At 40.0% G+C, this 69849-nt stretch overlaps 4 protein-coding genes across 11 annotated transcripts; 1 reads left to right on the top strand and 3 right to left on the bottom strand.

Annotated features, from left to right (window-relative positions):
* Positions 1 to 12356: 12356 nt before the first annotated feature.
* Positions 12357 to 23027, bottom strand: MAT2B (methionine adenosyltransferase 2 non-catalytic beta subunit). Of its 4 annotated transcripts, none has more exons than XM_010718896.2 (7): positions 22983 to 23027; positions 19586 to 19780; positions 18628 to 18742; positions 18189 to 18341; positions 15932 to 16125; positions 14877 to 14990; positions 12357 to 13937 (listed from the first exon to the last, which is right to left on the bottom strand). In XM_010718896.2, the coding sequence occupies exons 1-7, from the start codon at positions 23010 to 23012 to the stop codon at positions 13767 to 13769; spliced, it is 972 nt and encodes a 323-aa protein (XP_010717198.1). In that variant the 5' UTR covers positions 23013 to 23027; the 3' UTR covers positions 12357 to 13766. The 4 variants fall into 4 exon arrangements, with proteins under 4 accessions (XP_010717198.1, XP_085092424.1, XP_010717201.1 ...); XM_085236298.1 differs by lacking the exon at positions 22983 to 23027 and adding an exon at positions 22321 to 22511; XM_010718899.4 differs by lacking the exon at positions 22983 to 23027 and adding an exon at positions 21564 to 21584.
* A 1892-nt stretch (positions 23028 to 24919) lies between these two features.
* Positions 24920 to 38095, bottom strand: HMMR (hyaluronan mediated motility receptor). Of its 3 annotated transcripts, none has more exons than XM_085236296.1 (18): positions 37947 to 38095; positions 37507 to 37605; positions 36838 to 36914; positions 35992 to 36072; positions 35061 to 35249; positions 34683 to 34769; positions 33740 to 33840; positions 33115 to 33189; positions 31979 to 32157; positions 31163 to 31311; positions 30662 to 30876; positions 29948 to 30064; positions 29246 to 29404; positions 27525 to 27677; positions 27322 to 27421; positions 26887 to 27063; positions 26467 to 26629; positions 24920 to 25837 (listed from the first exon to the last, which is right to left on the bottom strand). In XM_085236296.1, exons 1-18 carry the CDS (start codon positions 37990 to 37992, stop codon positions 25818 to 25820), a joined length of 2187 nt encoding a protein of 728 aa, XP_085092422.1. In that variant the 5' UTR covers positions 37993 to 38095; the 3' UTR covers positions 24920 to 25817. The 3 variants fall into 3 exon arrangements, with proteins under 3 accessions (XP_085092422.1, XP_085092423.1, XP_085092421.1); XM_085236297.1 differs by having other exon boundaries at positions 31979 to 32154; positions 35992 to 36075; XM_085236295.1 differs by having other exon boundaries at positions 35992 to 36075.
* Positions 38096 to 38154: 59 nt separating this feature from the next.
* NUDCD2 (NudC domain containing 2) lies at positions 38155 to 42791 on the top strand. 2 transcript variants are annotated; one of them, XM_085236301.1, is made up of 4 exons: positions 38155 to 38415; positions 38918 to 38966; positions 39996 to 40147; positions 41004 to 42791. In XM_085236301.1, exons 1-4 carry the CDS (start codon positions 38236 to 38238, stop codon positions 41085 to 41087), a joined length of 465 nt encoding a protein of 154 aa, XP_085092427.1. In that variant the 5' UTR covers positions 38155 to 38235; the 3' UTR covers positions 41088 to 42791. The 2 variants fall into 2 exon arrangements, with proteins under 2 accessions (XP_085092427.1, XP_003210323.1); XM_003210275.5 differs by having other exon boundaries at positions 38157 to 38424.
* Positions 42792 to 43560: 769 nt separating this feature from the next.
* CCNG1 (cyclin G1) lies at positions 43561 to 48930 on the bottom strand. 2 transcript variants are annotated; one of them, XR_014886490.1, is made up of 8 exons: positions 48732 to 48930; positions 48239 to 48502; positions 47143 to 47396; positions 46223 to 46301; positions 46039 to 46137; positions 45625 to 45819; positions 45330 to 45544; positions 43561 to 44961 (listed from the first exon to the last, which is right to left on the bottom strand). XR_014886490.1 is itself a non-coding variant. In XM_085236299.1 (7 exons), the coding sequence occupies exons 2-6, from the start codon at positions 48500 to 48502 to the stop codon at positions 45628 to 45630; spliced, it is 888 nt and encodes a 295-aa protein (XP_085092425.1). In that variant the 5' UTR covers positions 48732 to 48929; the 3' UTR covers positions 43561 to 44961; positions 45625 to 45627. The 2 variants fall into 2 exon arrangements, 1 of the variants encoding a protein (XP_085092425.1); XM_085236299.1 differs by lacking the exon at positions 45330 to 45544 and having other exon boundaries at positions 48732 to 48929.
* Positions 48931 to 69849: the final 20919 nt, after the last annotated feature.

Genomic DNA, 69849 nt, shown 5'->3' on the forward strand with positions numbered 1-69849 from the left:
TCATCACAGCTATGATTTCAGATTTACTGAAAATTCACTGTGCATTGCTAAAGCACAGCCCGACTGCCCTGAAATAGAAGATTATCTCTTCTGTTCTCACATTTAAAGACACTTTGCAAACTGGACAGTTCTCTAAAGCTATAAAGTACATCGGATTCACGAGGGCTAGCAGCAGCTTGGCTTAATCGTAAACTGTCAGGAGAGCTGCAACAGACCTCTTTCTTCAGATTACATGAAAATCCAAGAACTGCGTTCAGAAGATTTAAGTTAGAGCAGCACAGACCCTTAACGCTCTCACATTTCGGACTTCCAAATTCTTAAATTTGCCCTTTGCTTAAAAAAAGTCAATGATTTCACCAAGAAAGTTTGATTAGTTTCTTTTACTTTCTGTAATGAAGTGCCATCCTTTTTACACTTGAAAGGATCTTTGTAATAATGCAACATTGATCTTTTGAATACAGATGAGCTAACCTAGATAATAGGATTTGGTGCCTGAAAGAGAGACCTTCTGAACATACATCTCTAAGGCTCCAGCGCCATCAAGAGGATTCGGGAGATACAACACCTATTCACCAGGAAATTTTCGTATTTTGTGTAGTAATAATACGTCCTTACATTTTCATTATATTTCTAGGAGATCTCTCAAGCCCCCCCAGAAACTCTGTCATGCATCTGAGAACGTAAGCAAGCAGTGGTGCGGAACTAAACACAAAGAGGAAAGGGGAACAAAACAGGTTCCACTGATAAGAATTTGGAAGATTTTCTTTTTGGTTATCCATACCACACTATGGTGTCTAATTTATTATCTGTCATAACATCATCTGGAAAAAGATGTTCATAAGCAATTTCTTAAGCGGAGAGGGAAATAACCTAGAAAAAAAAAATAATTGAGGCTTTACATCAAAAAAACTATGCCAACAAGAGCACTCAGCAAAAAAACTGAAGAGTTACCAGTTTTCCTCAAAAAGGAACTACCAGTAAACATTTCCTGAGAGTGCTTGAACTGAAATCCATCACATCCAGCAAACAGAGCCGATCATCAGGTATCAAATTACTTCGATTTTCTTCCTAACCTTACCACAAACTTGTTGTACTGACCTCCTAACCAGGATAACAAATACACATCTCCACCCCTCCATTACCTTATTTCCTCTATTTATTTATCTACCTACGTAGCCACTACATGACAGCAGCAATTTCTTGTGACGTGCTTATAGCCAGCTAGTATTGCTAGGAATGTTTCATAATCTGTAATCATTTCATTTCACTCTGCCCTTTTCAAATATATATTGCGCCTATTTTGAAAAGGGAGCCAAGCTGCAAACAGTATTAAAAGCAATTCAAGATGGATTCCCTGTCATCCACGACCTGTAACACAGAAAAATGTTTAGCACAAAACCAGCCATATTAAGAAAAAATTCAAAGCACCTGTACCAGCCAGAAGCATTGTTGTGCGTGTGTGGTGTTTTTGTTGTTGTTGTTTGTTTGTTAAATGGAACAGAAGTAAGACTCTTCTACTCCTCCATCAAGAAAATAGCATCTAACATCTTAACCAAGCTCTTACTGGGCTGCCAAATCATTGTCAGAATGGAGCAGCAAGAGCTGAATTCAAACTGTGCCTCAACACTATTTCCAAACACAACTCTATTCCAAGTGCAGGCAAAGCCTTTGAAGACTGGCCTTTTTGAAATCTTCCTATGATACAGCCCATTAATAGGCTTATTGGGGAAGCAATTTTATTGGAAAGATCTGTATTGGTCTGGATAACTTCAGCTGGATTTTCCTACACACAGCTATAAAATTTTGCTGGTGACAGCACAGGTGCCATTATTTCAGCTTAAGCTCACCAGGTTTTCAGACTATTGAAACACAATCATTCTATATTCAGAACATCAAGCATTTCTGCTAGACCATGATAGCAGCAGGGTATCTTCCGATTTTTTTCCCTCTGTATGTGCCTTCAGGCAGCACCTACAGATTGGGAGCTTAAGAAGAAAGTTGGTCTGAGCCTTGGTTTTAACTTGTAAACAGGGTCTTTGAAAGAGCAAAGGTGTGAGTTTGTCTCCAATAAAGCAAACTTACTTTGCTGTTTGCTTTAGGCATTTTTGTGATAAATCTACAGAGTAGGAATGGATTTCCTGTCTCTGTCTGCAAACTTGCCTTTTACTGAACCAAACAGAACTGCCAGGGTTTTATTTCGAATGCAAGATTACGAGTCAGGGTCAAAGACAAGGGGTCAAAAGTGCAGTTCAGGCCGAGGTGCATTTTTCTCAATGCTTATGCAATCTTCTGTAGTAAGAAAGAATGAAAGACTTCAGTTTCCAGGGTGTCAAGAAGCAGAATTAGAACGTTCCTATGTTTTAGTCCTCACTACTCTGTTGATGTATTTGTGTCATTGTAATGAAGAAGAAGATTTCACATAAAACTCAGACGTTTTGTACTATTAAAATGGTACTAAGCATTTTTAAAATCAATTATATAAAAAAAAACCTAACCCCATGTAGTGTTCTTCCTTCACCCCAAGATCTCTTCTTGTTTTACACTAAATAGCCTGAACCAATTGCCATCTCAAATTTCTTTTTGTCAGTTGAGAAAAAAACAAGGTAACATGCTTGAAGTCACCTAAATATTCAGATTTTAGGCCACTTCTCAGCTATTGTGCATAAAAGGAACCGCAAGACATGTTTCTACACATGCACATACCCCAAGATAATCATATTGCCTCCAGCCATTCTAACGTCCCTGGAGAAAAATGCACCTGTAATCTTAAGTGACAGGCAGCATCAAGGAATTGATGAGTGCACATTACTTCAGTGACATTTCCAACTAAATATCATCTATTCTTCAAGTGTTACATCAGAGACAAAATGAATGTCCTACTCATGACATTAGTATGTGTCCATCAAACGGATGAAGATAAATCAACTACTTTGTAGCCTCCATCAATATAAATGTACAAAGAAATAATAAACATTATGAATTTTTAACTACCTAGCTACTTCTACCTGCAAACATAAAATTCCCTCACGCTTCAATAAAGGAAAAATACACTCAATGAAGTCTAACAAATGTGCCATCTGTTCTGGTACAGCCGATAAAGCAGAGCAACAGCTAAATGGAACAATACAGACCTCTAGTGGCAGCACTGCAGAGAAACACCTCCATAAGCAAAAGATTCCCTTTTGAAAACGCAGGACCATTCCTAGATATTTTCTTGATCGTTTTGCTACTGCAACACGAAAAAGACTTCTCCGTAGGATCCCTCCGTGTTAGAACAAACTTCTTCCTACACCATCAGCTGTAGCTTGTTTGCCCTGAAGAGGTTTGCTTCACACAAACCCCACCTGCAGCTCACAGGCTGCTCACATCATTCTCACCTGTTCACTGCATTACTTAGCACGTCACTAGAAGCCTATTCTGCACTAATTGTTTCCTTTGTCAGGAAAAAAGGCGTGTTTAAGCGAATGTCATTATTTTGTAGGTTTTGTAGGTTTTGAGATGGTTCCTGCTTTACTTCACAGACCGAGGCCAAGAAGAATGTTAGTTTCCCCATACTCTACCACTTGCAGTAGGATTTCACACCTCTCCATCCTGTAACCCTTTCCCAGCGCAAAAAAAAAAAAAAAAAAAAAAAAAAAAAAAAAAAAAAAAAAAAGTCTTAAATCGAGGATGTGCCCTTAAGGAGTGTATAACTGCCACCTCAGAAGTTAGGTTTCCTTGCACATCATCTGTAGCACTGAGCACCTTTGTACACACACTTCATGCACAGGGAGCGCCCCGTGAACATACAGAGAAGGACCGCAAACCTAATTTAAATGTTTTGAGGAATATTATTCTTTTTTACATATTAGATCAAAATAAAAGGAACTACCGGGGGCAAGCAGGGCATGATGATGCTCTAGAGCACAATACCTGTGAGCAGGATTACAGCCACCACCCACAGAAATGGTTGGCCTGTGTAAAAATCAGGAAGAAAACACATCTGCAGCCCTGAGCCACCAAGTTTCAGAAGATCACGTGCTTTCCCTAGGATGGCTGCACAAGCTATGCTTTGTGGAGCAGCTCAGAATCACAGAATCACAGAATCACAGAATTGTAGGGGTTGGAAGGGACCTCTAGAGATCATCGAGACCAACCCCCCTGCCAAAGCAGGTTCCCTACACCAGGTCGCACAGGTAGGCGTCCAGGCGAGACTTGAATATCTCCAGAGAAGGAGACTCCACAACCTCCCTGGGCAGCCTGTTCCAGTGCTCCGTCACCTCACCGTGAAGAAGTTCTTACGCACATTCGTGCGAAACTTCCTATGCTGCAGCTTATGTCCGTTTCCCCTCGTCCTGTCTCCACGTACCACTGAAAAGAGACTGGCCTCACTACTATGGCCGCCACACCTCAGATATTTATAAACCTGGATCAGGTCCCCTCTCAGTCGTCTTTTCTCAAGGCTAAACAGACCCAGCTCACTTAGCCTTTCTTCATAGGGAAGATGCTCCAGGCCCTTCACCATCTTTGTGGCCCTCCGCTGGACTCTTTCCAAGAGATCCCTGTCTTTTTTGTACTGTGGAGCCCAGAACTGGACACAGTACTCCAGATGAGGCCTTACCAGGGCAGAGTAGAGGGGGAGGATCACCTCCCTCGACCTGCTGGACACGCTCTTCTTAATGCACCCCAGAATGCCATTGGCCTTTTTGGCCAATGCTCGATCCGCACAGAATCGCCAAGCTCCTCAGGAGCCATGGGCCTTACCTCAGCGCAGCAACAGCACGAAGTTTCACATCTTGGTTCATCTTCACACTTAGGAGAGAATTCAGAAGGAGCCGTTCATGCAGAATCTACACGATGTTCTGAAGTTATTTCAGTTGTGAGCTCCCACTGTGTGGCCATTAGGACTCTCTGTGAGGAGGACTGCACTGCTGCTGAGACACCTCAGGCTTTGGCTGGACGCTGAATAAAGTGCGGCTGAAAATGTAAGGGTCCCACACGGGCCCAGTGTGGGAAGAGTTTTCCCACCCTGGCAAAGCAGTCAAAGTTATGAAATGTCCCTTCTCAGTTCTGAGCTGCAATCTGAATTTTTTTTTCACACAGAACAAAAGCAAGATCATAAATATGGCTGCCAGAGATGGCAATGAAACTGAAGATGGAAGTTCAGAGAGGTCCTAGCTCCAATGGCTTCCATTGGAGTTAACACAACACAGTTCTTGTTCCGCCACATCCAAAAATGGTTGATGTAACCACCACCAGGGGCCTTGATGCCAACTTAGAGCCCTTCCTCCACACCTTAATTCTGTGAAAGTAGGTACTCTCAAAGAGAGCACAGGACCAGGCCTCTGCTATAGGAACTGCTGCAGTGACTCAGGTTACATTAGTACAGTACTGGAGTCAGTAGGGGTTACTTATAAGCAATTGAGAGGAATACAAAGCGTCAGAGGCCCATTAAGCAATCTCTGAAAATCAGGTCGAAAATTTTTGTAGTAAAAACATTACAAGATATTTATTCATGTTGTTTCTACCTGCTGCAAACAAGACCAAGGGCTGTCTTTTCCCAAGCTATGTTTATTGACTTTGAAAAAAAAATGAGTCATCTTTTGGGCTGTGTAGGATTAAGAAATTTTCCCCTCCCTCCCCATAATCCAGATAAATGATACCACTCTCTCTATCCCGCCTACTCAAATCCACCAGGCACATTTATCTTCCCTAATCTTCTTTTCCAGGATCCATGCTGACTACCCCTTAAGCAATTACATATATCTAAATGTTCTGTTTGCATAATTGCTCTCCATGTATTTGCTGCCACCGAGATCAGATTTACAAGCCTGCAGTGTTCTCAATCTTCTTCCAGTCATCCTGCTTATATTAGATGCCTAATGCTCTGCTTTGTCCTTTAATAAATTATCAGCAAAATACATACTTTTAAAAGATTAAGTCAAAATGGCCAGCACTCGGCCTCAAGAAAGAAAACCTTCCAAACTATGTGTTTCTTCCCAGCCCAGAGGTTTTACCTCATACAGGCTTGACAATTTGGAAAAGCCATGTTTAAGGTGCCTTCCCTAACTGCTCCCTGTTTGAGGAGGAGCAGCTGGCTGGGATAGGCCATTAGCTGTCCAGTGAAGGTTCGGAGGGCTTGAGTTATATGCTGAGCCCTGGCCCAGGTCAGGGACTTGGAGGGACTTCAGCAGCTCTTCCATTCAGAACGTTCCCAGATGTCCTGGAGTGTGTCTCTGTGTCAGGGCAAACCCTGCACCACAGCCAATCCCTGCCAGGGCCAGGAGTGCCCTCAGGGCACTGACTTCAGTGCGCAGTGCTAAATATGAATCTTTAAGCCTACACCACTGTTAAATACATTCACTTGCATTTTTCTTACTTCTCTTTTCTATATTGTCCCTACTAGTTATTGCCCTAATCAGTCTCTTCCATTATCTCTCTCCCCACTCAAAGTCTTCTTCAAAAATCGAACAGACGTAAGACCAATCAGAATCTATGATCTGAAACAAAAATAAAATTAAAAAAATACAAAATACAGACAGTAATATTTTGCTGCACTTTCACCCAACTTCACATGCATTGCCCCAGATAGAGAAGTAAGTAAGTCCTTCACTCTGTGCAGATAATGAGGGCCCAGCATCAGTGTTGCCAGGGATTTGGTTGGAACTCTGTGTTTCAGACTTGTTCCCTTCCTCTGCCTTAGTTTATCACTGACCTTCAGAAGTGACGCCTCCAGGTTGGTGGGATGTACAGACACTTAGCAAGATTGCCCCTGTGGTCTCAGTTAGATGAAACATATTTCTAGAAGCTGAAGAAGCTGTATTTTCTCATGATAGAATGAACTGGAACACTTCTCAGCAGGAGGGAGGAGGACATTGTGCAAAGCTTCCCACTTAATTGGAGCGAACAAACAAAGAAGAGAGGGCCTATCGAAAGTACAAATAAATGTTCACGTAAGTATTATGCATTCAGTTCACATTGAGTGGATACATAATATTCCTTTTGAGCCTTTGAAAGTCAAGTTGAAATTAACAGTACACTTAGGAAGTACCTTGGACTTGAATAAATGAGACATGCACTGCCTGTTGCAGGATGGTTAGAGACTCAGAGTGTATGACAGGATTTACCTTCTCTGCTCAGCTCCCAAACTGTCCTGAAAAGCCTTTGCAAAAGTGATTTGCATAACATGTTGAACATTGCTTACATCTCAGTCTGATGAGGTATCTCTTTAAGGCAGAGGTATTCTGTGATTCTGTGATTCTATTCTCTTACAGTATTGTTATTTACATCTGGTTTATTGCTGAATATTACAAACGCTGATATTTGGGATATGGAATTAAGCATATCTTCACTTATGCTAATGTTATTTAATTTGTTGTCAGATAGAAGACTTTGTTTATAGACACTGATTATCTTGTACTTTCACTGTGTCTCCTATGCTTTTTTTTTCTTCTCAGCATAAGTCAGATTTGTGTATCACTGTTATCAGTGTACACACTTGCATTTATATTGGAGCTAACTATCTAATAAAGACCTGAAATAGTCATGCACAGACTTATTTCTTCTTTATTTTTCTTTAGACAAACAATGAAAGTGTAGTCCCTCATAGTCTGGAAAGCACAGTGCTTTAAGTCCCCAGGGAGAAAATCTGAAGCTTCTGCTTCACCTGTGTGAATCAAGCAGCTCTTCATAAAGCCTCTTCAATGCTCAGGCACTTGGGAAAGGATAAAAAAAGAAACCTGCTACTTTCACACGCTCAGCTATGTGTGTCCATGTTGTCTGTTGTCGCAAGGGATGGTAGAACTATATTGCAAGATCGTTGATTTACAATCTAGAGTGGCTATTTTGAGGAAATATATAGAATATCACACAGAAAAAAACAAAAACAAAAACAAAAACATTTTGTTACTGTTTTTGTTTTCATTTGGACATTTCTTTCTCCTTTTAACAAACTCTTTCACTGCTGTCTTCCTGCGGAAATTGAATTTGGGCAAAATAAATCCCTCTTGTATACAAGGGCATGTTTCTTCATCTTCAGTACTTCAGACCTACACCTAGCTTTTGAAGCACCACTGTTCCAAGGGATAAGCTACTCAAAATATTCCTCTTCTCACTCCTGCTAGAATACTGAAATGTATAATTCATCTTGACCTTGTGCCTTGTCAGCTTTTAATACTTCTAATTGCCTGTCTGCTCCAGCATAATCATAAAACCTTTTAACATCTCTCTTAGTCCGCTTTCCAGAATATGACCTTCAGTCTGTCTCATGAATAATGGGCCAAAGAAATTCATTTAGACTACTTGCAGCATCAGCATCATACATCTTCATCCTTTCTTACAGTGCTCCCAGCAGCTATTTGCTGATTATAAATATGTTTCACTTCCTTCTGCATTTTCATGGTTCCTTTAACCCTTTTCTGTGTATCAGGTCAGAAGGGACCACAGAGGCCTCTAATCTAATCTCCTGCTCAAAGCAGGGTCAGCCCTGAGGTAAGGCCGGGTGGCTTTATTCAGTCTAGTCTTGAAAACCTTCAAGAACTGCAAAGCCTCTCTGGGCAACCTCTTCCAGTGGTTCACTGTCCTCATATTGTGAAATTTTCTTTTTCTTACGTCCAGGCTGAACTGCACGTTTTAGTTTATGTCCATTGTCTCCTACTCAGCAGCTATCTTGCTGTCCACCAGGAATCCAGGGTCCTTCCTGCAGATGTGCTACTCATCCTGGATCAACTGAAAAGGGCTTTTCCTTCCCAGGTGCAGCACTTCTCATTTGCTCATGCTGAATTTCATATAGTCACAGTTGCTCATTCCTCCAGCTTGTTTAGGTCTGTCTGAGTATCCCAGTTTGGTGCCATCTGCAGATGTGTTGAGCATGCCCTCCATCACGAGCTAACCACATAGCCAGCTCCCTTAGCTCAAACAGTAGAAGCATATACTTTGATATAAGAGGTCCAAGTACAGATTAAAACATCCTATAAAACATTTTTACATTTTCTCTGCACTACTGCTAATAACAAAGTGAGAAATAATCTCTTCCAGTTTTCTTTGAAGTAAAATCTACAAACAATTTAGCCTAGGCTTTGCCTTGTAACAGTGTACAGAATTGTCACTAAGATTGGGGTACAAACAGTGACTTTTGAGATCTTATCAGGTCCATCCTCCTGTGATTATGCTCACTGCCATCACTATCAGCTCCTAGACAGCAATAAAAATATTTGGAACTTAACTGCTCCATTCTGGTACTGATAGAATTACAGTAACCCCAACAGAATACTGTCAAACTACACTTACGATGCATGTAAGGAGACAGTCTCTATCTTTATCCTCCCATCAAGATACTCTGAGGCATTGATGCCTGTGCTTAAATGAAAGCACGGTAAGGATCCCTACTAAAATCAATGGAACAGTAAGCAGAGGCAGAAATCTTTCCTGTGATGGTTTTCTTAATGTAATTCCTATTCCCTGCTGTTTACACACTTCTTTTTACGTAACTACTAAGGACAATTTTTCATGCTCACAAATGCCCTATAACATTACACAGCAGTCATTATTTTGGAAGCCAGTGTCTCTAAACAGCCAATCCTCCTTGAGAGCCCTTTCTCAGGTTATAAAGAAGCCAGCTCATACAGAAGTATCATTTCTCTAAGGTTTTAATTAAATACAAATTCAGGCAAATACAAGTTGTAAAGTAAACAAACAGCACTGCAATGTCACAAGTTCTCTGAGCCCAAGGCTGCAACTCAAGGTCCCTTGAGACAGTGCTAAGCTTACAACATAATTTATCTCTAAACTGCAAAATCTCATCAAAAACTGGGTATGTTGTAGGAGGCTATACATTTCTGACTTATTACACGGTTTATCTAAGCTTCCGTTACACCATAATCCCTAAGACGCTCAAGCATTTTTATATGTGAGAATAATGGACTGCAAAGTTAAAACATTAAACCCAAACACAACTTAAATAAGGTTGTCCTAGGAAGGAAGGAAGGAAGGAAGGAAAGAAGGAAGGGAGGGAAACATTGGAAATCTAGACATTTAATTATAGAGCACCTGGAAAAAGGATGGTTAAAAACTCAGCTAATTTAAGTCACTAGTGAGTTAGTGTACCTCAAGTAAATGTAGGTCAGAACTGACTGGTATCATTGGAAATTGTGTCTGACAGGTATTCACTGTCTGTTACAGTTCTCTCTACTAGAATGTTTTCTCTTTTCATTTAGGAATTAAATTGGATATAAATCTGAGTTGCCCATTTTGGCATGTTATTGCAGATGGAAATCAAAGAGAAAAAAACTCCAATGCAAAATGAAACATTGTTCTGAGGTTTGGGCTCCTGCCATCAGCACCCACCCTCAGCACACCCAGAGAACACCTCGCAGTCCTGCAGCTGCTGCTTCTCTCTGCCCCCAGTCCTCCCAGCCCCTGGATTCAGATACACAGACAAAAGCATCCACTCATGCCCTCACACCCCACCAACTGCTTGTCCTGCTCTTCCCCTGCTCTGGCAGGTGCCGTGCAGAAAAAGGTTGCCACAGAGCTCCTGCAAGGAGGTGGGACCTGAAGGTACATTGGTGTGGGCTGGAGCAAGAGTTAGCCTGCTGCAGTCATTCTCTCTACACAGAGTATATCTTCTGAGCCCCCTAAAGGGACATGCATTCCCTCTGGAGCATGCACTGGACTGGGAAATCTGCCTTAACAAATTCAGTTATTGTTGGCGAGATTACTCACTGAGAAATGGTTTCCAGCCCATGGTCCTCATTCAGATACCCTTCTATAGCAGAAGACTAGAACGCAATGAATTCAGATAAAAGCTTATGTGGGCATGGTATTAGCATGGGTGGGTTACGTCAGGCAGGGCTGAGTGAATATTTTTCAGCCCTTTCTTAAGAGCTTGAGCCCTATGAACAACTTTATTCATAGGAGTTATTTTTCACGATGTTCTTCTACGAGTTAGTCTTAAAAACTGAACAAATTACAGAAATACTACTGCAAAGAAAGCCTGGACAGCAAGATGACAGTGGATTTTATGAAGTAGTATGCTCACTGCATTCTGCAGAATTTGAGATGCTCTCTGAGTGGTATTTTTCTCACTGTAAAATACACATATTACAATTCCCAACCCTTCTGCTTCAGTTGCAGTCCCTGTGTTTCATAGCAGCCTTTTAAATGCATCTGCTGTAAGGCAAGTGATAGGTACGGAAAAGGTAAGGTACTGACATGGTTACATGCTAAGCCAATTGTAGCTTTACAGATACGTGTTTTAGTTTAGAGGGGAGCACGGAACAACTAGTTCTAAAATCTCCCTAGTGGGGAGATTGGGTATCTCCTTTGCACAAGGATGCAGTACTTAGAGAACATTGCTTCTGCCTTCCTTCAGCTACAGTAATTTCATATGGAGCTGACAGCTGCATCGATCACTTGGCCCGATCCGCTTCCAGGCAACAGACATAGCATCACAAAAATGCCAATGTGACATTTTGTACCTTACCTTTTTCTTTGATAAGACATATCACCAGCTTCTGACAATCTAGCTTCATTTGAAATCTATATACAGTAAAAAATGAAAGAGCTAAAAGATTGTTTTGAGCTGAAAGCGTGTTTAGAGATTTTAATGTATGACCTCAAGAACTGGGCTCTTAATGACCAAAAGGATTTCAAACAACATCTGATCTTCCTATTTCACTTATACCTCATCAACAGTGGGTTCCAAAGTAAGAGCTAAGTCTCTCACATGGAGTTGTAACATCAATTTTGTTTTTCTTTCAGCATTAATCAGAAAATATATTAATTTGGAATTTAATAGAAGCAACAGCTCCAAAATCCAACAAAGTTTGTTCATATATTTACTTCTTTTTGTTGCTGTAAGTTGTTTGCAAAATCCTTAGCCTATCAGTGAATTGGGAAATTCGAATGCAAGGTAGCTGCTATAACTTTAAAAAAAAAAAAAAAAACACAAAAAAAACCCCACAACAAAACCAAAACCTACAACAATCTGTTCTATAAACCTGTTGGGCATGAAAACCCAGCTGTGTACAAAAGTCACTGGAGATTTCATCACTTAGACTTCTGCTACAGAACTTCTACTGGAAAGCAAACCCTTTTATACCTCAGTGCTTCCTGAAGCAGCCAAGAAATCTCTACAAATGACTCACTCCTGAAAAATGTCAGGTTTTTCTTGAACTCAGAGGCGGCTTTGAAACAGTGATTTCTTTATTCCTTAGCTGATAGAGTGCAATGAATATAAATATAAAAATAAGCCTACGGTGAGGATTCAAGCAGGGCTGACCTCCTAATGCTGTACATCACTTTAAGTTGGCAGGAATTAGAAGTATTTATGACTTAGAGCAAACAAATACTGGGAGGAAATAAAGAATCAACAAAGGTTTCTCATGCTGCAATATATATTTATTGTCACTTTGGAAACAGGTTACCAGGTGTATATCAGGACTTCAGACTAAAAACAAACCAGAATAACGAACTCTTAGCATACATATGCCAGTTGAAAACTAAAGAACTGAACATAAAGCTGACCTTCGTAAGATTTGAAGTCGGTCTGTTTTTATCCCACCCTTTACCCCCCAACATATATATTTTTTTTAAAGATGAACACCTTCTTCCCTCACCCACTCTTCGTTTCAATCTCAGAAAAATAAATTATCATAAAAATGCAGCTTTTCCTAATTTTGCTAATGGTCTGCTGGCAATCTCAGAGCATTTGTGCTGCTTAATAACTTCAGAAGGAAGCTAACTTTTACAAACCACGTTCTTCCTCTACTTTTAAGTAGCTACTGAGTTCAATTTCAAGGACTAAATATAAGCAGATTTGAGGTTTGGTTATGTAAGACTACTGTGGTTACATTACAGTGCAAACATTTAACATATGCACTTTGCTGTTCCAGAACAAGCTGCATCAGTGCAAGATCTGAGTCTGTGCAAAAGAAGCTGGAGTGCTAAAATTCTTGAAATACCTTTCCTCTTTTCTCTCACATGTATTTACTAGCAACATCTTCCTACAAATAATTTCACCAATCCCAAATACTATGCAGAAAAGAATAGAAAGATGAAGATATCAAAACAAAGAAGTATCCTCCAATACCCCCCCCAAAACAAAGGTCAAAACTATTTTCCCCTCCCTATTCTACCTTTAAGTGATCATTAAAACAAGTGCAGAGAATTTGCCATACAAATATGAAGCTGCAGGCATTAAATTACAGAACACTCTGAAAATATTTCAAGCATAAAAAGTACACTTGATAATTGCAAAAATAAAGTTTCACTTTTTTTAAAAAACATTTTGATCCAAGCTCAAGCAAAACAACATTTTACAATTCCCGTTTCAGTTTAACTTCATAGTAACAACAACTTCAGAAATCAAAAACAAGTAACTCAGATTTTTGGTGATAAAGTAACTGACCGTGTCTTTTAACGGAGTGAAATGGTATATACAACGATGGCACAGACCTTAAGCATCAACAGATGTTTCAGCCAAAAAGAAGTCTACAAGTCATCTGTGTCATTCTTAGCATCAAATGGTGCTGACTACTAAGAACCACAACCTGCTACAGACATTAGGTTGGACTGGTACGAATGGAAGGAAGGATCTGTGATGTCATACAGACTCAGTGTTTGTCACTGAACTTTTTTAGGCTAACGATTTTACTAGTGCAAGACCACACGTTTACCTGATTAAATGAAAACTCTTAAGTGTCACAATTTAAGAACACTCATACAAAACTATTTTTTTTCTTTTAAAAAAGTGCCACATACCATACTTTTACTAAAAAAGTTACAAACTAATGGAAGACAGTCTGCCTCCATCTCTTGTCAATGAGGAAAGGCCAAAGTGATTCTTTGATTCCAGCTCGAAATGGTGTTCTCTGACCTATCCCCAGCATCTCCAACTTGGAGCAGTCAAGCTGAGCGTTCCTTGGCCGAAGAGCGCCCACAACTGGACAATCAGTAATCTAAAAAAAGAATTCATACAGAAAAGGAACACATCAGCAGACAATTAGAAACGGCAAAAATTGAATATTTGTTCTCATATGTATGTTCATTTGGAAGCTTTTTATTCAGATAAGTTCCCCTGTATTGTGTTTTTGGCTTTTTTTTATACTCAACTCCATTTCGGCATCAGGCAGAGTGATACAATGTGTCCTGAGTTCTGACATTTCTCAAATACCTATTACCACCTATACTCTTTTTTGTTTTATTCCTATTTTTGTCATCTGACTGTAGCTACAAGGTAAAAAAGATGATCAAAAATGTTGACAGAACCATATCCTGATTAGTATACTTGAAAAGAAATAGATTTATCAAGAAAAAAAAAAAATCAGGCTTTCTCTCCAGGTCACATTTCAGTTTCAACTGCTACTAATGCACAACCCTTCGAATTTTTTTTTATCCTTACCTGTACATTAAATCCTCACAACATTATCAGTACTTCTTTCAGAATAGTCTTATTTTTGAGTGTCAACACAACTACAGAATTATTTTTTAAGCAAAGTAAAAAACTGAGTAAGTTTTTAAGTGCCTGGATTCAGAAATAAAATTGAAAAATTCTTTCAGATTCCTACCCTCAAGATAATATTCTGTCAACCCTTTATTTTTATTTTTATTTTCTGAAGAAACAGAACACAAAATGTGGATATGCTTATTACTAAGGGGAACTGTTTTGCAGAAATAATATTGCATTACAGACAGAGAAACTGGTTACTGACTGGGTAATTCTGGCAACCCATCAGTCCAAGTAGCATCCTCAGCAATGCAAGTTCTGTGCTAGGCATACTCACACAGATTGTCCTGAAGAGGAAGTTTACCCATGGAGCCAATGTGAGACCCAGACCTACTGTGTGAAAAGACAGAACACTTACATCTTTCTACAGGTTCAACAGCGTATCACTTACTGGTCTCAAGTGGCTGCTGGGAAGGTTGAATGCATCTGCAATGGCACAAGCCATTTCATACTTAGTCATCTGCTCATTGCCAGACCAGTGAAACGTTCCTTTTATGGAGGGATCCTAGGAGAAAACAGGAAGCACAAGTGAAAATAAAGCAGCCAGCCTTCAGATTAATTCCTGTGTAAGAACTGTGCAGAATAAGCTTGCAGTGTGATCCCATCCAAACAGGCATGTTACAGCACCTCACTGATGCTCTGGGGACAACGTGCCTCCAGAGAAACACCTGAATAGGGACCGAGATCGAAAATTAATGGTACATCTATTTAGATAAAACTTCACAAAAACAGCTTGTATTGTGTAGCATTAACATGAAGGAGCTAAATCAACCAATGAAGATTAAATAAGTGGGAAGAAAGAACTCAGCTGTTCTGTATTATTCACTTAAAAAGGCAGAAAACACCACCACACAAGTTCTGAATGTTGAAATAAAAGCCACATGCAAGCCCTAGTACAGAGATGAACAGCATCATGTCCACAATATGCTAGACTCATTCTTTTTAAAAGCTTTACCTATGAAAAAATCAAGTGTTTTTTCCTTTTTTTTTTTTTTTTTTTTTTCCAAAGGTGGAAATCTCAAGATGCTGTACTAAATAAATGCAATAAAGTACTTAAATCCAGCGGTTTATCTTTTGTCATCTCAGCGTTCTTAAATACAATGATCAACGACAACTGTGAAATTACTTTCAACTGCTTTTTTCAGTCTAAGGTGGCAATCTGTAGAAGCACATTCCAAAAGGTTAAGCATTCGTAGTTCTTGTCTTTGTACTGGAAGAAACACAACAATGTTTGGAAGGAGCTTCCTGTCACTTCGCCCACTTTTGTTTCAATTATCAGAACACTTGCACACTGTCTTGTAAAGCAGATACTGCAGTCTTACAGATAACTCCTTCCTCCCTCCCACTGTTCCAGAAACACAAAGAGTAGTGCAGGTTAGAAGTGCTTCTCAGTTGTTCATTAAGAGCTTGAACTGATTTTACCCCAATTTTTCTTGAAATTCTTACCAGCATTCTTTTTTCTGCTAGTTGTCTGCAAACAACTGCTACATCCTTCACATTTGTAGGAAATCTTTGTTGCCAATGGTCCATGTTGGCAGATTTATTACTGAACTGCACTTTATCAAACATAACAGTTACAGCACTTTCCTCCAGTCTTTCCACCTCCCCATACAAAACAGGAATCCTAAGTACTGCAGCACCTAAAAGACACAATATTTTGAAAAGTATTAATGGGGTTACAAATAGGCACTAGTGCTGTACCAACACCTGAAAGATGTTTTGGAAGTGTTAAGAAATCTGTTGGTGATATTAAGCGCAGATAAATAAGAAACAAAAAGCAATGAATGTATTTGTACTCAGAATATGATTCTGAATGTCGCTTCCTTAAAGCAATGTTTAGAACACCGAGTTAATAGAGACCTATTTTCATTTATGCCATTGACTTTTTTTCACTGTTAACAAGCTTACATCAATGCTGCAAGAGAAACTAGAAAGTCTATTTGGGTTAAAAAGAAAAGTTAAAAAAAAACTAACTGTCGTTACTCCAGCATTCCACATTGTCTCTGAATAAAAACAAGAACACAAACTCCCACCAATCACTGTATTTCAAGCATCCATCACAGACAGATATGTTTCACCCAGCATACAGAAATCCCCTGCATAAAGAGAGGACACTCAGGATATTACCCCACAAAAAGACAGAAACACCGGAATCAATTTGAAATTTTACATAGAAGGAACAGATTGACAGAATACCTTCGTAAAGAGTATCAGATGTCAAACAGGGAATGGAGAAATGAAATTCACTGATGAATAAATACAAAGACATGGACATTTAATGATAGAGTAATGGAATACATCATATGAGTATCTCAGAAAGGCTGACGATCTTTTGAGGAAGAATCCAAGGAGATTAAGACAAACTGATTAAAACTAATGCAGATATTATTGCTTTAGGTAGTAAAAAAAAACAAAAACAAAAAACAACCAACTTAAAAAAAAACAAATATAACAGCCACGACACTGATTTGCTGCTGCTCTAGAAGAATCACAGAATCACCAAGGTTGGAAAAGACTTTCAAGATCATCCAGTCCAACCATCCACCTATCACCAGTAGTACTCACTAGAAGTCATTTGTTCACTCAATTTGTCCTTCCTAGTATGTTCAGAAATATCTTCTCAAAATTCTTTCCTCTAATATAACTGCTGCAACCCACTAAAGCCTGAGCATATTCAAAACCATTATGGAACAAAACTGAAATGCTGAATTGTGGAAGGATCTAGCAAGACATGCACATCACTTGAATTTGGGGCAGTCTTATCTTTGTGACCAAGCTAGAAGCAGGAGCAAGCAGAATCACAGTCAACTTCAGAAATTATATTCCCATAGGAGACAGAAGGAATAATGTTTTAATTGATTTTTACTTCAAGTTGACTTTTCCTAGAAGGTTTTTCTTTTTTTAGAAAATTTATATCTTACTTCTAATGGCAAGCCTATAATTAAGGCCTACTACTTTCAAATATAGTATTCGTTTACTTGTTGAAAGATCATCACACTAACACACTAATTTATCACTAATTTATCTGTTGTTCCATTTTGTGACTAAGCAGAGCAGAATCAGACTGAGAGCATCATATTCACTTATCAGAAGCCTCTTTAGCAGAAGCACCGAGATCATTTTCTTCAAATTTCTTGGAGAAAAAAAAAAAAAGAAACAAGTTGCTTAAAAGAAGAAATGTATGTTATTAATCCTTTATAAAGCTACAATATAAGAACTCTAAAGTGCGTGGTACACGGAAAGTCCAGTGCTTATGCAATGAGAGCAAAACAGGCGATCATTCAAGAAAACTAAAACAAAAAACTTGAATACAGTCTGGTTTTCCCCTGTAAGTAAATAAACATTTAGAACAAGTGCAATGTGTCCCTCTAGGTATCAGCAGCTGTATACTGTGTGGTAAAGGTACAACATATTAATGATCTGTTTGATTTTTCTTTAGAAAGATCAGGTGAGTTTTAATAGACAAACTCTTGCAAACGTCCATCAGCAGAGAACTAGAAAGATGCATGAAGACCAGCACAGTTAAGAACAAAAGCTTCAGTCAAGTTACGAGTAAAACGACTGATTCCTCATCACATTTCTAAATCCATTTTCCATGGTTTTGTAACTGTATCTCTGACACAGGAGCTTAATAAATATAAAGTTAGCAAACAACTACGCAAAATAGGAAACTTCTATTAGAAATGTATAAGTGTATTCTTACCCTCGTTATTTTCCAGGACTGCCTTTTCACCCTCCAGTTTGGTTTTGCCGTATAAATTCAGGGGATTTGGTACATCAGTCTCTTTGTAAGGAGGGCTTGTTCCATCAAATACATAGTCTGTACTGATGTAGATCAGAAATGCTCCAATCCCAGCTAAAAAGAAAACGTTTGTACATAATCCATTTTAATTCATATCTTGTTTGAAACCTCAGCAAATTCTTAAACAAACTTCCAGAAAACTTTGTCTTCTAAATCCATTCATGCCCTCTGTCTTTTCCCTGACCCCTGATATAGACACGAACGTCACCTGTAACAGAACATGGATCAACTGCACGCTGGCAGCAGAAATAACATTCAGAACTTTGAGTAACTCATATTTACTTTTGCCTATGTAAATGCAGTATTTAAAGGCACCAAATCCATGAGCCAGCCTCCTTACCTGCCTCTTTGGCTAAGTTCCCTGAAGCAGCCACATTGAGCTGGGAAGCAGCATCTGGTTGGCTTTCCACAACATCTGGCCGTCTCTCAGCAGCACAGTGCACTATAACATGAGGCTGGAAATTAAACAATAATTTAGAACCAACATTGCAAAGAAATTGCACTTTGATCTTAAGTTCCTCGGGCAAAAAGGCATTTCACTAACTTGTGAAAATAATAAAAGAAGTAGCATTATTTTTAATCAGCACATTCTGAGGAATAAGTTTTCCTTATGAAGCAAAACAGAACCAAACTGCCTCAAGGTTTTGTATCAGAACACCAGCAGAACCTGACCATTAGTTTTGCAATCTTGACCTCCACTAAGCTTCAATCTTACAGAAAAACTAAGCTTCTTTTTTTTTTTTTTCCTTACACAGCAAAATAATGCAAAATACAGAAAAATGCAATACCTCACATGTAACGTTACCAAAAAAAAAAAATAAAGTACCAAACTACTTTTGGATAAACTATTCTCACATGGCTTATTTCACATATACAGACTGTTAACGGGATATTTAAAGTCATTCTCCAAACTGGCACCCTGCACAATGTTTCTCAGGTTTTACTTACTCCCCTTGAAAGTTAGAACAGGAAAACAGCATGCTGCTCGTCCTGTACACTAGACATGTGGTTACTGGTTACTTACTACATTAAATCTCATGATTACCTTTTTCTTTATAGAGCTAGTGTACCAACATATATATTTACCACCTGCATTCTCTCTATGGTGATGATAATAAAGTTCAGAATTATTTGTACCTACAGAATAAGCCTATACTCCAGATATAGCAGAAATAACGACATCATATTTCAGAGCTCTACCAAACCATTGCCTCCACTAAAGCCACATGGCTGAGTACCAAAATGGCACTGTCAAGTAGCCACGTCATGTATCTTGTCTGTCTACTCCAGAAACTCACCTGAAAATCATGGATAATGTCATGAACTGCAACGGAGTTGAGAAGATTAACCTGCTCAAATTTAGGCTGAGCTCTTCTGTATCCACATCCAACAGCATTCCAATTATTTTCATTGAATTCTTTAAACACAGCTCTACCAAGAAGTCCTGTAGCACCAGTGATCAGAACTCGTCTACTGGGAATATCAATATCTTCCTAGGAAAGGAGAACAAGAGAAGTTTTGTGTTCTATTGTTATTCGTGGACTTCTCATCTTGAAGTGTTAGCAAGGCTACAGGGAGTGCTGCTGTATTAATGAGCTTTCATTGTGATGCGTTGTGAAGTGAGTGTCTCATGGAAAACACACAGCTGGGAGCACTGATACCATACAGAGTCAAGTAGTTAAACGTATTCTTGAAGATGCTGAATACAAAATTCAAATAGGAAACTCATGAACTTCCACAAGTGAGGGAAAAAAATCCCCCCAAATGTCCAAAGACAAACTCAAATGTGATAATTTTAAGTTCATTCATAATTCTCTAACTCACTGTGGGAGCACCAACAGAGATCATGGCACAGAAGACTTGAACTTTACAGGGGCATCACTGAAAGTAATGCCTCCTATTTCATTATGTTGTTCCATGACATCAGAGGTGGATGCTGGCAGGATGGCAGTAAAGGCTGAACCTTCCCACCAATATTCCATAAAATTCTATTGCCATGTAATAGATGGCAGCAGAGAGACAGTATGACATAAGGGCATTTGTCTTGAAAGTGTATATGAAGCAGAAGTATCATACTGAATTTCTCCATGCAGAGAAAAATGGTACCCAGTGCTATTCCTCAGCACTTGCTGAACATTCACGGACACCAGAGAGTGGATGTGAGCACAGTAAGTGGTGGGTGGTGCATTTCAGCAGTGGCGACATCGGGTCACCTCTGCTGGTCCAGTTTTATCAGCGAGGGTGAAAATGCACAGCTAATGATGGTTACAGTTGAAAAGCAGTGCTTTGTAGCTGAAAATTAGTTCTATCAAATAGAAAGCATTACTTCTGGAGCAACACGCATATTACTAAATAAAACAGAAATTCATCATTTATGAGCACACTGGCCTAATAACAAATTAACCAAAACTACTGCCCCCTTGTCTTAGCTTAATAAAAGGCAGGTGAAAGTGATTAGGTTGCTTTATCTCTCAATCTGTACAACCAACTAAGACTTGGTTCAGCCACAGCACATTCAGTACTTGGGATGGCCACATACATCGATCCACATGGAGCTTCTTTCTCCCCAGCACCACTCACTAGTGTCAAGCTCTCAAGACTGCAAACACTGACTCACAGCTGTCTGTGCAACCTTTATTCCTTTTCATACTTTCCTTCCACGTATTGTTGAACAAAAGCCTGCTAAGAACAAAAATGAAAGCACATCCTGCTATGTCAATAAAGAAAGCTTCAGGTACACAGGAAGTATAAATCTCGGATTTCCCAGCTGCACCATGCACAAGGACACTGTGCTGAGTATGCTTTTGGTAACAGTCTACTATGCAGCTCTGATAACCCATTCCCTCTGAGCATCCTCATAGTTTCAGCACAACACACTCACCGTGGCTGATTGCAGCACTGATTTCTGTACTCTCTGCCCTTTGAGTTTGAAGGTTTGTGTCCCACAAGGTGCAGAGGTGCGATGGGTACAGCCGAGCCCAAAGCAGCTGTGTCAGGCTCCCAGCACCGTGCATCTATGTTCCTCAGCATTATGGGCAAAAAGTGATTTACTCCCATAAGTACTGGGTGAAAATGGGTAACTCTTAGATGGAAAACGGCAAACAACAACAAACGACATTAAAAAATAAATACTTTTATCGTTACAGTGATTTTGATCAGAGAACAGAAGTGCGCCTCTCAGAAGTGGGAACAAGGAAATGGTGCTTGCTTTCTGTTAGGGACTTTTCAACCTCATAGGAGAGATTACTGCTGCTTCTGCAGAGAATATCTGCTCACCCACATCAAGAACTCACTGCAGAATCCAGAAGGAAGACACGGTCTAGAAACACGACAGAACACCTTCAGCTAGTACAAAGGGACCAACACGAATGTGTAATCTCACGTGAGAAGTATCGTGCAGAGATTAGCAACACTACGAGACAAAACACAAGAGTACGATCTACAAAAACCGCAGGCGTGCTTCGAGTCGAGAGCCAGGACCGGCCGGCAGAAAAGCGACATAAGGAACCAGAACGAGACGGCACGGAGCCACGGCGAGCCGAACGGCTCCCACTGCAAGGCGGCCTGCCATAGCGGCGAGCCGCCGGGATCCCGTCGGCACATCGCCCCGCGCGGCCAGAGCGCACAGCGGGCCGTAGCCGGCGCCGCGCAGCGCTACCGGCGGGCCGTGCGGTACCGGCGGCCGCTCCGCCTTGGTCGCGCGTCAAACACCGCCGGCCAGCCGCGCGGCGCCGGGCCGCAGGACAACGCCCGCGGGAGCGGCGGTACGCGGAGCTACGGCCGAGAGCTTCCCCGCGGGCAGGCGGGCCCGCCGGGCGGCCGTAACGCTTCGGGGACTCGCGGACGCCGTTCGGCGCCGCGGAACTCCGCCGTTCGGGTAGCACCGCGCTCGCTGGTACGCAACCGACCGACACCGCCCGCGGCGCGTCCCGGCCCCGCCGAGCCTCCGACAACGGCCGAACCGACCCGCACGGCGCCTCGCCCCGCCGGGAGCGACGCCGCGGCCCTCGGAGGCCGGCGCTGCCCCGCGCACCTCCACCAGCTCGCAGCGCCCGGGCACGAAGCGGATCTTGAGTTCTTTCTCGCGGCCCACCATGGCCGCCGCGCGCAGCCCCCCAGGGCCTCGGCCTTCTCCGCTGCGCCGCCGCTGCCGGCGCGGACGTGCGTGCCGCGGGACGCGCCCTCACAGCGCCGCGACCGGCGCAGGGCAGCGCGGTGCCGCGCGCTGATTGGCTGAAGGGCCTTAAAGGGGCCGAGAGCGTCGAGAGGGGGCCGCTGCCGGGGTGGTGCGAAGGTCTGCTGCGCGCCTTGCGGAAACCTTCGGTGAAGGAGAACAACGCGAAGGCTCTGGGGGCACAAAGTAAGCGTGAGGTGCTGCTTTTAATCCTATTCTAGACTTTTAGGAAGCGTCCTTAAAATAGCTTCGTTACTCTTACATTATCACTACATGCAGTATCAGCTTTCTTCCTTTTTATTATGTTTTTAAAAATAGGTTTAATACTTAGCCTTGTTGAAACAGCGAAATCATTAATACCTACTCGATTATAGTCCACATAACAGTCCTGTAAGCACAACGCACTGTTTCATACTGTAATTACAGAAACTAGTGCTAGTTCTGTTTCCCTCTTTCTCCACCTTTCACTCCAGCACTCGAGTACAGCAGCAACCCTCTCCTCCCACCACCCAGCACCTTACCTGCCCCGGTTCCACCAGCACTTGAGGCATTACCGCAGACGGAATGACCAGACAGGGCAGTAATTGCACCTTCCTCTGCTTTTGTCTGCAGAGAGCACATGGAGTGAAAGGAGCAATAGCTCAGTCGACCTTTCAAACCAGGACACTAATCCAAGGCCCATCACGTGTAGATCTGAATCCTATTCAGCGTTGTTTTCTTTTCATTAGCTCCAGTTAAGCTGCTCGGTAGGATCTTGGTAATAGCAGCGTAAGCAAGTGCAACCACTGCACAATTCAAAGCTCTCCCCATCTTTTTTCATAGAACCGAAGACAGGAAAGATCTCCAAGGCCAGCAGCTTCCTCCTTCACCACTTGCACACTTGCTCCACACTATTTATTTACATTTTCAAGCTAAAGCAAAAACTGGCACTGCTTTAAAAATTAGGTTCCAATCATTTCTGAGAGTTGCTCTTATTTTTCCCTGTGTAGAACATGCTCTTGGTCACTTAAAAGGATTTTAAACGGACTAAACAAAGATGCCAATTAGGGCAGAAAGCTTTAACCATTGAGGCACACAGAAAAGCACCCCTGCAATACCTGCAGTACATCACTGCACTTGCTATGTTTTTGCCCTTTGACTAACTTAAGCTAACATGACAGAACAAGTACATTGGAAAAAGCTACATTAATTCAGTGCCATCATTTCCTTCGAGTTTCCTAGAGCCTTTCATTAACATTCACTTGCCTTAATCTCTTGGAATAAAAGGCTAGTTCACATAACTGAAAACACTTGTTCTTGTCAGGGTTTTTCCAACAGCTTTTTACTTTCTGGTTTACGAACAGCAATTTTACCTTGGAAATACCCCTTGGTGTAGCCTACCTGAGCAAGTAGGCAAGCATCAGCAACCTTGCATGAAATAATGCCATTCTGAGTCAAAGACCCTCATGTAGTATCATCACGTTGCCCGAGTTCTTCCATTTTCAGTTGTGTTTTACAGATTTCTCCCCCAGCCCCGTTACTCTTTGCAGTGTTGCTCACAGACAGCATGGTATAACCAAGTGCCTTATCGCATTCACTGCTGCTAGGTGTACAAGACTACTTAACACAGCAATTTCTACAAAGACCATCAAGTAAGACTAACTACACCAGTTAACAGAACGGCCAGGGTTGGAAGGGAACTCAAGCATCACCAGTCTCCAATCCCCCTGCCACACGCAGGGCCACCAACCTCCCCATTTAATACTAGACCAGGCCACCCAACGCCCCATCCTCTGTAGGTTTCTTTTACTCCATTCACAGTTGCTTCTCAGAGAAAAAAGCCCAACACAAAACCAGCTAGCTTTATTTTTTTTCTCCACTCTACCTAAGAACCCTGATACTCTGAAATTCTCTCAAGTTCTTCATTAAAGTAACTCCGTGCTTCAGAAAAACTCCTACATAGCAAGTTATCTATATGTAAATTGAAACTTGCCAATTTAATCCTCCTCTTCAGAAGTTCAGATTACAGAGCAAACACACAAAGATGGCATTAGCTACCAGATCTAACAACACATTTCCTAAGACTTAATATGCATTTTTGGTATCCTCTTTTCTCAGTACCCCCATACTCCATAACCTTGTGGTGTCAGTTTTAAATACCTCAAGTTGTGTATATTGCAGCACACGTGTACAAGACAGCAATGCATACTATTAGCAAAAGGAGTTCCACGTTTCACTTCAGTTCCATTACTTCTGTACTAATAGAAATTCACAGGAAGTGAGAGAATAAGGGATTTGCAAGTCACATACAACGTGCAGTTCAACTGAGTAACTTCTTCTGTAAGGTTAGAAAACTGCATTGTCCTTCAGGCAAGACTGACAATGAGTTCTGTTGTGAAGATTTAAGTTTTGAACACTAGGTCATTTACAACATAATTTGATTTTGATTTTCATCTCTTTACAAAGGACAAAGACAAAACATGATTGGAAGTATTTATTCTAAAATATTCTTGATTTTTGATGTATTTCAACAGATTTCGATTTCTTCCACCTTGCCAAAAACGCAGTTCTACACAATCAGTGTGTAGTGGGCGTCCTCTCACTCAAGCCAAGTTCTGTTAGCATTTTCTTTCACATAAAATCCACTAAGACAGACAGCTAAAATGACCATGACAATTTAAGTCCTGTAAGTACAGCACCTGTAAAACAAACTCCCCTTAAGACACTTATCTGAGCCACATGATACAAACGTTTAGGTGGACAAAGCAGTTGTTTTGAATTTGACCTGGAAATCCTTTTCTGAGAAGAATTGCATTATCCAGCCCCAGGAATGAAGTTAGTATGCCTTAAATACGGATCCCATTAAAAATCCATGCCAACTACACAATATACTTTTTACATTTGTTCTATATTACATAAGCCACAAACAAAAAAGGGTTTGTAGAAATCATTTCTGCCATTGGCAAAGCAATCATAACCAGCAAAATTAATTTAAACTGCAGAAACTCAATAGTTACAAAATAACATTCACAAAGGCATGTTTTGTTTGTCATCCTTTTTCCCTAATGATTATTCACCTTCTCTGAACTCAAGCTGACCTGTTGAAAACTGAGTAGCTTCAGAAAACAAAGCAAGTCAAACAATGACAGTTGTAGTGGTATTACCAGCAATCTGGAACATACCAGTTATGTCTTCAAGTAAGAATACGACCAAGTAGTTTTTCTGAAAATTGATTGTTTTTTGTTTTTAAATCACTTCCCAAGTAATCATACCAATGTCTATTACAGATGGCAGCCAGGTTCATCTCAAACAGTCTGTTGAAATCTTCTGCAGTACGTGAGTATATTGGTAATATTTTTCTCAACAGTGAGAAGAGACTAGACTTGGTTTCTATTACCTGCAATGGAAAAACATCACTGAGTTTGTGTTCTGCATTTCTGCTCCCTCCAAACTGAGCAGGTATTTGGTGGGGGAGAAATTAATTATTACTTCTCTCTCTTAGTCTGCTTCCCTTTTTGTACTCCTTTACTCTTGCCATTTTTCACCTATAGGCCTTTTATCTGTACACCTACAGCAGGATAAGGTTCTGCAAGGTAGCAGCTAAAAAAAGAAGGGCTCAGACATCTGGTTGAGTCCTTTTTACTCCTGCTGCTCTTGTAAGAGGTAGTGCTTGCTACAGCAGGTAAGCTATGAAAAGAATTTTAGTGGGTAACAGCAGGATAATTAGGTTCACATCTTGCAATATCACATCAACCACCTGACCCTCCAGAATCCACTTCTCGACACCAAGCAAGCTTTGTTGTCTGACTTCAAATCTATCTCAGGTTAAAACAACCAAGGCTAGGAGGTGCAGTGGCAAAAAATCCACTGGGAAGATCCCACACAGCTGCAGCCTCCAGCATCTGCTGTGAAATATAGTATGTGCCACCTCCTTCATTTCCCAGTGGGGTACATTGAGCAAGACTATATCTTCTTTGGATATGTTTAAGATACACAAGTACTGAGTTCATAAATATCCATGCTTACCTTCTTTAAAAGGAGTTTTTGGAGGAATATTTTCCTTGCTATCATGCTGGAAAGCTTTAGAAGGATCAAAACGCCTAATGCCCTGAATTGTATATAGCTGCTCCTGCAGATCCTTGTTGGTTTGTTTCTCTTTTGCAAGAAGTGCACGCAGTTTCGAGATGTCCTGAAGAAAACAATACTCAGGACTTAAATAAAGAATAGTAGGAAAGATAGCTCTGTACATTTTGTATTCAACACCAACAGATTTTCTTGCTGTTCTGGAGACTGATGGCCTATTCTAAACTGGCTCATACAGGGAAATTAACAACTACAGAAAACAGAGTTCGCAGAATTAGCCTGCAAGAATTTAGAGGATTTAGCAGAAGACAGCAATCAAGCAAACAGTTAAATTTTCCGTTTTTAACTTCTTATTTGACAAACCTGCTGCAGGTGGGTATTATCTTCTTTCAACTTCATAACATGCTTGATTTTTTGTTTCTGGTTTTGGTGGCCGAGTAGTTTAGCATACGCTTCACTTAGTTTATTCAGTTCTTCTTGAGCTGCACCTTGCTCATTTAGAAGAGCATTTTTCTCTGCTTCAAATGCATCAAGTTGTTGCTGAAATGCATAGTACATTGAACAGAAATTAGTGTTTTGTTTCCCCCACTACACCCTTCCTCCCAAACTGAGATCTGCAAGTACAGACAATGGTTTGGAAAGGGAAACAACTGTCTCAAGGGATATTAACTTAGAAAAACACTGCAGAATAAATGCCTTCAAATGAAGAAATAGCATATTTACTTCTCAAGAGCAGAAACTTGACTCAACCACACAAATATTAGCAAGATACCAGTGAGAATTGACTTCCTTACACACCTGAAAAGGCTTAGTTTTGTTATGCAGTTCTTCATATAGATTACGCCAGGTCTTTATCTCTTCTTTTAAATTAGAGGTCATGTCTTCATGTATGGTTTTCCTAACAAACAAAAAGTAAAGTTGCATCATTTTCACTATTAGCTCTCAGCACATCTTCCCACTGTGGTGTGCTGCAATACCCAAGTTTAGCTTAGAGAAGTCACCTTGATTTTTCCACTTCAGATTTTTTTTTCAGATCTTCAGTTAACTCTTCCAGTTTTTCCTGTAGTTTTGTCACTTGTATGAGGCAAGAATCTTTTGTTCTCTCTGCTTCTGCTTCTTTTAGCGCAAGCTTTGTCTGGGCTTCTGAAATCATCCTAATGAAAACATAAGCCATCCTTAGTGAAGCCCAATTAAGCATCTTCAGAGTAACTTAAAATTAAATAAAGCTAACTGTAAAAACAATATTCACCACATTCAGAAGCTGCTTCTCGACTAACTAAAATTAAGATTTGTACTAACAGTGCTGTAAAATAGAAATATAGTACAGAAAACACTCAAACTGAAGATCTACAGTCTAACTTCAACAAGAAGGCTGTCTCTTGAAAGCAAGGCAACATTATGTTTCTTGAATTTATTAGTGTTAAGTATTAGCAACTCTTAATGAAAGATCCCTGGCTAGTTAGACTTGAACACACAAGTTTATTCAAGTAGTGTGGATGACTCCCAAGGATTTCCAAGTTCTCTAATACACTGCTTTCCTTCTCTTACCTCAGCTGTTCATTGCACCATCTAGGTAGAGACTAAGAAGCCTTTTCCTGCCAGTCTACTATGACCAACTCAAATAGAAAATAACTCTTCAGCTTTTTTAATAATTAAGACAACAAGCCAAAGAACTCCCACAACTCAAATAGCAACTGGAGGCAACATCAACCAGCTGGGGGGGAAAAAAAAAAAAAAAGACAACACCTTAGATAGCAAAAGTGTTCTGAAATAAGTTGGAGCAAACTATGATTGTGCTCTGGATAACCTTAATATCGTGGCTAAGGGTAAACAAGACAGCAAAAGCATTACAAAAACATTTTTATAAGTCAGGAAAGTTGACTCACAGAATGGCTGGAAAGACTAAAGCATAACTGTGGGCTTAAACCCATCCTCAGCTTTAAAAGCTAGCTAGGAGTATTAAGAGAAGAGGGAAAGGCAGGCCGGCACACACACAATATGTTCCCTAGTGTACAAGCAGTTACCAGTGCTGCCTACTACTGGCATTTGTACACTGGAACTTTTTGACACCAACACTCTCATATCCTCCAGTCATCAGTTAGTAGCCCACAACAGGAGACTTACACATGGTCTGTCACAGTGAGCTCTAAGGACAACATTGAGCCACTAAGTTGCAGTTAGCTGTTGAGAGAAGCATGTCCACAATAACTGGCCTAAGGCAGCTGCTGGTTTTGTTACTTACAGCTGCACAATAAGCAAAGGAAGGGCTTTAGTTTCCTTCAGTGCAGTGTAGTCATCTCTTAAGCAAAATCTGCTTGTGAATTTGATATGACAGACAATTCAGAAACCAGTGGCAGATCATCACATACAAATTCAATATTTGTTCATCTGCTCCATGGAGCTTATTCGTTTGTGGAACAGTCAGTGTAACTGATATTTCTAAAAGCAATATTCCAACAGAACCAGTTAAACTTGCATCTATGTTTCCACATGAAGGAAAACTACTTAGTAATTAACTGAATCAATTAGTTTACTAATTAATAAAGTCTTCATTCATTTTGTCTATCAGTATTTTCAAACTTATGAATTGAGAAAGTGAAAAAATTTAAAGGCTACACTAAGTACTCATTTTACTGGATAAGCCTGATAATTTCTAGTGCAGAAGGCAGGCAAGCCTTGGCTAGTATTCTTTAGCTAGAGGAAAAGTTTGTCAGCCCAATACCTTGCACATTCTTCTTTTGCCTTGTTTTTAGTGTATTCTGCTTCCTGGAGCAGCTGTAGATTATCTTCATGTATTTTTTTCAGGTCAGCAACTTGCTCCTGCAGAGAAGTGTTCTCCAGCTTAAGACTGCGTATTTCTTCAGCTATTGTTGTCTTGTAGCTGGGTATGACAGAGCAAGGGAAGTATTGCTATTTTAGACCAAATATAGATTAAGTATAAATCCATAAAGTCTTAAGCAGGAATACTATGGCTCAGTCATGCTTTAGTGAAAACAAGCACTGAAAGACTGACTACACCTGAAAGATTCATCAACACTTGTGATATGCCTTGCATTCTTACCAATATACTACTTGAATATTTTGAGAAAGTTTGCAAGAACTGTAGGATAAAAAGAACCTTGTTAAGTCTCAAAACTTGCAGTGAATCAGGAAGGCTTTCTGCAAGCTATTTCAGAGCACAGAGTATTCACCAGTTGCAGCTATCATGGAAAATGAAGAGCACTTGAGTGCTTGATTAGACTTTGGTAGAAACATCCACAGCTTCCTGATTACTGAGCATGTCATTACAATTGACTAGTACTCAAAATAAAAAGCTTAATACCAAACATTCTGCCACAAAAAACACTGCTCATAAATAAGCAGCATACATCATTGTAATTGTAGTGAAAAGTCACTGCCCTACTCTTTAATGGAACTGAAATACCTTTCAAACTCAGCAACATTCTCTCCCAGTTTATGCAGTGTGTTGTTAAGCTCTTCTTGGATTTGCAGAACTGTACTGCTGTGCATTTCCTTGATTTGCTCCAACTCAGCATTCTTCCTGAAACAAGCATTCAGCATTCCATGCTGGACATAAGCATGTCTGAACACATTACCAAATGCTATTATCAATTACAGAAAGCCTACAGGAGCAGCAATATATTAATCCTGACATACCAGTACGCTCTGTCACAACTTCTCATGAATTCAAGCACAATCTTCAGATTTAGCAGCTTTAACTAAACACTAGAACACTAACTTCCAAAATATTCATGAAATAGATTTAATGCCTGCTAGTAAGCTTCCAATACATCAACATTAACAACAACTTGCTCGAAAAATCTTCCCTAGCAATTGCCCTGTCTAGGGTATAAATATCTAATACAACACAGATGTAGCTAACATTTAACAGTAACATTACTACAGTATTGGCACTTCAAGCATGTTAAACAGTTTTGAGCTAAATTATACCAACTCAAATCACTCATTTACATAGGTTCTATCTGCCGTAATTAATCAAAAACAGCCAGACAAGTTCATGTGTTCAGGCCTCTTTAAAACCTGAATGGGCTCAAAAGCCTCATATAAAAGCCTTTGTATACATTGCTGATTCAACTTTTCTCATTCTATAGCTTTAAACTCAGTTCGTTTCACAAACCCTTTTAACTTCACTTCCATCTGTGCAAGTTCAAGGGCTTTAGATTTGGTTTCTTTTTCCAACAGCTTCACCAGCTTCTCAGCTCTCTTCTCCTTAGCATGTAGTTTGTCCAGCTCATTCATTGTGCTCTTCAACTCCTCTTCCAGGAGACATCTCTCACTCGTTACCTCATCTTGAAGACTGAGTAACTTCTGGTGCATAGATGCAGACGATTCCTGCAGAGTATCACAGTTTAAAACTATCAGTAGTTTCTTAAGAATGAAACGCCACTTTGCCATGTTGAATCTTTAAAGCACAGAAGGGCAAATGGGTAAACTGGAACTACTGTACACTAGCTGTTATTCCAAGACCACACAGCTTGTGCTAACCAGCACCTACTTGTACATTCTAAAGATTTCATCTTTAGAAATATAACAACTTGATATGTAACAAAAAAAAAAATCAGAGCATTTCATCTCAGTCATTTGGATTAGAGTATTTCAGACTAGAGTCTGTATTTACCTTTTCTTGCTGAAGCTGAGAGATTAACTCCTCTTGTTTCTCAAGCAGTTTTTGGTGTTCTTGCTCTTCTATGAGAACTTTTTTTTTCAGTTCTTCTATTTCAGCATTCATACTCAGGACTTTTCCTCTGCTCTCAGACAGTTCTCTCTCTGCATAGAGTTAGCATCATGCAACAGGTAAAGCCTTCTGTCTTCCAAGATGCACCACATATTTCCTTGATAGTTCTATCATTCTAGCTTTAAAGTTAGTCAAGCATGGAAAAAACCCACCTCATGATTTGCCTCATCTGAGAGCTCATCAAAACCAGCTGAAAGAATACCACTTCTAATTATGCTTGACCAATAGCTAACTCCAGCTCAATCAATTAGCTTTTGCCAAATAAAGTGGAACAGCTGGGGAAAACCTGCTAAATGGTTCACTCAGAGATGTGAGGAATGGGGTGGAGTTGGGAGAGCAGAAGTGAAGAAGGGCTCCTGGACATATTCTCAGTACTGCTGTGAACTTATGTATAAGCTACTAACAGTGAAATAAAGCTGTATAATATTAATTATTAAATAAAAGGAATAAACATTCAACTTCTTGATTGAAAACTAGCATTGAAACAGTTTTCACTGTTACACTATTTACTTCAGTATGTCTCCGTGGAAATAAAGACTCAGACTGGTTTCCATATGGATTGAAACAGGCTGGTCTGTTTGCAGCTGAAGCTGAGACATGACTTGACTTAGAATCTGCACTGGCATTTTAGACCATCATTTTGATAGGATGCCTATGTGATCCCGACTACGTGAACAGCATTCAAAAACAAGCAATTACCTTTTTCTTGTTCTACAAACTCACACCGTTCATTAAGTGCTCTAATCAATGTATTTGATTCTTCTTCTTTCATTCTGAATGTCTCTCTCATAATCTTGATGTCTTGGTCTTTCTCGATCAATGCCTCCTCCATTTGAGCAACATCTAGTTTATATTTCTCTACAGCTTCTGCAACACTACTGTAGAATAACATTTATTTGTTACCATAACTTCATTTTTAAGATTTTACTTTAGTACAAATGAGAGATGGTTGGAATACTGAATACTGTTCCTTTTCAGCAGGAAAGCTTTCTTTCCTTACTTAGGCTTATTTTGCAGCATTAAAACAGGTTGATTAAGAAACAGGTGCATTTAAAATTAAATGCAATTGATATCAAAATCTGTATTTTAAGAGAAGCTTACAATCACGTAATTTAAACTATGTACTTCATTTCAATTAAAAACAGAACTAGTTACTATACTTCATTTACAGATGATTACTATATCCAGTTTTTTTTTTTTGTTTGTTTTTTGTTTTTTAGGAAGATGAGTTTTGACAGAAAAGCACATACAAATAAACTAGACTTCACAGTAAGCCAAAACTTAAGGCAAGCTCACAAGGAACCTCTTACTGATTAAATTGGCAGAAGTGGGACACTGAGGGAGAAGGAATGTTCAGATTTAAATGAACTAAATTGGAATGCTTTTGTGTTTTTACAGCTTTCTGGGCTAGGTACACATAAGTGAGGAGCTGGTTAGTGTTTCCACCTGCTCCCCAGCACTAAACTTTTAGTGTTTACAGTCAAACTGATATTTTTCTCAAGCATCAGAAACACAGATGATTCATCACAGCTATAAAATAAAAACCAGAAAACTGCCAAGCTAAATTTTTTTAAGTGACACCTCAAATACATAACTTTTAGTAACTCAGAGGAAATAAAAATAAAAGCTGAGTTTTGTATACAAAAACTTTCTAGATGTGTGCACATCTTTTAACTCCTTCCCATTTGTCCGGAAGGATAACCACTCTTCCCCCCCTCGCTCTATTTTGTTACTGTTAAGCAGAATTGTTCCCAAACTTCTGCTTCACCAAGAAAAACAAAGCTTAGTTTTGCTGCCTTTTAATGTACCCAGTCCAATTCAAGAACAATTCTTACCTAAGCTCTGTAATATACTCTAGCAGTTTTTCAGTGTCAGACTTATCATCCACTTTTTCTCTCTCTGTAGCTGATCTAAAAAACAAAAAAACAAAAAACAATCAGGACATTTTCACTATCCCTATTTAAGCACTTCAGAGTTATTTGTAGCTTATTTATTTACAGGTAAGCAACGAGAAATCAGTCACTGCATCACTACTTAATACTAACACATTCATCCTGTAATCAAGTGTGGCTGATGCTTCCATTTGCACTAAAGATGCTGTACCACATTTTACCACAACTGAGTATGTAAGACAGGCTGCATTAGCTAGACAAATTATCATTGTCTCCTTTCATCAATTACAATACCTGCATTATTAGATTACAGTTGAAATACACAAAGATAAATACAAAGCATCTGCTCACATTCAAGCAATCGGATATTAGAGGAGATCAAAAGGCCTTTCCATATAAGGAAAATTTTCCAGTGGCAATCATCTGAACATCTTTCAATAAAACTCATTTCAGGCCACTGCTAATTTCTGTTGCCTCTCAGCAGAAAGATGGCCTTAATTTTTCTCCAAGCTACATGCGTAAGAACAATAGTTACATTACTACATCCATTCCTTTCCTTACTACATACAGTTTTTCTTGTAACTGTGCTACTTTTCCTTTTGAATGCTCCAGATTCCTTTGTACTTCCTGCAGCTTCATTTCCATGTTCTCCTGCTTTGCAAGTGCAGTCTGGAAAAAAACAAACGTTATCACCAAAAATGAATTTAGCATGAACAAAGTCCATTCTCTCAGAGCCATATTAGTTTTTAATTAATCCATCAACAGGATTTAATTAAAGTAGTAGCTGCTATACTGAATGTGACTCCTATGATCAAATTATCCATCTGCAGATACATTAGCTGTTTTCTATAACTACAGACATGCACAACCCAGAAAACCCACACACAGCTGTAGCAATTGGACACATCAGTACAATAGAAAGGCATTACAAGAGGTGTGATGACAGAAGGACCAGCATGATAGAAAGCTGCTATCAAGGAAGCGAAGAAGATTGCTCACCTATATCAGAAAATTCTAGGTTCAGAGGGAGAACTCCACAAGAAGGGGATCTCCAACCAGAGAACCTTCCCCAGTGCCAGTAAGCCTTTAAATAAGGTCTAAGAGAGGTGCAGCCAGGCTGCAGCCCCTCTGGTCACACAGCTGAATTGCCTTCACCTGTGCTCCCAGGGCTGACCGGTCCTTTCCCCAGGTGCTCAATCGGTTGTTCCAGCCATGACTCAGCAGTTCCCCTACAATGGCTAAGAGCTTATTTAAGGCCACTGCTTTTCAAATACATCACTTATCTGACCAGACTGATACTTAAATGTTTCTAGAGTTCCTTACTTAGAGGAACTTACATCTCAACAGCAAAATAAGGACCGTTTGTTATTGATTATCTTTCTTAATTCCACTGAATGGAAAGCAGAAAATTTTGAGTTGAGGACAGAAAAAAAAAAAAAGGCAGAACTGCTGCAAGCTCTTCATTGACAGTTCCTGAACAGATCAATCCTGTGCAGTATAAAACACCTTACCTTCTCCTTAGCATCCCTCTTGTTTCTGAGCTTCATTAACTCCATACATAGACTGCTCATTTTCTTCTGCACACCATCTTCAGAGAGCTTATTAGAGATAAATAAAAAAAAACAGCATGCATAACACGTTCATATGAAACGCTCAGTATTTAAAACAGTATTTTCCTCCCACCCACAACAATGATCACTACGTGTCCCAGTAAGTGATGGCAGCACACCCATCCCTGTCCTTACATTAGCACACAATGCCCCAAACAAGACATGGTCTGAACGTGAGGCAGTGAAGGGGTGCAGAAAATGCGTCAATGGGGAAGTTTACTCTTGACCAGGGAACTTAGTAACAACCAAGTCAAAGCAAATAAGCATCTGTATGAATACCTTAGATTTTAGTAGTTCATTGGTTCTTGTTAATTCCAGAAGCTGTTTTTTCAGGCAAGCAACATTTGCCAGAAGAGATGTTTTCTCCTGAACTGCAGCACTCAGCTTAGCTTCCATCTTAACAAAGCCTTCATCCAGGGCCTGAAGTTTTTTATCCTGCTCTCCACGTTCTCTCACTAATGCACGAATCTAAAACATAACAAGTGGTCTTTTATATTTTATGATATTATTCTTAAAATCCTGAAGCTATGACTGCTGTTTTCCTGAAAAGGCTGATTATCTGAACTGTATTGGCTTACATTCAGGACACAGATCTTTAATTTTGTCATTCACAGATAGGATATTATGCAGAATTATTTTTTATATATAGATTTTTTTATATGCCATACAACTGCAGTTCTAGCTCTCAGCTGTCTTACTGTGTGCTACGGGACCAGCAACACGTAATTTGAGTTAGTTTTGTCTTTGACTTGCGAGAGAATACATGTGTTTATTTTCAAGCCAAGGAGACGTGACATCTGAGACAAATGGAGTAGGTATGAGTACATAGACATGTACTGAAAGGAAAAGCTAGCTGCCTCTTAAACTTGATAACTATAGCAGTTTTTGAGGGAAAAAACCAGCTAGACTTTTAAAAAGAGTTGTTAAATAGCAAACTGTTTTCAGAGGTAGAAAACAGAGAACTAGATTCCTTTATTTTCTATTAAGAAAATTGTTTAGCTACGCAGCTGCTCAGGATTAGCAGGAATTAATACAGTTCCATTCCATTAACAAGCCCAATGTTTTCTACAAACCATAACATCCGATAATCTCTGCTCTGTGTAGAGCACTTGTGCACTATGTTATGTAAAAGAAGAAAATTCTGCCAGCTTCTTTTTAAGTCTGGAAAGCAGCCAACATTAAGTGAATGCAATTCAGTGATAATTCATACCTCCTTCTCCAGTGTCTTCTGTTTTTTTTTCTCTCTCATAAGGATAAGATCTTTTCTAGGCTTCAGACTCCCACTAACCGGCTGCTGAAAACAGACGTATCAGAAATATGCTAACTGATGTCTAGCCACATATTAGTTCAGCAACAGTTAAACATAAGTATAGATAACACGCTTTACTGCAGTGCTTTCTTGAATGGATTGCTCCCAGCCATTGTGATGGGAAGCAGACTAAGAAGGCATGAGACATACACATCTCTTCAGCTTCATGACAACACACCAACCTCTTAAATGCAGTTGGGCTCACAGAACTTCTTCCTATATCGAAAGTACTAATAAACTGAATTAGTAAGTTATTATTCAAGTCGTTAACCTATCTGTCTTCAAATCTACAGCCTTACAGGTTGAACTGAAAACCCGTCTTTATAATCCCCCCTTTATTTCTTCCTCCACCAAGTGCCTGCTCTGGTCTAGCCATCACATGAAAACAGCAAAGACAAGATCTTAAGAGAAGCAGCTTTGTTATAATTCTATGATGAGCAAAAAAGCAAATAAAATAAACATAACCCCAAAACAAACAAACAAAAAAACAATCCACATTAATGAAAATATTGTGTAGGCAGTCTGCAAAGCCAACAAGCCACTCTGTAGGCTCAAGTAATCATCACGTGATCCCAAAAATCCAGTTATTTATCTTTCTCTTCTTTGTTACTAAGGAATCCAGGCACAATAATGTGCTCTGCATTTTACATAGGTAAGTTAACAGTAATTGTATAAAAAAAATCTACGTGGTTTAACTGAACACACTGAGGTTTTAACAGTGCTGCAGATGCCACAGACAAGTCTTACTAGTGATCCAAGAGATGCAAGTCTCCTTCCAGCTCCAGAGGCAGTTGTATTCTTCTCATCATTCAGACTTGTCTCACCTGCAGGAGAACAAACAAAAGAACAGTGAAGAAAAAGGGTGTGTATGCAAACACTTAAGAAAATTCCACCAAACTAGACCAAAACAGTTAATTTGTTAAACCAGTGACAGAAAGCTATTATTAGACTACCCACCTCACAACCTAAAGCCAGCTGCTTTCTTAGTGCAATCAAGCAGTCAGTGTTAGTCAGCTAGGTACACAACAGAGTCCAGAGACTGACTTCCAGACAGAAGCCCATTTTGAGTAATTAGCTTCTGCCAAGCTTATACCCTCCATCCAGATTCACACTGCCAGGCTTCAATCAAAGAACATCTTATGTATGAAAAAAAAAAAATCATGAAATTATCACCAGAGGCAAATCTAGTGAAGTCCTTGAATCGTTTATCTTGAAGCACAGACTGCACTGATCACATATAAAACGGCTCATAGAAAAAGACTGGAACAGCCATGTTCTTACAGCTGGAAGGAATGCAGCGAGCTGCAGAAAGGAACCAACAAAGTTCGAAAGAGAAGAACAAAGCAGTAGCAGCACATAAACATTCACAAGTGCACCTTTCAGAAGTACTGCAGCACAGCTTCTAGGGCTACTCACTGTTCTGTTTCCTAACGTGCTGATGTGCTTCAGAGGATGAAGAGCTCCTCAGGGCAGCTGAAGACTTGGTGTCACGGGAGCCTCGGAGCAAGCCGCACGCTATGGACGAGATACGCAGAACGGGGGAGAAGCGGTAGGGAAAGTGACAGAGGTTTCAATTCGTACGAACTGAAGTTATTAAAGCATAAAAACTACACATGCTTTAAAATAAATTAAAAAACAAAACAAAACATAGCATCCGGCGGAGGAAAGCGCGGCTCTCCTGCAGCACTGAAGCGGAAAGCCAAGAGCTTCACCTGCAGCGCAACACCAGCGGGACCCGGACCCGCTCGCAGGTACACGCGGCGACTCAACGCATCGCAAAGGGGCTCCGATCCCCACTCAGCCACAAAGCTCCCCCCCTCAGCAAGCACGGTGTCACGGCGGGACCCCGCACGTACCCGGCTCATCGCTGAAGCGCCGCAGCGGAGCCTTGCGGGACGCCATGGCTGCTGACGGAGCCGCGCGCCGCTCCCCGCATTCAAAGGCACCAACGTCTGCCGCCACGCGCTGCGGACGGCCAATCGGCTCCTCCAGCTCCGGTCCGGCTCGGCCAATCAGCGCTCCCTTCCTGGAGCATGCGCGTTGCCGAATAAGGGGAGGAAAAAGAAGGGCGGTGGGGCTGTGCGCACGCGCGGTGCTTCACTTCCGGGTCGGGGTGGAACGGCTGGTTGGCGTTCGTTTTGTCACATGTCGGCTCCGTTCGAGGAGCGGAGCGGGGTGGTGCCCTGCGGGACGCCGTGGGGCCGCTGGTACCAGACCCTGGAGGAGGTGTTCATCGAGGTGCAGGTGCCGCCGGGCACGCGGGCGAAGGATGTGAGCTGCAGCCTGCAGAGCCGGCGAGTGGCGCTGTCCGTGTGCGGCCGGGAGGTGCTGCAGGTAGCGGTGGGCCGGGAGGGGGGTTCGTGTGACTGCGGGCTGACGTTGCTCCGCGGGCCGGTATTGCATTAGCGCTGTCCTGAGGTCTTGTCGGCAGATTCGATACGGGCGGCACGAGTCCAAAGCGCCCCGAGCTGAGCAGTGAGACGCCAGCACGGCGATGGGCGGCTCTATGTATCGAATGCTCCATTAAAAAACAAAAGAAAAAAAAATATTATATATATACATACATCCACACATACATCCACACATACATCCACACATACATCCACACATACATCCACACATACATCCACACATACATCTATAAAACAGCGTGTAATAAAAAAATATGTCTGTAATAGTGTTCAAGCCCATATGGGTACGAAATGAGTGCCCTCCTCCTTTGAGGTGGAACGCAATAAGGCGAGCAGTGCGTAGGGCGGTACAGTTACAGGTCAGCTTATGGCTGAGCTGCTTGTCCTGTTCTGTAATGCTGTCAATGTCTTTGCAGGGTAAACTTTTTGACTCTACGATAGCTGACGAAGGAACATGGACTTTAGGTAATGACCTTTATCTGAGGTGACATCTGGGAGGGTGGTAGAGCACAAAAGGTGCTGCAGAAGAGTTTACCAGCACCGCCCCCTCCCCTTCATTTTCTTCCTTGTTTTTTCTTATTCTGTTTCAGTTCTGTAGCTGTATGAATCATATTGTTATATTGCCACGCTAAGAAACTAAGGTAGTGCAAAAGTCTGAGGATAATAGTAGTGCAAAAGTGCCAGATGTGGGAAGGCAGTATCCCATGACTCAGGAACACTTCTGGGAATGAACATTCGCTTCTCAGGAAATGGATTGCTAGAAGTTTCATTGCAAATACACTCCAGTGTTAGAGCAGTACAGCTGTGTGCCTCTGCAACTTTCATTTTTCTAATTTTTTCCCTTATAATTTGTGCATTGTATTTCTGGGATAGTTGACAACACCTGCAGTCCAAAAGCATCAGAAAGCAATTAAAAAATCAGGCGATGGTACTTAAAGAGCAAAAAGCCTCTCTAATTACTTGATAAATATTCCAAAGAGTTCACAATGCTTTGATTTTTGAAAGCCATATATAAGGACTGCACCTATCCATGTTATTTTCTGGTGGATTTCTATGTTATTCTAAGAGCAAAATGACTGACAGTGATTCCTCATCATGGTATTGGTGGCTTTTACAAGTAATAACCTTCCATAGAGCTTGGCTTCAAACACTTGGTTATTCCCCTAGCTGACCTATATCTCATCCTATATCTGACCCTAAATCTTTTCTCCATCACGGATCTCTCCAAAAGGTTTTATTTGGAATAGAGGTGCACCGTAATGGTTCCACAAAATGACTGTTAGGTTTTACAGGTCAGAAACTGTGGCTGTACATGTTATCTTTGTTTCCTGTTTATATTTTTATTTATTAATAACCCCCTTTGACATTAAGAACTTAAACTATCTCAAAAAGATTCCTGTGCTTTAGCATGTTGATGGTAAATTCAGCACAGCAACAAAAAGGCTGGCATGTAGGGCACTGATGGTTGTTTTTTTTTTTTTCTTGATTCAATAGAAGACCGAAAACTGATACGAATTGTTCTGATGAAGACTAATCGAGATGCTGGAAATTGCTGGACATCTCTGTTAGAAAATGAATACGCTGCTGATCCTTGGGTACAAGACCAGATGCAAAGGAAACTTACGCTGGAGCGATTCCAAAGAGAGGCAAGTCAAAGACCCCCATTTACTGCTTGTGTTTGGTGTTTGCAGATAAGGGTTATGGTCAGGAAAGCCGAGTAAAATTGTTCTGCTGTAGTTTAGTGCCGTGGAAACAGATGGTAGTTCAAGACAGAGATGTGTAAACACTCGATATGTGTTTCAATTTGTGAAAAATCAAGCGAGTTCCAGGGTGGTGTTTTAAGTTTTTGATCCATAATTGTAACAACTTTTCACTAATGATAGGCTACATATATTTCTGTTATTATCTAGAAGTATGATGTAGCTCTGTGTATAATAAACTTCTAACATCTTACTCTGTTGAGTAGTTGTATATAACATCAGGTGACTGAAACTAAACTCAAAATTGCTCTGCCCTTTAACTAAATTTGCTAAATTATTCTGACACACCTCTACTACCCAGCTATTCCTATTCAGCTCTGCAGTTTTAGAAACTTAATAGATGAATCAGCACTACAACAAAGATGACAATTTATATCCGAGTTTTTATCTAGTATGAGGGTACTTTTTTTTTTTTTTCCTCTGAAATTGTAATTTCAAGGCATGTGAAAAGCCAGAGGATTTTCTTAGAGTTTTCTTAATATTTCTTCACCGTGAAATCTAAGCGCTTGCCTGATGGAGAATGGCATTACGAAGGAATTTCAGCAGTGGGCAACTCAACTGTGGCAATTAAATGTTTGTTAACGCATTCTCCTGGCAAAAGAATTTCAGTGCTAGTAATCCAGTTAATAAGTTGTACCTAGATGTCCTTGTAGAGTGGTAGAATGTTAAAAGGAACATTATTTTTTTCTTTATATCAGTTCTGTTAAGAATTATCTGTATACTAAACTTTTATCTCTGCCAGAACCCTGGATTTGACTTCAGCGGGGCAGAAATTTCTGGAAATTACAGCAAAGGAGGACCAGACTTCTCTAGCCTTGAAAAATGAACTGTTTGCAACTGTGTTCCTTGGGAGCAATCACAAATTACACTGGAGGACTGGAATACGTAACTGGTGAAGACTTCAGTGATCTATCCAGCAGATTGTTGGCAAGTAATCACTTCAGTGAAGAGAAAGGAGGTCTCTTCTAGTAGAGTGAAGAGGAAGTGTTAGTAGCTACCTTGTAACATTAACTTTCTAGTAACTTGCTAATGGTAAAGGGATTAAATACATAAAAGAGTGTACACAGAAAATAACAAATGGAAGCAGAACGTATCGTTTTCTCACACCACAGTGAGCTAGTGAGATAAATGTGCCACTTGTCTATGCAAGAATATCTTGTTCACTGTTGAAAATGGACCCTATAAGCAAGATACTTACTGTTTTTATTTAACATGCAACATGGAAGAATATCAGGAAGGCTAATTGAAATTCTGCTGCATAGCAGCCCTGTAAGAATTTGTAAGTGTTATTTTAAGAGTGGTTTAAATAAAGAAAACTACTGGATTTTGCCTGAAATGAGGTTTTACAATCCCCTGCACTGCCAAATATAATACTAGTGAGAAATGCCTGCTACCAGTTAAGTGATAGGAGAAAACTGAGAAGTCAGATAGAAGTCTGGATATAAATAATTGTGTGAATGTAATATAGTAATATATGAAATTTTGAAAGTAAGAGAATATAACGACTTCTGAAAGAGTAGTAAGTCCCTAAGTAGAAAATGATATCTTTCATCTATTCGTTTCTGATACACGGCACAATGTTTTGTTTTGTTTTTACAAATCTAAGAACATGCAGCTGTAGATTTTGGTAGGTAGTTCAATAGTCACATCTTAAACTTGGCTATTGAATGATATAAGACTTTGCATTTGCCAATTTCTTATTTTCTACCTGATCTTAGAGACACAGGTGAAAAGCCCTCCAATTGTGTCATGCAGGACAAATACTGTGTCAAATTGACCAACAGGAAGAAAATGTGATTGCTGAATCCTATTGTATTCTGAACACTGAAAATGCTGCCTACAGTTAGGTACTAAGCAGACAGCTCACTGGTGATAAATTGCCAGCTGCTGTCCATCATATTACTGAACATTATTTTTAACATAGCATCAATATTGTAGTTGGCATATGGCAAAAATGAAACGATAGCTGGAAGAGGGTTTTCTTGTACCAGCAAGCAATTAGTTCTCATAAAATAACCAAGTATTCTTCTTCTACCCATGTAATCCTTACACAAATATATAGTAGGTCCAAACACCGTGCTTGGGTTTTAGAAAACTTGCCTTACTGTGCAAACCAAAGTACAGTTTGTTATCAGATGTATGTTTACCACAGTCCTGGTTTAGAAGGTAGATAGTGTAGCTAAGGAATGAATGAGACTGCTGCAAAAGGTAGAACTGAGAACAGAGATGATAAATAACTGTTAACGCTGCTTCAAAGTGCTGAAAGACTATTCAGTGCAAGAGTATTTTACAGCAGTTACAATTGTTTACACAGGAATGTTTTTTGTATCTTATGCTTACAGAAACTCAGACTAGCATCTGATGCTTCTCTGCATGAACAAAGTTTTACTGTGTATTCTTTCAAAGCTAAGTTTTCTCATATTTTCTTCTTCACGAAGTGGTGTTTTGTGCTTTGTAAAGCATGTGTTCAGCCATTATAGCTTGCAATTGTTTTAGGAGGACACGTTTAAACTATTTGGTTTGCTGCTTCTATTGTCTGCTGTGATTTATTTCCTGAATTGGAGTCTGCTCAGTTTGCAGTTAATACTTCACCAGATGGTGGTTTGTCTTCCATCTTGCTGTGATTCCATCCCTTGTTTCTTAAATAATCCGTAAAAAATGTGACAGATAATAGATGGATGTATGATAGTTACACAGTGACTTACTTTATGGGAAATACTACTGAGCAGTCATTCAAATTGCTGTTATATAAATGGGCAGAGGCCACCCAACAGGCATTTTTTCATACCTCTATTGCAAGATAAGGTCAGATAGTTCAAAGGACAAACTGCTTTTAATGGATGTGTTAGGCACAATAGATGACTAAACTTTCATCTAGTCACTGTAATGCTCAGCTCAATCCAGACACTGAAACCTTGGCATTAGGAGTGTGAGTTCCTCATTATCTTCCAGTACCTTCTGTGTATTTACTACAGTGCACAGAAATAGATGATATGTACTGTTAAGATACGGAGTGGCAGGTATTTGAAGTCAAATTTATACAGTGTAGTCTTTTGGCAGTCTAGGTGCACCAAGTCACTTGAGACACCGAAACAAACCGAGCCAAGCTAGAATAATTTCGTTTAGCTTTCTTTTTCCTTTTTGCTTTTCTAGCCTTTCCCATTGCAGCTTCAGCCTCTTAAATTACACCCTTAGTCTCTTATCCCTTGCACTGAAGTTGATCAGGTAGCATTCAGCTGTAAGCAGCTTTGTTGCTTCCTACTAAAATGTCTTGTAATACAATAGAAAAAAACAGTTAATTATTTGCATTTCAATGTTTAATTGAAAGGTACATATCTTGAGACATGAAAATACCAGCACAACTGCATGCTGCATCCTGCTCTCTCCCATTTGTCACAACACTTGTGTTCCTTTCAGCACTGGTGGATGGAAAATGCAATCCAATACTATGCAGCGTAACCATTCCCATCAGTTTACGAGTAAGCTTGATTTGTCCAGTACGGAGCTTTGGTATGTTGTTTTCTGTGAGAAGTTGAACTAGTTTGAGAAAAGTGAAGAATTATCTCCTCATCCATTATTACCATAAAGGAGATGGATTTGGTAGGCTAGCCTGGTAAGTACACAGAGAATTCCAAACATGCAGATTCCTTCCTTCTCCACTGACTCCATTCATACAACAACTGGTTTTTAACAGAATTCAAGGAGTCATAAGCAACATTCCCCCAAATCCTCATCCATCTTACATACAATAACACATTCTTCTCGTTCACTTTTACATTAGTACCAGCAGCATGATACACCTCAAGTACTGACATAGTCTTCAGGGAAAAATCAGCAATTTTACTTAGTAAGGTTACTGTTAAGCAGACTATGGTTGCAAGTCTTCACGTTTTCCTAATCTTGAGTAGCCTGTAAGTAGGAGCACAGTGAAGCTTGAATGTTTCTGACTGTGCTTGTCCTTCTTGATCAGTATCAGCATTTAATCCTTGTACAGTGGAACCCTGGCAAACTGATGCCCAATTTGGAGCAGGTGCTTCTCCCCAGCCATCACTAGGTGTTACAAAGTTTCCACACACTTGCCCTCGTCCATAATCTCAGCAAACCACACTTCTTATTATAACACTGATGTTAGTGATGCGCTGTTAATGACTACACAACAGGCATCACAAAACCTTATTTTCAGTTTGTGTCCATGGTAAAGGTGAGCACCCTACCCTGTAGGAACACAAACAGCATGTCAGCTGGTCTGATGAGCATTTGTTATTCCTATCACTATTGAGTAAGATGGTCCTTAGTTTGCCTGAGACACTGAAGCACTGTGATACTGCATATGTTTACCTTGTATCAAGTAATCTTTGGAAAGTGAACCAATTTTTTTCAATTTAATATACAATTCTGCACCTGCACTTGCTGTAAAACAAAATTAGATTACACAAGCTGCTCTAGAAACTATAAGGTATTAAATTCTTTGCATCAGTATTGTGACATTTTACTGCTTAAATAGTAGATTGTCTAGTAAGTAAGACCAAAAGCTAACATTAGGTATCATAGTCATCATGAAAAAGAACATTTGCTGCAAGGAATTCTAGTCTGAACTGCTATATATTCTTGCAAAAGTCAAGTTCTTCATTAAGATGTTTCTTGAATCTTCATCTGTCTGGGAACAGGTTTCAGGCTGGTTCTCTCCTTTTATTGTACTCCTTTAAGACAAAAAAAAAGACAAACATAATGAATAATCAACTAACTAAAGGGATTTTTACGAGAATAAAATAAAAGCATAAGACCGACATATACACAGAAAGACAACTTTTAAAGAAAGGTTTGTAGCTTTTAGAATTAAAGTCTAGATAAGGAAGTAGTGTGCGATTCCACGGTTAGTGAACTGCAATATGCATAACTTAATGAGTTTCAGACTTTACTAAATGGACAGCTATGCAACTCAAAATGTATGAAGCTGTCTTTAAGTGGCTTTAGTGAACTAGTGCAAGAGAGATTCTAACAGGCAGCTGTTTCCTTTTAGATTCTTTCTGCAATAGGAACAAGCTAAGTATTTCCCCTGCTTTTTTACCAGTTTTACTCCGCATTTAAGTTTGAATGAGGTCCCAATGTCTGTAGAATACATTTCTGCTCCCAGAGTACATCAAAGCATCAGTTCCATTTCCAATGTTCACACATTAGGTAGCCACTTCTTTAGGTACACCACAGGCTCAAGCATGAACACAAGAACAGACCAGCCTCTGTGACAGGCCTACTACATTTACGTTAACATCTCCAACAGGTTACCTATATGGAATAAGAAACTTTGAAACAGTTAACAGCTAATTACTTCTACATTGTGAGAAGCTGCTTTTACAAGTAGTTACCTATTATGAGGTGGTTTCTGGAATTGTAGGAAGGTGTGTTATTCTATAATAGCTATGCTTAAGCTGCCGTGCTGTACGTCCAGACACGATCCATTTTAATTTCTGGACATTTGGTTTGGAACACTTGCTTGAGGAATATTCTGTAAGGCACTTCAACACCAATTCCTTCCAGAAGGTCAAATCTCTGTTGTTGATCTAAATAGCAAGACAGAATCCCATATGTCACTAACTCATTACATTCTTAAATTACATGTGCATTTTTAGCTACTTAAGATAGAAAGCCAAACATCCCAAGCCAGATGGAATATAAAAAAGAAAAAAAGAAACCAGTACATCAATAGAACTCCTCTTCCCCCACTGAGAAAGCCCCCGCATGCATTTTTATTCCTGCATCCTGGAAAACTTTATCCATACCTTGGAATGCAACTGCAGAAATTCCAATGCCTCTGTCAACTCCAGTAGTTTTTGTTCTTCTATCTCTAGTGCCATAATAGACAGTGCTAAAATAGAAGGCTGGAGAGAGAAAGATAACATGGTATTTTTGATCTACAACTTTAAAGTTTCTCTAGTCTCACCGACTATTAGCTTTCAAGTTTACCTTAGCTTTAGAAAACATGATTCTGCAGTGACATGCCTTAAGCTGGGTCTCAAGTCTCTCAAAATTAAGGTATCTTTTCCTGTAATAAAAACAGATGAATCATTGTTGCACAAGAACACAATCTTTATCAAGACCACTCTTCTCTCTGGTGATAGTGACAGGACATGAAGGAATGGCATGGAGCTATGTTGAGGAATGGTCAGCTTGGGTGTTAGGAAAAGGTTTCTCACAAGAGGATGGTGGGCATGGAATGTGGCTTCCATGGTAGGCAGTGGTTACTGTCCCAGGCTGCTGGAGTACAAGGAGCACTTGGACAACACACTCAGAAATATGGTCTGAGTTTTGGATGGTCCTGCGTGGGGCAAGGACTTGAACTTGATGCTCTTTGGGGGTCTCTTTTTACTTGGTGTACTCTCTGATTCCATGGAAACAGAGAAGCTGTGAGAATGTTCTTTATTTAAACAAGGGCCTCATTTGTACCAGAAGTGTTTCAGTCAAACAAGCATTACATTTTGTCATTCTTCATGCCCAAAATAAATCTTGTGTTATACTGGGGAGAACTGCATCGTCAAAATAGATTTAGAAAACGGGAGTTTTAATGTTAACTATCAAAAGGAATTTTTTCTGAAACCCTACTTTGAAATCTTTGCAGAAAGGCTTTACTGATGCAAACTTCTTACACTATTTTTGTTGAGCAATTTGTTTTGGGACTTAGAGAACAATACTCCCTAAATGACTTTACACACAAAAAAACATTTTAAGATAACATTACACCTCAGTATTCACATTTATTATTAAGGAAAAAAGTTTCTTTTTTTTTTTTAACATCAAAAGCCCAACTACTTGACTAATAATCCCTAGCATAGGCTTCCTGATCACCTGCAGCCATACCGTAACACAATAAGTTTGAGATATTTTACCTTTCACAGCTTAAATTCTCATGAATGAGCGAATGATAAAGCTGTAGAAACTGGAAGGCTGTTGTTGCTTTGACTTTCCAAGAAAGCTTCTCCAATACGATTTTCTCCATTCTCATCATATCAGAAACAGTGAACCTATACTGGCTTATTCGAATTAAGTCGGTGGCTAAGGGAACATTTCTCTCTTCTTCTGTTGCCTTCACAGCCAGGTAGAAGCAGCTCAGTCCAACACAGCCCAAGTGTTTAGGCTGTACCTAAAAAAAAGTCAATGTTTTTAGTTACTTTTAAAGAGGGAAGCCTTTGATAAACCATCTCAATATGCAAGTACCAAATTATATATTATTTTAGGAAAAAAAAAATCATGTAGAACTAGTTTCTAAACGCAGTTGTATAGGACCTAGGCTGTTGTAGATATTGACTTATCCCAAAAATTTTGTATTTTTGTTTGTGTGTATATATATTTATGGAAACCACAGAGAATTTGTAAGGGCAGGTTTTGGATTTAAAAGTTTTATATTCCACCCAGCCTTCTCTTTTTTAGGGACATACTAACACACAAGGAAAGCTAGCATTTGTCTTGGACTAAGTGGAATACCAGTAATCCTGTCTTGTAAGACAAATAACCCAGGTCAGCATATCAAATACACGCAGAAGAATGGAGTGCTAGCTACCTGTTAATTTTACCTGATTAATAAATGCTGAACAGTATCCCAACTCTTGATACACCTAAGACACACTACTGGGTTTAAACAGCACTAAACTGAGAGGTAATTCAGCATATTCTTGTGTATGTGCAACAGGCCAGACACCCTGTCTTGATCTAAAGCAATCACGAGCCTGCGTTTCCAAGCTTATGGGCACCCTCAAGTTGAACAGACGGCCTCTTCCTTCTCTTCAGAGAAAGCAGTTAGCACTGCTACTCTTAGCACTGCTGGAATCCAACCAGGCAAAGCCATTTTTTAAGCTCTTGTGCAACCGGGATCCGGGGAAGAAGCTTAACCTTTAGCCATCTAAAAACAAAGCAAGCCCTTCTAAATAACGGGAGCGAGGTCGCAGTGAGGAGAAGCTATCGAGCTTATACTTCAAAGAGCCATACCTTCATTTTGGACAAGAACCTATCTAAGAAGTTGACAGCCAGCGAGAAGGTCTCCGTGTGGAAGCCGAAGAACTGAGTTAAGCTGAGCAGATCCTTCACTTCGAAGTCTCGCAGCCTCGCGGTCATTCGGAGGCCGTTGTCGTGGGCGGACTCGATCAGCCTCAGGCCGGAGCCCTTCGGCTGGCAGCGCGGCTCCTGCTCCAGAAGAGCCGTCAGCCGGTACAGCAGCGCGCGGGCATCGCCGCTCACAAGCGTCTCGATCATCTGCAGCGACAAACAACGAGCTGCAGCGGCAAACAAACAACGAGCCGCAGCGAACCCAACAGCCGCGCACGCGCCGCCTGCACAGGACATGTCCGGGCCCGTCCCCGCCCGCCTCGGGGCCGCACACGCAGCACGGTGCCCCGCCGCCCCGCTCCGCTCCGCCGGCGATCCGGGCGCGGCGCGGAGAAGCCCGAGCCGCCGGCTGTTTGGTCCGACCCCGCGCCCTTACCTCGCCGCCGTCTCGCTGCTCCCTTCGGCCGGAGGAGGGTCCCGAGGCGGTGCGCGTGACGCCGCGAGTTTACCCTACACAACTCTCGCCCGGCTGGGCGCCGAGCCCCACCCGCACGCTGCCATGCGCCCCTCACCACACCGCTCGGCTAACGCCGCCCCGGGTTCCGCTCCGCCCCACGGGGCTGCGAATGATTGACGTGCAGGCGGGCCAATCGCAGCGCGGGGCGCCTTCTCCACGAGCGGCGCGGGCCCGGCGCTGCGACTCCCTCTGGCGGCGGCGCCGCCACATGGTCGGTGTTGACTCGAGGCGCGCGTCAGCTACTTCATCTCCTGAAATTTTAGGGATGTTATTTCGGATTCAGTCTAAAATTTTTAAGCCGTCTTGTGGTAACTATCATCTGAGAGGCTTAAAATGCTTTTGAGGGCTGCATTGGAGTAGAATGCAAGCAGCTGCTAGGGTCCCTCGCCTTTGTCCCTCGCCGTCTGACTGCGCTGCAGGGACGGGCAGACAGTGAGGCGATGGGCGGCCCGCAGCAACTCCAGCGTGGGGTATCTGAAAGATACATTGACTACATGTAAGTGAGGGCTATGGTGTGTGCTTGTGGAAGTGTTTGGAAAAAGGAGTAAGACAATATTTTTTTTTTCAGAAATACGATGTAAATGTAGCCTTCCAAAGGACTTTTTTAATTGAGACTGGTTTTATTTGTTTTGTTTCTAAAAGAACTGCATGCTCCTGCAGCCCATTTATCAGATTTGGATGCTTTGGACTACAATATAATTACATTTATTTCACGTCAGGTTCCCATTTGTTAGAACATTGATCTGAGTTATGCAGAAGTATTCCTTTGTTATAATCCTTGAAATAATACAAATTTCTGCTTCGCCAGACAACCAAGGGTCCCAGGGCCTACTGTTGCTGTTGGACTCTTTCCTTGATTCAAATCGCTAAGAACTGTTTTTCCTGTTTCCTCTGAGCCTTCTCATTCTCCTTCAGAGAATACAGGAAGGGAGGCCTGGCAGGAGAACGCGTTGGTTCTTGGTTCTGCCTTCTTGTTCAGGACATGTGAGTGCCTGAGGCATTCTGTGTGCTTCTTTGAGGTAAAAATATTTTCAAATGAGTGTTGAACCACACTTTTTACTTCAACCCCATGAGCCTATGTCTGCTGCTCTGAGATAACCTGCAGCACTTTTGTTAGTTGATACTTAGCATCCCTGCTTTCCTACAGCAGTCATTCTTGTAAAGTAGAATCAGGAGTGACTGCTGTAACTGCACCGCTTCTGCATGCTGAGATGAAAAATGTAGAAGTCGTGCTGTGCTGTGCCGTGCTGTATCTGCAGTTGGCTGCAAAACAACAGAGCTGCTTATGCACATACCAATAAAAATGCTTATAGAAGTGTTTCACACTGTATCACTGAATAATAACTGTATCAAAACCACTTTTCTTCATTACCTAATACTTTCTTCCTTCCACTTGCTTATACTTCTTTAAAAGGTAACCTGCTTCTTGAAGAGGAGTTTTCTCAGAATGTGTTGAACTCAGAATATTCTCTTTTATTATTTGGGCATCCGTAATCCCTTTTTAGGTGAGAAATCTTGGTTCTTTTAATGTTGCCTGTAGAATTCTAAGGAATTTAAATATTTATTTTTCTTTGCAAATGTTTTCAATACTTCAATGCATGCTCTTAAGTTAAACCATGAAAAATTTTAACTAAAATCTGGCATTGTTTTAAATATATTTGAGAGAATGAAGTGGAATTAAACTTGTTACCACAGAGCAAAACATTTGCCTGTCCATATCCTTTATGGCATGCTTGTTAAAATGACTTGCATGTGCATTTGCTGTGTAAAGGGAGATGAAATATTATTACTGTGCTCCTTGCATCTGTTCTCGTTTCCATGGAAATAAATAGGAGGCATTACTTTTGGAGCATTCTATGTACTTTTCCTAGCTTCAAAACCTTTACATTACTCCACGCTCTCACTGTAGTTCTTCTGTGGTATCAGTATATACATCCAGAAGAGGAAGTTTGACATCTGTTGCATTAGAGCTTTCCCATGTGAAGCCTCTGTGTCTCTCTCGAATGTCTTTTCATTCTGGGTACTTGTCACTGCAATTTAGCAATGGTCAGATAAAATCCATGTTCTGTCATACCTTTACTTTTCCTCTGCTGTCCCATTTGTCTGCTTGCAACAGGCAGTCAGTAACTGTATTGTTGTGTGATGAGAAATAAAGCAGAACGACTGTCAGGGTTAGCAGCAGCAGCAGTCATCCTTAGCAGATGTAGCATGGCAGGGAGATCCTCAGCTACCAGGACACGTCCTTGCCAGTGTGACGGGAGAGAATGATGCTTGTGTGTGACAAATGAAGCAATATTCAAAGTAAGTTGCTGTTTCTTTAGCAGAGGAAACACTCCCTGATGTATACTGGTTTGTAGCAGGGTCAGTGGCTTTTTAGGGTAGTCGGATGGCCAAGGGTGAGACCCGCCAAGAAGCTGTTAGCATCAGTTCCTCTAAATATGATAATTAAACTAGCAAAAAAAAAAAAGAAGTTTAGAACACCTTGCTTGCTCTCCTCTTTCCTGTGTTGGTGGCTGTCTTCTGTTGTCTCACAAGAGAGCAGCTTTCCTGGGCAGCTAGTCCAGCTGTGTTCCTTCTTTTGGAAGGAGTGCACGTATAAAACTGAGAGGATCTGTTTTGTGCACCAATGAGTTTTATTGTCTTATTTACTCAATATATGTGTCAGAAGCAGTATTCATCCTGTTTTTTCCATTGTGTCTGTTACTTTTTTTACTGTGGATTTCTTTGATTCTTTCTGTTGGTTACCTTTGTAAATGAATTGTGTTTTATTAGAAGAATCTTTATTATCTTTATTATACTTTAGAAAGCTGCAATGAGTGGCAAAGAAGGTGAAATCAGAAAAGCTTGAGATGCAGAGATATTGAAGAAAAATATATTTTGCATAGAAAATGCTTGTATCTTTAGAAGGCTCGGTTGAAATCAGCATGAGGGATTGTTTGGGTGTAAAGGTGGGACGGCCAAAATAGTATGTCCAGCTTTTCCCTTTTTCAGCATCATTTCCTAGTACAAAAGCCAACTTTTGTGTTTATATTTGCTATAGTTAACTTTTTTCCTCAGACCCTTACTGTAGTAGAATGAATGCATTTAAAATCTTTGTTTTGGCACTCATTTGTAGTGACCTTCATTTGTATCTTGATTAGGAAAGAAAAGTGATTTGCTTAAAACTAAAGATGGGGGCATCAATTCCAAATCTCAAGCCTTTCTGAAAGAAAATAGGTTGACTTCCTTTGCTATCAACTCTTACCTACAAGTCAATTTATTGCTTTTTGTGATATCCCTACATAATTGCCCATGGATGCAAACTCAAGTGCTGCAAGTATTCACAGATGTATAACGTTAGAAATAAAGATTATAGTAAATCAGACCTCATGAATATGCATTTTTTGTTGCCAGTAAATCTGAGTTATCTAAATTAAAATTCAAAATTATATATTGCAGAGGAAGTGTTCTTTTTAAGAGTTGGAAAACATTTGCTGTAGTCTTCCTGCCATCGTTACACACATAATAATCATCTGAAGCAAATGATATTTCTTTTTCTGCTGCTCGTTTTAACTAGCTGTTATTTCTTATGTTGCTGTTAAAAATGGATATATCTTAAAAAGCAGTGGGCTATGGAATGGATTGCAAGCCACTGGCAGGTGAAAGCACTGACCTGTTTTGTGCTCTTGTGGTGGTGGTTCTGGACTGAAGCGGCACTGGGGGAAACACATTCCTTCGTGTCCAGGTCCTGAGAGCACCAGTAGGTGTAGGGACCCTGCCAGCCCCAGCTGGAGCTGCTGCCCTCTGCTCCAGGAGCCACACTAGAGCTCAGCACTGCAGTGGCAGAGGGACTGTGACCAGCCTTCCTTTCTTTCTTTTAAAATGTTTTGAGAAAAATATTAAAAATTAAAACGTTTTGTTACTTACATATTAATTATATTGTATATTTTATGAGAGCTGCTCTGAAAGCCATGCCTCCTGTTTTACTGTGTTGGCTCATGACGTCACAGGCGGGTGGGTGTTGGTGGGATGGCAGCAGAGGCTGAACCTTCCCACCAATATTCCATTACGTGTTGTTGCCGTGTGACAGATGGCAGCAGAGGGGCAGTCTAACACAATGGTGTGTGACATGGGAGTATGTGGAGCAAAGGTGTGCCATTGAATTCCATCATGTGGAAAAAATGGCTCCCGCTGGCTTTCATGGATGCTTGCTGAATGTTTATGGAGATGAGCACAGCGAGGCTGTGGGTTACTTCTGCTTTTATGAGTGCGGCATGCAGGCTGCTGTTCATCTCTGGTGAAAATGCACAGCTAATGGTAGTGAGTGTATTGAAAAATAGTGCTTTGTAGCTGAGAATTTGCTCTATCAAACAGTGTTACTGTGTTTGTCTTATCTATTGTAGTTTCCATGGAAATAAATAGGAGGCATTACTTTCGGAGCAACATACCCATATGTGGCCGAAGGCAATTCCTCTTTATTCACTGTGGCCCAGACAAGTCAAAAGGTTGGACACCCCTCTTCTACTGCATTATTGTTGTAACATACACAATTTCACCTGCATGTTAATCTCTATGGAATATTTTTAAAAACAACTTCTATACTTGCCCAAATTGATCGGGCTTCCTTTCTTGTGAGCCATCATGGACAAAATCAAGAGCTTTCAATAAACAGCCAGAGGACAGACCCTGTAGTGAGTCCTTTGGAGTCTATCAACCTTCACTATTGCCTAGAGATATTTCTGCTTAGTATTTCTATCTTAGAAATACCATTGTTTTGTGATGGTTTGCAGATAGTAGCTTGCCTGAGCAAAATAAAGAAGCACTCCAACATCGCTGTCTTAGAGGAATGTCTGTATGCAGAATCTGAGGCCTTGGGAGCAGGAAATGCTGTTTTCTTTTATTCTTGGTGGAAATAGGGCTGTGTGTATAGATAGCATCAGCCTCTTCCCAGGAAAATTACTGAAGTCAGTGCTGGCTTTTCATGCTTTGCCATATGTTGTTTTGTATCTATCTATTCAGATTTAAGATAAAGCTTCTTGGAGCTATTCTTTTTTTTTTCCCTGAAATTCCAATAAACAAAAGATTATTGTTGTCTTTTGCAATCTTCAAAAATATAAATCCTAGACACATTCCTCCTCTGTGCCCCATTTTCTTTTTTTCATGTAAAATTCACATTCCATGCACAAAGAGAATCAGGGTTTTGATTATAGCTGCTTGTAGTTACATTGTGCTGTTCACTTATTATAGTAATTATTGCTTTGAGTAAATCTATTAACATCATTATGAGCAAGTGTACACGAAAAAAAAAAGGGGAAATAAAAGGAGAGAGGTGAAGATTGCTAGGAAAAGTAGAGGCCCTCCAAGAGTGTGTGTGACTCCTTTGCTTGTTGTATCAAATATGTCAGAGGAGGAGCACAAATCTTTTGGCTGGATTTGAGTACAAGTGCTTGTACATATGGCCTGAGAGACATCTCCAAGCCATCTGGATGTGCTTTGGGGAAGTCTGTACTTCAAGCATGGTGTAGGAAAATTCTCTGATGTTAATTTCAAAGGCTTCATTTAAGTTTGGAGATCCAAGTTCTCAGCATCTAACTCTTACTGTCCTAAAAGTAAAGGATTTGGCTGTCTGAATTTCGCTGGGGAGTGGAGGCCATGGGCCCTATCAGAGGGGAGAATCTGTCGTCCTGACCTTAAGGTGCCATTTATCTGAACGCTTAGCAGTAGGTGAAATGACTTCAAAAGTTTCCTGTGACTTTTGCTTTTATTACCTTCTTCAGCCTTTATACCTTGTCTTTAAGATCTGTAGTCCAAAAAGAAATGTCATGTGCTGTGCATTTCCTTGCTATAAATCAAATGGAGACCATCACTTTGCTAGACTCCATGGAGATTTTTAACACTTCCCATAAACACTAAAGCTTGTAATAGGTATAAAGTTTTAATTTTTGAGGTTCTTATTCTTATAGTCAAATGTCCATTCAGTGCCTCCTCCCCCTTTTCTGTTAACAAAGAAAAGTTTACATTTAGTAACAGGATATTTTCTTGTTCAAGCTGGTCATGCCTTCCTGTATGTGTATGTGAAACTGCCAGGCTAAGCAGACTACTACATCTTTTTCCACCTTGATTGCAGTGATAATGCACAAAACATTGTTTTGAATGGGGTTAATAAAAATTCATCAGCTTTGTTAATGTACTGGAATATCATGTAATCTTAATGCTCCAGTCTATTTTATTGCATTCTGCCTGATTTGTGTGCTTCCTGATGTTTATTGTGATCTGTGCAAATTTTTCTTAAATCAATACCTCAAAAATCAACTTCCTTTCCCCCCAAAGGTATTTGAATTGAAATTTATTTAGAAAACTTCTTTTCTGTTTAATGCTCCTCTGCCCTGGTCTTGAAGGTGTAACGTGCAATTAGCTGTCCTTGCAGAAACATGTGGGATGTGAAATTTTAGATGCTGTGTGGTAACTTGAAATCTAGCAGCAGTCCTGACCTCTTCATGACTGTGTTTCTCTGCCCTTATTTTCAGCTGCATTTTTCCTCCCTGTTTGAAAAGATTCAAGACTGCCTTCATGGAAAAGCATCATCAGCTGGATTCAGAATACAAGGAACTAACTCATGAATGGACTGGGCCTGCAAAGGTTTGTTGTTTTTTGTTTTGTTTTGTGTTCAGACTTAATTTTTTTGTCATGGTTGTGTTGGTGCTGCATGATATTAGGCTGATTGTTGTGGTCTAGTTTTGAGTATCAGTTTGCAGATCCTATTGATTGTATCTTGTCCTGAGGGAAATACGTGGTTTGTTGTCTTACACTGGCCGGCAGAGAGCAGAAGCTCTCTTATCTTATATCCCTGTATCTGTCTGGAGAGTTTTGTGATGTCAGCTGAGGTCAGAGCATCTCCAATGGGTCTGGTTGCTTTAATTTGAATATCTTTGTTCTAACTGTGTTAAATAGCACATTATTGCCGAATTACAGCATTCCTTGTAATTTTGTGAGTCAAAGCTTCTAAAAATAACAATTTTTACATATTCTTCTTCTTTTAATCTGCCCATCATTTGTTGGTGTTTACATGTTTCAGAACCAAGTGTTGTTTTTTTTTCTTGTTTTCAAGACCACTCAGTCAAGGTACTTGTCTGGCTTTACAATCAAATTTGGTTAACAAAGAGACACAGTACTTGTTAGTGATGGAACGATTTATAAGTGGTGTAAGTAACTCCAGTTATAACTGACAATCTGATTAGGTTGGAATCAGAAGTAGTGATGGTTTGTTACTGAAGTTGATGCAGTAAGATGATATGTATGGTAAAATGCTAACAAAGTAAATCTTAAGCCCTAAGCAATCTATTGCTCATACTCTTTAAAACAAGTAAACAAAATTGAAGTGTAGGGGAACTGGTATGTCACAGCCTGCACTGATGATTGAGCACCTGGTGAAGAGGGGGAAGGAGGGCTGGCCCAGGAAGCACAGGAGCAAACAATTTATCCGTGCTTCCCATGTGTTTGGAAGGGGTGGACCCAGAGTCCCAGGTCTGGTTTAAAGGCTAGCCTCCGAAGATGGTAATTTTTTTTGGATGATGGTTGCTTCTTGAGAAGGAGTGTTCTACACTTATTGACTTTTATCACCAGCTGGGTGAGTCAACTTTTTTCTACTTATAATAACTGGTATTTGTAACAATACTTTGTATGGGATTACAGAGAAGTTTCACTGGTTTCTCTGACCAATACAAACCAAAAATGAAAAAACATCAAACAAAAAAAGCCTTACACAAGCATTATTCCAAAGAAGCTCATGAGGATTATCAGTTTGAAGAAACAAGCAGTTTGGATGTGAATGCAACTGCCTGTATCTTAAAATCTTCGGAGAAAAATACTTGAGTAATGTTGTTACTTCTTATATAAGGCTTTCAGAACTAGCTTGTAATCAACTGTGTTGTTTTTTTTTTTTTTTTTTTAATGGGGGGGCTCTGAATGCTCTCATAATAGTATTTATTATAAGATGAATGTGGGAACCTGTGGGAACCTGTAAGAACTGAATAACAGTTACTTGTGTCTTTGAGTGCCTTAGTATTTATTTTTGATATTGTGTGTTTAAAAAAATACAAGATAAACTGTCGCGTTTCTTTGAGTAAATGGTACAGGTTTTTCTGGAAGCAGGAAATTTGTCAGTGTCTTTAAGGTTCTTGAGTGTAAAAGAGAAAACTGAAGATCATAGTAGAAATGTAAAAATAATTAATTCAATTGATGCTCTAACTACTTTACAGAATACTTGTTTGTTCTTAGGCTGTTTTTCTCAGACTGAATTCTGAGTAGAAGAAAGTTTTTGAAAGGTCAGTTGAAATTCAAGTCATCAGCACTAGGCAGCATTTTTTTTCAGGGACTTAAGGAACAAAGAAAGCTGATAATTTGCTGTATGTGTTGTGCATTCTGTTACCTAGATCAGCTTCAGGACCAAAGTAACCAAAATTACCAAATTTACTTGGTTTGTTTGTTTGAAATTTCTGAGAAGGGCAGGATTAGTCAGCACTGAAATGGAAGTGAGGCAGAGGTTTGTACTGCTTCCATGGCAGGCGAATCTCTGCTTTTCAGGCTTATTGCTGCTCTTTGTCTGTGGACTTATTCAGAAGTCTTGAATTCTTAAAGGATTTTGTGGAGTTTCTTGCTCAAGGCTTTACATGTTCTGGTGAGTGTTTGTACTTTAATAATGGACCTCTTATGATTAATTACCAACTAAAAGAGGGGAAAACAGTTTTTAACTTTTCAGGAAGCTGACAAGTGGAGTCCAGTAGAGTATGGTGCACGTGTATTTTGAGAACATAAATGATGTTAAACCAGAAGTGAGTAATGGGCTGGTTGGTTTGTAATCAATTCATCGTTGTTTGCAGTGATGAAACTAATCTTGACTGCAAACAATTGTCTTGACACAGCAGCAGGTGAATTTGTATTGATAAATGAACAAAGAGCAGGAAGAAGAGAAGCACAAATGACAATCCCAAATTTGTAAGTAAAGATTGTTGAAGTTGCTGGAAAGGTAAAACTTTCAGGCTAATCTGCTTTGGAAAGATCAGTTGAAAACAGAGAATTAATCAAAGTAAACAGAATATTGGAGATTGAGAAGGAGTTGAGAACTGAGCTGGAAACGTTACTATAAAATTGAATTAATTACAAGGATTACAATTACAGGATAGAATCTGCTTTCCAGGCTAACTTTGAATATTCTTAGTTTGTATGAATGGCAGTAGTGCAATTATGATAAGGAAACGTTCCTCTCTTTCCAAAACTGGGCCTAAATCTAATTACGTGGTAGTGCAGTGGCACTATCAAATTTGTGAGGTTGCTGAGGTTTGCTGTGAAGTTGGCTTTTACTTGGATTGCAGCAGCAGTCCTGTCCTTGGCAGGTGAAAAGCAGGTGGTTTAACTGGCCTACTGGATTTGCCAGTGCTAATGGGATAGATCAGCAATGCAGGAGAAATGGGAACAGAGCTTGGGGCTGTATGAATACTCCTAGTGAGCTGAAGGCGATTTAATTCCCAGAGAAGCTACAGAGAACTGAAGTGGGGCTGAGATGTGCAGCAGGTTAGCTCAGCTGGACACAGAGACCAGTGGCATGTGTAGAGACTGAATGGCATTCACCTGTAGTTGTTTGCTGTTTTAATGACAGCATTACTGCCTCTCACTTTTGATTGGAGCCTGCAGATCCTTAGCACGCTGAGAGAGGAATGCTCGTGTACTCCTTCCTTCTTGGTACATGAAAAACCCAGTTGTACCCCGTGTGATTCATGGGGGTTCACTGTTTGTTTATATGAAGTGTTACAGACTTTTACTGCCTGACCTGCTTTTTTCTTCCAGAACTACAGATCTTATTTACATTATTTTACAATTCCTGTCACCTTGAAGCATTTGATTATCAGACCAAAAGAAAAGATTAATACGGAAACAGAGTAATTGAATTCACAAGTGTCTTTACTGAAAGTCTGCTTTTCAGTAAATCCCAAATTAGTGCAGCTTGAAGTTCAGAGGCTCAAAAATGCTTGACATTCTCTAAAAAGCAGTACCTGGGGATCTGTTGTTCCATGCTCGGTTGATGAACCCAAGGAGACAGAGTAGACAAATACCTGTGGTTGGTAATACCTGGGAACTAGCATCTCAGAAAAAATGCTGAAAAGATACATAACCCAGTGCAGGCAGACCCATTCAGGGGTGTTACTTAATGTTTTTGTCACAAGAATAAGGTGTTTTTTGTGTTGGTTAGGGGAAAAAAAAATGTTAGGTTTTGTTTCCCCTATATTGTTCATTTTAGATCTGAGTTGGTCCTCATCTTCACTGCCAGGATCTGATCCTTAGGGCAGTATTTTTAAATTAAATAATATCTTGATTTCTCTACAGAGCAATATTTACAAGCTTTTTTCCACTCTTGCTCCATCCAACTTCAACTGCTGCTCAGGTAGAGTAGTGAGTAATGAACTGTGTGGTGAACTTGTTTTAAGCTTAACTTATTTTAAGGTTGAGAAATAGAATTGTTTCAAGATTCTATAGTAAATTCCTTTATATTCCCTTTAAAATTATAGGATTGAGGGTGTGTTTCCACACTTAGTCTGATGTTTTGGATGTTTTTCTGATTGTGCACAAATTCTCTCCTGGCCTACTTCTAATGTTTGCAAGGTTGGAAAGCAGATTCAGCTCATCCATTTTTCCTAAATCATTAGCCTGATGTGGCCGTGGATCTTTAAGGGTTAGGTCTCGGAATGACTTACCTTGAGGCAAAGTCTGAAGCCAGCCCCGTGCCTTGCTGAGCACTGTGCTCTAACAGCTCTTGATTCTGTTTCTCTCAAAAGGGGATCTTTGCCGTGCTCTGCAAATGGTGCTGTAAATAATCAGAGTGAACGGAGGATTGTTTCATGTCAGACTACAAACCTTACTCTCTCAGTGATCCAGTAAGCAGTGATATATGGGCTTTAAGAAGAAGCAGATTGATTCCCAATTATTTATATTGGATTTTCAAGATAAGAGGTCTATTAGTTGATTGTAATTGCCTATGTGCTTTACCAAATGAATGAGTTAAGCAATTCAGGTAGTAGTTTAAACAAGCAAGAGATAAAAATCTTTTTCCACCCGTAGAGGTAGTGCTGCAGCCTGCAAGTCGGTCAGCGTGTGTGACATGGTGGTAGTGCAGAGGTTAGTCTGCAGCTTGTAATAGGAAGCATTAGGGTGCTGCACTTCATGTGCAGGGCTGCATCCTTTTCAAAAGCTTTCTTAGCAGGAAAATGGTCTGATTTTTCACAAAAGAAGGGCTATGATTAAAGGACAGTCTGCTTCCCTGATGGACGATTTTGATTTAGTAGAGGAGATCTTTAGATAACCTAATGAGGAGAGTTTTGTTTTTGCAGTGGGAAACCATAGCAACCTGCCACTTTAGAATGCATGGTATATAATCTGTCTGTCCTTCAGACAGTATTTTGCAGTCCAGAAATAGTCGTTTCCTCATGTGTGAATGCAAAATGTCAGACAAATGTAGCTGGAGTGACAGTGTGGTCTCTGAGGTAAACATGAGCCTTGTTGTGCTGTCTGTGTGGTGCTGCACGTTTGGAAAGCAGATCCCAAAGGAGGACAAAGGTGCTCTATTATGTTTTTTGTTTAGTGGTGTTCTTTTTTTATTTTTATTTTTTAAATAACCAGGTTGTGGAGGCACTCTGAAAATTGGATATAGAAAGAGCTGCAGTCCCTTTTTCACCAACCTTATCCTGCCTGGAAACCTTTATTTGTTCCTGCTTATTTTTGGCATGCACTGCTTAAATTAAAGTACTTAAAATTGAAATCTTTCTGGTCACTGATCTCTTTTGTTTTACTTGTTTTAGGCTCAAATAACCATAAAAGTACTCAGTAATTATATAGTGGGGGTAAGTGCCCTGCAACTTGCTCACAGGTGGCCAAGGCTGCAGGCTGTGCTGGCTGTGTTTGATGAAAATGGATTAATTAAATTATTTAATTAACGTAAACTATTAGCATTACTCCAGCTTGTTTAGGAGTGTTTAAGGAAAATAACCCTTAATGCAGAGAATGTTTATTAGTAATGTACATCTTTTACTGATTTCGAGTGTTTTTCTGTAAATCTACTTTAAACAGCTTATTTCTTGTGGTTTAAATGCAATATGATTTTGATAGTATTGTGATCTACTTTTATAGAAGGGCAAAGCAGTATTGGATCGAAATACCAGAACGGTAGGGAGCATCTAGTCCAACCCCTGCTAAAGCAGGCTCCTACAGCAGGTTGCACAGGAAAGCATTCAGGTGGGTCTCGACTTTGTCCAGAGAAGGAGGCTCCACGTCTCTGTCTCTGGGCAGCCTGTTCCAGTGCTCTGTCAGCTTCACAGAAAAGCAGTTTTTTCTCTCATTTGTATGGAACGTCGTGTGTTCCAGTTTGTGCCCATTACTCCTCGTCCTGTTGCTGCATGCAACTGGCAAGAGCCCCGCCCCGTGTTTGACCCCTGCACTTCAGGTATCTGTAAACAGTGATGGCATCGCATCTTGCTCTTCTCCAGGCTGCAGAGCTCTAGGTCTCAGCCTTTTCTTCTACGGGAGATGCTTCAGGCCTTAATAATCTTCGTGGCCAGCATTTCTTTTGTCGTTGCTCACGTTGTCCATATGTCACAGAGGACACAAATGTTAGTTTCTTCTTGCTCCGTTAAACTGGCTGTTCTCCGTACTGTTTGTGACACCGATTTCTTGAAAAGCTACTGCGGGCCAATTTTTCTTCTCGTTTTTCCCTCTACTTTTCTGCTATCTCTTTGAAATAAATAGATAGCTAATGAAGTGATTTTATTTGTGTTTCGTTATCTTACTCTGGATAGGTTTGTTTTTGCACCAACCTTTGAATAAATACAAGTTTACAGTTAAGGGTGGAGCAAATTGCCATGTATCTTTGTCCTTTTTCCATATGAACTGAATGCAAGCAGTTTTAGCTTTGTAAGTCTTTTTCATTGTGTATTTGGTAATTCCATTCATACGTAAACAAACAGAGTGCTTGTCAGGTGCTTGTCATCACTCCTGTCTGACCGAAGGCTGTGGGCTTCCTGTTTTCTTTTAGGCTTGGTGAGTTGTTCGGTAAATCTCTCTTGTTGCAAGAGGGCACATCAAGTTTAAATGAAGTGTAAATGACAGCAAATATGCTCAGATCTTTAAGATCAAAACTGATAATAAAAATAACTGTTTAGAAAACCGTGGTACGTGAAGAGAAGCATGTTATTCAGATTTTTGCCGAATGAGGGCACTGGTGGCGCGTGGTTCCTGAATCCCACCTTCAATCCAACACCCATTAGAGACTGTGAGCTTTGGTGTATTTATATTAGGTGTTTCGGTGAATGTGTTGTTGAATTACTTTTATAAATTCAGAGCTGAGAAATACCAGGATAGACTGTGAAGGGAGATATTCTTATAAAAAGGACTTTGAACTTAACCTCCCACTAGAATGATTTTCAAGTTACAAAGAGAAGCAAGACAACTTGCTGAAGGGAAGAAAATGCTATTGCTTGACAAGTAGAGTTAGGAAATCTGCTTTCAAAGTTTTCTACAATTTCATGAAATGGTCAGGTTTCACGGCAAGGGAACTTATTACTTAAGGACTGTTTTCCATACAGAATTGAACTGCTTAGTCCAGAACCCACTGAGTCTATTTATATGTACTTAAGCAATATATCTGTGAGCATTGCACCCTGGTGTGACTGCTTTGCAGAAGCAGCTGTGGAAGTATTGAATGAATAATTATCCCCCCCCCCCCCCCCCCCCCCCCCCCCCCCCGGCCTGAGCGTGAGACCTATCATGTTTCCTTAATTGCCTTTTAGTAATGAGTGGGACTAGATGTGTTAGAGATGAATATATATGTTGATGTGGGTGTATTAATGAGTACCATTTTCTGGAGCCTAGCGTTGCTGCCAACTAAGGACCCCTTCATATTGTATTTAATGACTTGATTTTTGCAACTGTTATTGCAGTGGTGAAGATGAGATCATAACTAGGCAGGTATCTTGTGCAGATGTTCAAAGGATTAGCGTAGTGGAATGAATAATTGAATTACGGAATTAAATGTGTGATAGGATTTTGTGGTTTTATGAATCCTGACACTATGTGCAATCTGTTTTTGTTTCTTCTCTACTAATATCTATCCAGTTTTAGTGAAACTTTTTGTGTTTATGCTCTGCCAAGTCTGTAAACTCTCCAATTGGAAAACAAGCTGTACAGGACAGTGAATTCTTGTCTTTCTACAAAAGACTGTAGGTATGTTGAATGAAGTGGAAAGGGTAACTTGGAAGCAATTACAGCTCTCGCATAATTGTCACTGGTGTATTTGTTTCTGTGTACCTACAAGCCATGTGAAAGTTATCTGATCCTTGGATGCTGAGAAGTGGTACCAAGAGTGGCTTTGGTGTGCCAGAGTGCACAGTCTGCAGCTCTGTTCTGAGTTTTGACTGCTAGGCAGTGCTTTTAGTCTGTGTTGATGGAAAAAGTGTGTTATGGTGCTTGCCAATTAAGGAGAACTAGCTTTGAAAAATTCTTTTGTTGGATTTATCTGCCAATGTGATAAAGAAGACTTAGCATATTGTGGAATAACATTTCCGGCTTTCTACGTGTTGTAAGCAATGAAATGAAAGGATCTTAGGGTTAGGAATCAAAATGACATCTGCATAAAAACAAATTGACAACTGTAACAGTATGTTTTCTAGTGCCTGTAGGCAGGGAACATGGGATGAGGAAAATGGGAAGGTGTGTGTAAGCTGTGAGGGCTTTGTGCAGGCTGTGTGTTGCACTGCAGCGTGTAGTTACTGCCTTTACAATGAGTGACAGCAGAAAGTAACTGATTTAAATTGCACTTGGTGCTGCTGTGTGGAATTTATCCTCAGTACAAATACGTGGTGTGCTCTGAAGCTACCGTTCTGACACCTGCATGTCTTCAGACCTTTGTGGACCTTGCCTTTGTAAGGTCCTTGTGCGTATTTGATGGTTTGTCATTTGTTTTTCTTTTGCTTTGTCATAAGAAACGGTTGATCACCATGCTGGAAATTTGCCTAGGCTTCGCTTATGTATTATGAGGATAAGGGTTGTGCTTTGCTTGCAGGCCTTCTATTTAATGCTTAGCATGAGGCTTGTGAATGTCTGATGGTCAGGAAGCCCTGTACCGTGTTCCATGTGCTGCTGGACTTGTGGAAGGAGGGTCTGCATTTGAGAGGTGTGATAAGTTGTCTGTGTGCTGTGGGCTCAGAAATGGAGGCAATGCTGCTTAGGTCCTTTTGATCAGTCTTGATCTCTGGAAAGAACAACTTTCAAACTGTAAGGTGTTTATTAAATTCTTACTCTAAGAAACTTTTGCAGAAGATGAAACTGGAAAGCAGTTGTGTTTGTGTTCCCAGATAACTTGTAAGGTTGGCTCAGAGGTGATAGCATTCATGATAATGGATTGCGCAGAAAATGAATAGGAAAGAAATGTTTGAACAAGTTATTTCAAGCTAATGTCAGATTGCAGTATCTATGAATTATTCTTTTTATATTGGCTCGTAACAGTAGAAAATATTTGTTCACTCAATCTGTGCTTTCTTTCAGAAAAGTGGGCACCTCTGGGCTTCTGTGTTCTTAGCCTTGGTATTCTTCCATCTGATTTGATTTAATTGAAGCATGGAGGTTCTTTCAGTTTGTGGGAGAAAGTCTGTAGAATCTGTTTTCATAACCATTGCTTTAATAGAAGGCTGAAGTTTGCAGCAGGTTGGAAGGAATTTGTGCTTTTTTTTCTGTGCTACCCTCCTGTGTATTTAAGTTTCTACTCTGTAAATATAAAATAGGGAAAAGATGAGTAAGAATTAAAAATAATTATTATTTTTTAAACTAGTAGGTAAGCAGATACAGTTTGTTTCCAATGTGTTGTGCACAACTGAGAATTTCTTAAGAATTACTTTGAAACTCTTAAAGAAAAACATGGCAGATGTTGATCTTCCTTCCTAATTTGCTAGCAGCTAAACTTACGTTAGGGAATGCCTTCCCCGTGTCACAGGAATTTCATGTTCTAGATTGTCCCCTACGTAATTATATGTTAATAGGTAAGTAATAAAAACAATACAGAGAAAAAACCTGACAGAGTTGTCACTCTATTGTGGATATGTGCCAAGTAAGTAGCTTTTAAAAAGTAAGTTTTTTTTTTTAATTTTTTCTGTGTGGATCTTAACAGAAATACGAATGGCAACAAAAGGCAGCCATCTTTGAAAGTAGAAAAAAATGTAACCCAAGAGTTACTTTCCATGTATGCCAGGAAAAAAAGAACAGTTTTTGCAACGGCCATCCAAACTACTTTGGCTTTTAAAGTCAATGTAGTGAAAATACTTACCTACCCACTAATAATGTGCAAAATTATTTTCAGAAAACAGTTGACATGAACTTTCATCCTGTATTCCAGGTTGCATTTATTTTTTCCTGACTGTTTTGTTGAAGTTGTCACCTACAGACCACGTGTCTTGGGCCTCTCTTATTGAAGCAGCTCAGTGTTCATGTCAATTGTTTGAGGCCATTATGTGACCTGTACAGGATCACCTGGCATGCTAAGACTTTTTCTTTAAGCTGTGTTCTTAACATTGACAACTGCAGCTCAAGTCAATGCATATCCAGCATGTCTGAAACTGAAGCTGTGAGGTCCAATCTATCTTATGCTGAAATCAGTAGAAGGAGGGCAATGGAGGTGCGAGTTGGACTAAGGACTAAAAGCTTTTGGAGGCAAAAGTCAGAGAGTAGGAGTATCATGAAATGCTGGGTTCCTGCCCAGCTCTGCTGCTGGATCTTGCCCAGAGCTGGACTGTGCCTGCCTGTTCTCTGTGCCTCTGCTTCTTTGCTTTGTTTGCCTGAACAATCATTTTAGTGCTTTCAAATATAGCTTCTGAGAGCTCCCTCTGGCTCAAGTTCTGTGAAGTGTGTGAGCAGCAATGTTCTGTTTGTGCTTTTTGAAGGTCTGTAAAAAATGATAGAACTTGTGTGCTGTTCATTGGTTTAAAAACAGTTTGTAGACTTTGTAGGATTTTTACTGAAAGGCAGAAGCAGACCAACCCTTGCTATCAAGTGGGTCAATAAGTAAGAACATGGGAACAACTACAAGTCAGTCTCCCTCTGCAGTTATTCCAGGTCTCTTTTCAACATCCTGCTCAACATTTGAGGGAGGGTTTTTTTAGTATTCACAAGTATTAATGACTGAAGGTGATCCTTAATGACCTTTCCTCAGTACTCTTCAGCAAAGCTCTGAGCAGATGAATCCTTTTAGGCCTCTTTAGAATACAAAGCAGTAGAGCAAGGATTTTCAGTGCAGTCACTAAATGTTCAGGTGTAGCTTCACAGAAAACATATCCTTGTTCTGTACTCATGGAACAGAGATGCATTGGGACCCCAATTATTTGTAATTGCTAACCCATTAGAGTTCTGTTGAGTTGATTTGGCTGTTTTGTGAGTCAGTGAATTACTGCAATTATCTGATCTGGGTACTTCCTGAGTTACAAACCGAAACAGCTGTGTAACTCTGAACCACAAATGAGGGGATATTTGGCCTGCCTGATTGTCAGTTTGAGTTTCTTCTGCTTATTCTGTGATGTTTAAGTTTTTAAGTATGCTTTTTCTTCATATCTTGTGAGCTACAAGAAATATATCTTCTCTCCTGTGTGTTCAAACAGTGACTGCCTGACTTGTGTTTTTCATCCTTGAAAGTGAAAATATATTATGCTCAAGTGTGTGGGCTGAATTACTAGGCATTTGTGCAAAGCCATGCTAATATGCGAGTCTGCAGCTACTTGAATGAAATAGAGGCATTCTTACTGAAGCTTTATGGAGTAGCAACATAGAGGAAGAAAAAAACTACCTTGTTGAGACAATATGCATAAGTTTTGAGTAAGAGACAGCTAAAAAACGAGTTAAAAAAAAAGAGTTAATGACGCATTAACTCTTGCTAGGATAAGCTGGTCTAAATGAAAGCTTCATTTGTTAAACTTGAGATCCTTGGGATCAGAAATTCACGTGCTCCATTTCTGTACTTCCATGGCCTTCTTGGGTGTTCTCCATGGTAGGAAGGCAAAAGTATGTTTCCTGGTCCACAGAATGCTTTATACTGAATAAAAACTGAAAGAGGTGTTCCGTTAGCTGTGGTAATTCTGTATTCCTGTATGCCTGTATATATGCCATCAGAGTTTATTCTGATTAAGAGATCCTTGGGAAAAATTGCTGGATACTCAAGGGGAGTAAGAAAACACTTTACTGTCTGACTTCAATTTAAATGAGTAATTTCTACTTACCTGCTTCCAGGCAGGAATTATTTTATACCTATTAACAAACTTGTAAGTTCAGTAATGATGTTCTTACCCCAGATTTCTTTCCCTCTCTGCTCTGCTGATCAGACACACTGATCATGTCCACCTTGGTTCTGTGTCAGAAGTGACTTGTATAATACTTCCTAGTTGAAAGGATGCAGAAAAGTTATTGGAACAGTAGGTACAATCATTAACATTTAGCCTCTCTGTTTAGTCTATTAAAACTCTGTAGCTGGTGTTGAACAGCAGAAACTTCAGGCAGTCAGGTCAGTTGGTTTTGCAGTTCTTGGTTCAAGTCTGAGATTTGGAGTGGTTGCAATTATTTTCATTTACAAAAATTAAAATTCTCCTGGCTTCTAGTTGGTTCTTATAGTCCATCTGATATTACTCAGATGCAAGTTCAGGTGAAACTTAAAATGTTATGAACAGACATGTGACTCATTTTTAACCAGTGTGCATGGTGGAATGTGTTTACTTGAAAGTTCAGGTGTTTTTTTGTGTTTTGACTTTGTCATCTGTTTCATTTTACATGTATCAGATTAATATAATCAAAGCTCTTTGAGTCCCTTAGCTTTAAAGCACTTTGACACACTCTGACATGTGCTTTCCTTAAGTGGTTAATCATTCTGCTCAGCCTGTGGAAGTTCGCTTGATTCTTCCAGTAGTATGAATTATGACCTACTGTCACGTAAGTTGCCTTGTGTTCTACGTTAACAGACTTGTACTGAATCCTCTTGAGTGATGGATTGAGTAGCAGTGATAACTGCTCTTGGTCATAGTTTTGGATTTTAATGTTTTTCTTTATAATGAAATCATCTGTTCTTGTGAAAAGTTTTGTGCAAGTGAGTACATATACTTGCCAATGTAACAACAAATATTTAAGTTTGCAGGGGATGTGTTAGTATAGGTGATACCTTTTCTAGTGTATTTCGTCAGCCATTCAGGTGTGTGGAGAACTGATAATTCAGCTAGGTGCTATATGGAAGCGCTGATACTGATGAGGAAATGTTCAGCTTTGCATGCCTGTCTTTTTCAATCCAAGTGAAAGGCATATGAAGTTGTCTTACCTTGTAGAGCAGTCATCTGAGAGGAGCACCGTCTCCAGACATATAATTGTCATGTGAATATTCAGGTCATTTGCAAGTAGCTTTTTTTGAATTAGGCATTAATACCAAGCAGTGCACTTTTTAGACACTGACTTGAGCAATGTGTAGATAGTACTAATGATAAATCCATATAGAAGCGTTTTGGAGTGCCGTGCTCTGTCTTCAGCTACTCACTTGAATGGCAGCTGTGAATAATTTCCAAGTGTAATTGCTTTGAGCTTAAGGCAGAAGGAAAATGGGGCACTGTAAAGGATTCATGGCTCACCTTTTATCTAGATGTTAGCTTTTGTAAGATCTCAGAAGGAATGCTGTAGAAATCCATCATTTGGAAAGAGGGAATTAATGATAGAACTTTAATTAGATTTGAATCTTGCCATAATAAGCTGGAAGAATATACCAATGCTTTTTCCTTCTGTATTTTCCGAGCCAGATTCCATTTTAAATGGCTGTAACCTTCATGATGTGGTGTCTGTTGGGACAAATATAGGTGTGAAATCTCTATCCTGTAACTGCTTTGTGTGGATATCAGAGGTGTTAGCAGTGCCTGCTGGCACTTGCGCACATGGTGTTAGATCCTTCTCTGGGCTCCCAGAGGAAGTTTGGGAGTCACGTTATCATTGCTTTATTCTTTTCTTGTTTCTTCTTTGTAAGCTTCTTGATTGAAGCAAACAAAAATAAGTACTAGTGATGCCTTGAGACATTAAATGCCACTAGGTTCTTCCCTAGTTCAAGTTCTGCACTCTCTACTAAATGAGGGATCTTCTGAGAGAAAGTTCTCCATGTGGGCTCTTCAGTTTTGGATTTTACTTCTGGATCTTCTGAAATTCAGTGACCTTAGGTATAGCATCTGCAAAATAAACATTGTTCAGAAGCTTACATAAGTCACTGTGTAGTTCTTCAAATATTATTCTAAGTGCCTAATTACTTCTTTTGCTTTGCTCAGCCTTTTGCTTTGAGGTGAGAGCAGAACTGATGAAGTAGCGGGAGGCTGGGGAAAGCCTGAAAATAGCACTCATGGTACTCAGTGGTACTGCAGGTCAGTTGAGATAGGGTTACTGTTTATGTGGCCTAGACAAAACAGAGTAAAATGCACTGATCTGAACAGTGTTCATGGTATAACTAGGTTAATCAAATATTGCTTTGAGATTGCAGAGGTCTATATGTATCCAGTTACTAAACTCACTATCAACAGTTAATGAAAAGGTGCAGGCAAGTAGAGTTAATACAGTTCTTGACCATGCAAGAGATCTTAAAAGTCAGATGTATTACACTGCAATCTTTTGATCTTTGCCCAAATTCATGTCATCAGTGTTCTTATAATCTACAGAAAATGAGGTTTTAATATGCTGGCTTCCTCTCTCCATACTGGAATAGTTAACAGATTTGAGCTGTATTTCAGAAACCATCGGGTAAGACAAAGAGTTACTTTAACACTTCCAATAGTTTCTGCTTAAAATTGGAATATGATGCCAAGGGTTTCTTTGCCATTTGCTGCCAAATAACATTTTTGCTTCATAGAACTTGAATGTGGCGTGAAATCAAAATTGAAAATCAGTTTACCACTATTGTTTAGAAGCCTTCAAACTAACTTGGAAGTCTGATTTCAATGGAAACCATTACCAAAATATCAAATGAAAA

Source organism: Meleagris gallopavo, chromosome 15, assembly GCF_905368555.1.
Source record: "Meleagris gallopavo chromosome 15, MGAL_WU_HG_1.1, whole genome shotgun sequence".
Taxonomy (NCBI): domain Eukaryota; kingdom Metazoa; phylum Chordata; class Aves; order Galliformes; family Phasianidae; genus Meleagris; species Meleagris gallopavo.

What these genes read in the sequence shown, in the direction of transcription:
- MAT2B (XM_085236298.1), bottom strand. Translation starts at nt 22,383, where the DNA reads ATGGTGGGCCGCGAGAAAGAACTCAAGATCCGCTTCGTGCCCGGGCGC. An exon ending in GGCGCTGCGAGCTGGTGGAG is followed by an intron (nt 19,781 to 22,320) that starts GTGCGCGGGGCA and finishes CTCCTTTCCTAG; the next exon opens with GAAGATATTGATATTCCCAG. An exon ending in AGTCCTGGAAAATAACGAGG is followed by an intron (nt 16,126 to 18,188) that starts GTAAGAATACAC and finishes TGTGTCTTTTAG; the next exon opens with GTGCTGCAGTACTTAGGATT.
- HMMR (XM_085236295.1), bottom strand. Translation starts at nt 37,992, where the DNA reads ATGGCGTCCCGCAAGGCTCCGCTGCGGCGCTTCAGCGATGAGCCGG. An exon ending in GCACAGTTACAAGAAAAACT is followed by an intron (nt 33,190 to 33,739) that starts GTATGTAGTAAG and finishes TTTGTTTTTTAG; the next exon opens with ATCAGCTACAGAGAGAGAAA. An exon ending in GAGTATATTACAGAGCTTAG is followed by an intron (nt 32,158 to 33,114) that starts GTAAGAATTGTT and finishes GTTATTCTACAG; the next exon opens with TAGTGTTGCAGAAGCTGTAG.
- NUDCD2 (XM_003210275.5), top strand. Translation starts at nt 38,236, where the DNA reads ATGTCGGCTCCGTTCGAGGAGCGGAGCGGGGTGGTGCCCTGCGGGACG. An exon ending in GCGGCCGGGAGGTGCTGCAG is followed by an intron (nt 38,425 to 38,917) that starts GTAGCGGTGGGC and finishes ATGTCTTTGCAG; the next exon opens with GGTAAACTTTTTGACTCTAC. An exon ending in TGGAGCGATTCCAAAGAGAG is followed by an intron (nt 40,148 to 41,003) that starts GCAAGTCAAAGA and finishes TATCTCTGCCAG; the next exon opens with AACCCTGGATTTGACTTCAG.
- CCNG1 (XM_085236299.1), bottom strand. Translation starts at nt 48,502, where the DNA reads ATGATCGAGACGCTTGTGAGCGGCGATGCCCGCGCGCTGCTGTACCGG. An exon ending in TCATGTTTTCTAAAGCTAAG is followed by an intron (nt 46,138 to 46,222) that starts GTAAACTTGAAA and finishes TTCTCTCTCCAG; the next exon opens with CCTTCTATTTTAGCACTGTC. An exon ending in TTCTGCAGTTGCATTCCAAG is followed by an intron (nt 45,820 to 46,038) that starts GTATGGATAAAG and finishes CTTGCTATTTAG; the next exon opens with ATCAACAACAGAGATTTGAC.